Here is a 72,089-nt window from a genome sequence, read left to right on the forward strand (position 1 = left end):
AAATCACGTACATCGAACTAGAAAATGCTTGTAATAAAATCAGCAGATTACGATGGGTGTTGTTTTAAACTAAGGAGTTTTGAGCATATATACACGTACACAGTGCAAAACCCAGAGCATGCTTTAGCATGCTCTCGTCTAGGGGGGTCTGGGGGCATGCCCCCCAGGGGCGGATCTAGGATTTATAAAAGGGGGGGAACTCAAGGTACTAATCTCTTGGGTAGAGGTGTACAAAGCACACTTCCCAGCATGCTTTGCATGCTGGAACTAGGGGGGTCCGGGGGCATGCCCCCCCCCCCCCCCAGGAAAATTTTGAAAAATAGATGCTAAAATACTGCAATTTGGAGACATTTCCACATAAAATTCATACCTGTAGAAATTTTTTATACTGCCTTTAGATTATAAGTATGGCTCTCTGAAGCATTTTGCTAATGGAAAAGTTTGGGTAGGTACAGACAACCAAGAACATGATGCACCCCTCTCACAATTGCACAACACTGAATAGGTGCATGTTAGAATAAGAATGTTGAAAGTGGAAAATTTTGAAATTTGAACAATACTAGATAGAATCTGAGAGCATTTTCAATGGAAATTGTGTACCTGAATTAAGTATTGTCATACATATTAACTACACAAGTAGATGAATGAAGCCCTTTAAACAGACCAATGCACTTCATTGTATGTATAAGTGCAGGCAGATTTGGAAAAATTCCATATCAGAACCAACTACATGCTTCCAGTGAATGTTCTATTAGAGTAGTTAGCTGACTGCTCTATTAGAGTATCTCGATATTGTACACCTCCAATACTGATCCGGGTCCTTGTTGCATAAACTTTAGCAATAAATCCACTGATAATACCTTGGAAAGATGTTTATAAGGTGGTTTTATGAGTATTTGTATTATTAGTGATCATATAATTATGCTAAGACAAAATTTCATTATAATACTCAGCATATTGATCAAGTAAAGCCTAAATATGAAGGGGGGGCTTCAGCCCCCAAAGCCCCCCCTGGATCCGCCCCTGCACCCACAGAAGATTTTTTGAGAATTTACCCATCTAAGGTTAAATCTGGTGTAAATTTGGACCAAAGACTAGTTATGCTAGCGATAATAACAAAGCAAAACGACTGAAGTATGTTGTGATAGACCAGCTTCCTACAGGACAAGACACTTATGGCATACGCATTGTGATACAGACTACATTATAGTCAATCATCTCAATTAATTTAAAAATGCAATAACACACACACATAGCACAGGAAAAGTCACTGATGAATAATACGCAAGATTTCACAGCAAATATGACTATCTGCACTCTGTGGGATTGTTGCCTAATTGAATACACTATAACAAGTAAAATTATCTGTGAAATATACTGTGTAATTTATTGTAAAATTATTTGTAGAACTTTTAATGTATTTTTCTGCAAATTTTAACATAAATTATCTGACAAATACATTGTATTTCATCTGTAGAATGCTCTATAAAATTAGTAAAGAATTCCCCCCATTCATTTCCACTGTTAAATTCTGCTATAACTTTCATAAAATGTTTTCCAAAATTGTATAAACTAAATCAAAACTAAAAGTAACAAAAGTCAATACTGCATACGTAGCTAGTAGTCTTCTGAGTCCACAAATGTTCTATCAGGATCATTATAAATCTGTGGCTCATTTCCAAAGTCTTCAGCAAATGGACCATAGCCTGGAAAATACGGCCTTCCCATATAATCAATAGTCCGGTCCATGTAGCCAGCTCCATAATCCCATGGCTGTGGTTCCCTGACACTGTCACCAACAAAATTGTTTTGGGTGCTTGTACACACTGGATTAAAGTTCAATAACACAGGAGTACTTCTCTTAGTCTCTTTTTTTTTTTCTGCCTGTACTTCTCTAGCAATCTTCAAACTTTTCCTTTTGTTTTCTTTCATGTTAAAAATAGAGTTCTCATCATCCGAGTCATATACTGTGATTACGTTGCGTTTGATAGGTGAAATTGTTTCCTTAAATTGTATAAGACTATGTTGATCATCTCCATTTAGTTTCCCCTGTAAAATTGCTTCCTTTATAGCATGTTCTCTCTTTCCTGGAATATTACATACTGGTATCAGCTATATATATACGTAAAAATATTAAATTAACTTACAAAGTTTAGTCGGTTCACTTTTGCTGAATCCTTTTCTTTGTTCTCAATTCTTTATCTAAACTGGACAATTTACTACTTCTCCTCTGAGTGTAAAATTGGCGTAGGCTATTGTTTATATCTTTCGATAGCACGGCTTCACATCCTTTAATCTTTATTTGATCCATTGCAGATTGAAGCATTTTCTTTTTAATTGAAGGATCCAGGGCTGACCAAGTCTTACTCAATAGGAACTCATCTAGTTCTTCTTTGTATAATACATCAAACAGGTCTTTTTTGATGGACTGTAATGACACAGTATATTCACATGCACTGCGTGCATGCAAGCTTCAAGTATACTTACGAGAGGAAGCAAATCCTTAGTTGATGGGCTGCTTCTTGCAGAGCTACAGCCTGAAATTTATATTCAAATAGCCACAACTCTAATTAAAATTCCTTTACCTGTTGTGCTTAAACTGTTATCTTTATCCAGACTCAGGCTTGCTTCGACTAGTCCCATTCTATGACTCAGTTCATCCAGTCTTGCATGATTCTCGTCGAGTTTCTGGCACATCCGCTCAATTGCCTCATTACCTAGTCTCGCGTGGCCAGACCGCTTTTTCTCCGTCACGGCGCTTATCGATTAGAGATTATAAGCGCCTACTCCGAAAAAGGGTCTGGTCCAGAATCAATACGTAAACTCGTTTTCACACCCCAAGCAAGAGCTCGGGGTGTTTAATCAACTTTTGTCATAAAACGTATACTTCCTTTAAATTTCAAGCCACGTACGCACTGGAAATGCCATGAACGATTGCCGGTAGCGGTGATGAGACACTGAGGCTGTTTTTCTACAGTTAAAAGGTCACGGATCGAGTCCTTGTGAAAACGAAAAGGCTAAAGGCGAACTGAGCAAGGAATCAACCCTTGACCTTTTTAACCGTAGAAAAACAGCCTCAGTGTCTCTCATCACCGCTACCGACAATCGTTCATGGCATTTCCAGTGCGTACGTGGCTTGAAATTTAGAAGGAAGTATACGTTTTATGACGAAAGTTGATTAAACACCCCGAGCTCTAGCTTGGGGTGTGAAAACGAGTTTACGTATTGATTCTGGACCAGACCCTTTTTCGGAGTAGGCGCTTATAATCTCTAATCGATAAGCGCCGTGACGGAGAATAAGCGGTCTGGCCACGCGAGACTACTCATTACCATGGGTAGCCATCAACCTTACCAGACTTGATAAAGTTCTGCCTACGATATAATCAAGTGTAACTCGTCCTTTATCTGTATTCTAACTAGCTACCCAGTTACACTCACCGTGCTCGGTCAAAAGAAAGTCACTGGGTTCCCTCACCGATAGGCGCCAAACATACAAATAGCACACGTAGCAACTTTGGCAATTTAAACCAAACACACAAAGTTGTGGAGTATTGGTGACTGCCTTTGTCTTCTCCACAGACCCGCGTCTTTTTATCAATTTGAACAAGTTCCCGCTTTTAGTCACGTTCCTGCTGTCATAGTGACCATCACGTGATTACGCGAAAAGTATTATGAAGAAATCTTGTCGTACTGGAAGGCTTTATACATGTGATTGTACTCTATGTAAAAGCAAGAAGAAGGTGTCGTATTCTACAGTTCAGAGACATTTAAGCGTTTATGGAAAAGCAAGAGTTTTCACAGGTACCCGAATCTCTGCGCGCATGCGTACATAGGGTGTCTATTATCTCTATGATGCGTATAACCTAAATATTGTTAAAATGAGATGAATAGTCAATGCCATCTAGTGTATCCATGTGTAGAGCTCGAGGAAGCAAGTAACAACCATGGCCATTGTGCTGAAAGCACTGACGTACATGATCATGAGTCTTCATTATCTACAGTGAGTCAGTTTCACTACTATACCTTTAGTTTAAGTAGCTAAATGCTTTTAGACTGATGGCTTGGTAAACCAATTGGAAGTTGATGATTTTGTGGAAGAAGGCCAAGCAGTATATTATGATGGTAACTGATCAATGTGTGTATGTAGTAATATTTCCTTCTCTAAGTATATAAAGTGTTGAGAAGTCCAACGTCACGCTGCCAGATATGTAACAAATAATTACAGCCCTTGTGTCAGTGTTCTCACCTCACACAATCACAGAGCCGGCCTTAAGGGTAGGTAGCTGCCTAGGGCCCCGAATAAAAGGGGGCCCCAAAGCTCTGAAACCAGGGGCCCAGGCCCCCAGCTCCCAAAATACAAATTCAGTACATAACACTCACAACTTGTCTTGGTAATTCAGGAGACCATTCGCAATGCAAGCAGCATGGGTCACATGAACATTGGCTAGCTCCTTTTAGAGCCTCATTGTAGCATTGCGTGTCACTGGTGACTTGTGAAAGTGTGAGCCTAAGTGTGAAAGTCTGCAGTCTTGAAAGCTACCTTTGATAACTTGGACAAGAAATGTATGTAGGTTTACAGAGTAGCTAATGATCTCCTCTATCATTGTTGATTAGCCCGGGTGGGCTAATTGTATTTTTTCCAGGCGTGGGTGGTATTGGTGAATACCACTTCTCTGGGGGCCCACCCAGATTGTTTTGCCTAGGGCCCCACAATCGGTAAGGCTGGCGCTGCACAATCACTAGGTTGGGAAACTTTAGAATCCCGTCATTTTCAAGCTAGACCATCAACATTCTATAAATGATAAATCAACAAATTGCAATACCTTACAACTCTTATCTACAATATTCCAATGCCAACTTTGCAAGAGGAACTAACAGCTATAAATTTATCCCTTTCTTTTGTCACAAAACCCCTTCTATTTCAGAGCTCCTTTTCCCCCACACAGTACCAAAATGGAACAAATTACCAGACCACATTGCAAACTTAAATTGTACTTATTAAACCATGGTAAATAATAAATAATATGTACATTAGGTCAGTTGAACACTTAGTGCTGCATGCAGGGACTAGCTATCATACCTTGTATGCATAAAGGACTGCCACATGTGTGTATGGAAATACAGCACCAGGGTGTGATGCACTAGGTGAAGCTGAGTGCTGTATTAGATCTCACAAACCAATCATTAGTAGCCATATAGTGATCAGCTATCCAAACGTTCACAAGAAACCTTTTCCCGTAATTTTGCCGTTCAAAATGTTATGTTATTTCAACTGATCATCCTTACATATGCATGGATGCCTGCATACACATGAGCATGTATATCTCCACTTGGGTGTTCTGTAAATGGCAAAAGTTTGGCGAATCAGCATGTGGAGCTGGTTGGTAAATAAAAGTTTGGCAAATTTACTGTATGGCCAGTATTGAACGGTATTTAAAATAGACTGGGAGAATAACGTTTGGCAAATTTCCTTTGTTTGCCACATTCGCCAAACTTAAATCATCACACCAAACTTTCATCGTTTACGGTAATAATTTCTATTAGATGAGAATACTGCAAGCAGTAGCAGTGATAGTGAAGATGATCAGCAGACCTCACCAACATTTGAAGCAGACTGTTTTGAAGTAAGCTTGGACTCTACTCAGCCTTCACCGGTGACCTGTCCACCTACAGTGCCTTGCCTCCCTGAGCACAATGAGGTGCTCACAGCTAGTGAAAATGAATCATCTGCTGCTGAGTCAGGTTTATTTCAACCAGTTTTACGTTTAAATAAATGGATTTCTGTTTTACTGATCAAAGTAAAAGTCAAGTACAAGCTAAGTGATAGTGTTCTTACAACATTACTCTCAATTCTACAATTGATTTTCACTTTGATATCCCACCCATTACAATACTGCTTTCCAAAAACTGTACAGAATCTTTTTGCATGTGCAGGTGTAAACCAAGTTCCTGAGTTTAAACGATATGCTGTATGTCCAGACTCCAGGTGCTGCAACCTATATGATTGTACATTGTTATCAGAAGCTACTAGCATACCAATCTGTGCACGGCAAGCTTATAATTCTCACTGCACAGAACATCTTTGCTATGAAAAATTCCTATCTTTTGGGAAAAGCTGACTTGTTCCTTATAAAACCTTTATTTACTTATCACCTATTGTTTGGCTTAAAAAATTTTATAGCACCAAAATATTTGAAGAGCTTCTCAACATTCAACAGAGGTATACATCAGACTGTGGAATCATAAATGATGTGTGGGATGGCAGAGTTTGGAAGTCATTTAATAGAGAAAGTAACCCTGGAGATTACTTTTTTAAGAATGCACATAATATTGCTTTTATTCTCAATGTTGATTGGTTTAAGCCCTTCAAGAATTCTGAATATAAGGTTGGTGGGATTTATATGAACATTTTGAATTTGCCAAGGACAGAACGATACAAGACCAAGTGGACTATGTTGATTGGATTGATTCCTGGACCCAGTGAGCCTAAAGAAAACCTTAATTCTTTCCTGGAACCACTTGTTAATGACTTGACTGAATTGTGGGATGGTGTCCAAATACATATACATTCTGGTGCATCCGTAGTGGTAAGAGGAGCTCTCATTACAGTTTCATGTGACATACCAGCAGCATGAAAAGTTAGCCAGTTCCTTGGTCATAAGGCGAACAAAGGATGCTCACGTTGTGAGTTTGAAGGTGAAAGGGAAAATCCACGGGATGTAACTAGCAGAATGAGTTACTTCACTGTGGTAGACATAGTGCCTCGGCTAAATGATACTGTTAGGTTACAGGCTGTTGAATTTTTGGGTGCAACAAATGCAACTGAGGCGAAGAAAATACAAAAGAAAAATGGTGTTCAATGGAGTCAGTTGTTAAAATTGACTTACTTTGATATTGTCACAATGACAATGGTTGATCCAATGCACACAGTGTTTTTGGGGATGATAAGGCATGAAACAGATCTGATTTTTCAAGACCCCCTGTTTTATAAAGAGTCTCAAAGAGTGTTTAGCAGTAGACTAAAACGCTTACGTGTGCCATATGATGTTGGCAGATTGCCTAGTTCATTGGGAGAAAAGTTAGAATTTTCCAACTTGACAGCTGATCAGTGGAAGAACTTTGCTTTGATTTATGCTAAGCCTTGTTTATGGGACTTGTTGCCACCAGACTCATATGAGAGCATCTGTATGCTATGTGATATTGTCCAGCTTATTGTTCAGCCATCACTTACAGATGCAGATATTTCTAGACTTGATTATTTACTTAAATCTCACCATCGGTACTTTGAAAACATTTATGGCAGATTTCAAGTTTCAGTAAATTACCACATGGCACTTCATATCCCATTGGGTGACCTGCAGTTCGATTCCTGGGGTTGGAGGGATTTTTTTCCTTACTTTGACCCCTTTTCTGTTACACCTTTTCAGCCATAAGTCACTAAGTCTAAGTCCTTGAAATTAGGTTAGGTAATCCTAAGACTGCAGCACATGTTGCTGCAGACCTTCAGTGTTGGTCACTGTAAAGCATTAATACAATACATGATAAGAGATTTTGGGCCCCCTCATGCATTTTGGTGCTTTAGTTTTGAAAGAATGAATGGTGTACTGTCTGGTCTTCCAAATAGCAATCACTATGTTGAATTGGAATTGTTTACCAAGTTTCTGCAAGACATTGATATTGAATCTGTGCTGCCACATGGCCCATTGGTAACTAGTTGGCCACACCTGGATGATATTCTGCCGGTTGCAAGGGAGATGTCATCTTCAGTAATACATCCTTCACTGTTAAATATCTGTGTGAAATCTATGTTTGCCACTTCTACACAGGACATGTATGACTTACAACTGTCCATTGATAAAGGAGACACAAATATGTTTGGATTTGAATGGAAAGTTGAATATTTACCCCTTACTAGTTTGGATTTGCAAGTTACCAAAGACTTTTATCTCAAGTTACTCTGCTTCTATGAGCACTTATATGAAGGAAATTCAATAACTGTCATACCACGTATAGATAAACATGCTCGTTGTTCAGTGAATGGTTTGTCACTCACTTCTGATCTTCACTCGTCAGATCGTAGCAGCATAGTTAAGGCATACTTTGCTGTTGTTGATTCAGAGCCTGGGTATCCATATTTTGGAATTGTAAGATTCTTTTTCAAATCAAAGGTGATAATAAAAGGAAACAGTTTTAATCCCACTGAAACCACAAAATCTCATGATTTGGCTTACGTACAATGGTTTCAGTTCTACATTGGCTCTGATGACCCTTTCTTTCAAATAACAGATGAATTTTATGATGGTGATGAAATTATAAGTCCTAGAAGACTTGTATCTAGATGTGTACTGCTCAAAGCATACAGTAACAGTCCTTACAAGTTTGTTGTTGAATTACCAGCATGATTGCTATTTATATTTATCACTTACTGAAGCATGCAATGGGGTGCATGGGTGATTCTGAGGGTCTATACCAGTGACTTGCACTGCCTATATTATATCTATAACTTGCTGGAGCTGAACTAATGTATAATGTGCATGTTGTTACAAAGTATTTTACAGTACACTAAAATTCAGTACACTATTTGATAGTCATTGCATCATTGTTTATAAAGTGAGAATACATGTGGAATTGCTTGCATCATTCATTTGTAATAATTCCGTGGTGAAATAATACATAGTATTTTACAGTGTATACCTCAGTACTATTTAATGACCTGTAAAATTGTTTGCACTATTTTACTATAGCATCTCTCAGTAGAATACCACACACAATTCTACTGATTGTTCCATAGAACAGAAAAATACTCTGCAAAACTTTGCATACTATTCCTCAGGAACTTTTGCTGTGTAGGCGGCGGAAAGGGGGGGGGGGGGGGGGGGCTTAGCCCCCCCTCAGAATGATATCACACCGAAATTATCTTTCTTGGAGTGGGGCTGAAAACCGTGATAAAGATCGAGATACTCTAATAAAGTAGTCAGTGTGTAGCAAGCTATGTAAGGATTTTTATGCAGTTTATCAGCTAGAAATGGTAGCTGGTAGCTGGTGAGGTGGAAAGCTCTTGTCAGTTGGTTAATTGTGACCTTTTTTTTTTTTTTTTTTTTTTTTTTGGTCTCACCTTACCAAATTATAGAAATAAGTCTGGGTCAGCCCAGCCCCCCCTCATATCAACTACTTCCTCCGCCGCTGCACACACATGCATGCACATTATAAGCAATCATCAGTTTAGTCGGTGACTTGTGGCTTCCAGATGAATGGTTTTGTATAGACGAGCTGCAGGCTATAAAGGAACATGTACTTGTAAATTACAACAGAAATTGAAAAAAAAAAGAAACAAAAAAACAAACAGTTTATATCTCACACAATGCTCCTTAACTGAGAAAGTTAAAGCACACAAACAGTTATTTCGAGTATCCCTTTGATGTGGTTAACACTCTAATTTATGAGGTATAAATGTGCCATGATTAAACTATGCACACACAGACACAGACACACAGACACAGACACACAGACACACACTACATATACAGTATGGCTTTGAAGTGTACTAAGTGGAAGCAAATTTTGATGTTAGTGCAAGATAATATTGTGGTTAGTGACTAAATGGCTTCAAACCCTTTGGAATGTGTTGGTTTCAATCATTAGACATTTATTCCAACATATGCATAGCTTTAAAAACATCGCGTTCAAAAGTGATTGTATTATATGAATATTTTACACAGGTTTATTTATTTATTTATTTATTTATTGATTAGCAAACACCCAACAGGGTTTTTACGCTAATGTACAAGGTACGTACACATAAGTGCCTAGTTTAAGTTACAATAACATAAGTGCCTATAATTTAGGTTACAATAATGATTAGTACTAAGTTACAATAAGTGCTAAGTTACAATAGGTGCTAGGTTACAACTAGTGCTAAATTACAGTAAGTGGTAAGTTACAATAAGTGCTAGAATTACAATGAATACTAAATTACAGTGAGGGCTAAGTTACAATAAATACAATAAGTGCTAAGTTACAGTTACAAAGTAGGAGTAGTTGATTGTTTAAATGTTTCAAGATCAATGGTAGATAGATTAGGGATACATAGATCGTTCCAATGGGGAATAGTTCTGGGTAGGAATGAATAGAGATACGTGAGGTTGTCTACACTAATGCACATGCACGACCAAAAAATGTACTAAATTTCTGGTAATGACAGATTCCTTCCCATACTTGGCATTGCCGTTCTAGGTCTATACCTGATTATAGAAATAAATCGATTTGCTACTGTGGATTTGGAACGGAGCTACTCTTTGCCGAAAATCGGCCCAAAATCACGTATTTTTGGATTCGGAGCAACCCAGCAATCAATAAAAGGAAAGTCCACAAACCTTCACTATACAGCAATATAGTTTGGTTATTACTTCATGCACAGCGCAAGTTTCATATGGATCTGAGCCTTCCTTCCATCAAACTAAGCGGCATGAAATTTCTTCCTAGCGCGTGTGAGGCTAAATGGGAGGCGTGGCTGCAATAACCCCAAGTTTTAGCTTCTCCAGCAAGTTATTAAGCTTCAATATCATGTTGTGATGACCTAATGGTATTAGTTTCCAACCAGAAATGGATCACGTGATTATTGATTGATTTTTCGTGTGCATTATAGCTATGCATGGTTAGCTATGTAGTCGTATAATCCAGGAAAATCTCACTAGTATTTTTATCAACATCTGACTGTGAAACCACTGACGAAACTACTAGAATTAGGCACAGTAAAACTTGGGTCCTACCAATAATGGCAGGGTTGTTTGCATGTAAGATCGAGATACTCTAATAGAACAGTCATATAAACAGTTGTGGTATTTTAACGGATTTGAAGCAGACACCTGACAAAGAGTATTGCATACTATATATATTTTTAGAGCCAACAAAATTCATTTACATCAGTGGTATATATAAAAGTTTAGTTAGTTTGTACTTAATTTCTTCTTTAAAGTAAGGGAGGCATGTCCTCAGTCTTATTTTTTTTACAGCAGGCTGCAGGCAGTTACTCTGTACTATATTATATATATGAGCCTTTAATAACAAACAAGAAATTTTAGGTTTTTTACCCATAGCTGAAGGGTATTACTTATTTTTGGTTTTATCGTGAGAAACCGCGCACCAAAGGCCTGTTGGATAACTGTTATACCAACAGCCACAATGTACTGAGTGCTCTATAATATATATATATAACATGCACTTTGTATATAGAGCTGTTTATGCATGTGTATAGACATTCCTGAATTTATGTGAGGTTTATAAGTCATTTATGTACATGTACTTTAGAAATCACGTTTTAAGATTTAAGGTAATAAATCCATAGTGGGAAGACATAGGCCATTGAAATTGCATGTTATACCGAGCATCACAAGTCCTTAAACTTATGACTCATAATAAAAAGGATATCTATAGTAAATATCTACATCTCACACATGCAATATGTACGTACCATTTATATATACCATACACAGTCTATATATTTCAACATAAAATTGCATGCACATCCTACAAGCAAAACAGAAATCTAAAAGCTTGCAAAATTAATTAAATTAATTAAAATAATAATAATAATAATTATATAGTTATGCTTTTTTACCATTAAAATTAAAATTATAATGTATTGTATTTATTACTGTGCAGAGCCTCCACCAGGGAGTATAATTAAGGCACAGGAATATTACAACTTTGTAGATATTTCTACCATTAAAATTTGACAGCAGTATACTAGAAAGGCCTATACAAATCGTTACAATTATATTTTGAATGTACAAAACTTAGTTACAGTTTAGTATGAAGGTATAGCTAATTAATCAAAAGTGTGTGTTGTGCCATTTAGTAGTGCAAGGTGGCCAATTCATAACAATATTTATTTTTGAAATGCCTCTGCAGCTATATCCCATACAAAAACAGCTTATAGCTGTAAAAAAGTGCGCGTCCAAGTAAAGCAGAGTTAACTGCGACAAACAGTAATGATACACAGTAAAAACAAAGTAGTGAACGTCACTACTTTATGTAGTGACGTTCACTACTTTTAGATTCACTACAACGTAGTGAATTATCAAAGTAGTGAAGGTCACTACCAATGTAGTGACGTTCACTACATTTTAATTCACTACGTTGTAGTGAAATCATAATGTAGTGACGTTCACTACAAAAAGTAGTGACGTTCACTACATTTTAATTCACTACGTTGTAGTGAAATCATACTGTAGTGACGTTCACTACAAAAAGTAGTGACCTTCACTACATTTTAATTCACTACATTGTAGTGAAATCATGATGTAGTGACGGTCACTACAAAAAGTAGTGACCTTCACTACATTATAAATTTTTACTACACATCAATATAACAGCATGTCAAGAACACTGTTACTGTCAAGAACACTGTTACTGTCAAGAACAATGTTACTGTCAGTAACATTTAACATTGGTATATAAAGGACAGTTTCTGAGGTATCATAACAGACTATAAACCAAAATTGCAGGTTGATAGACTTCTTTAAATAAAATGTTTCCTCTGAAAAATGACAACCTCTTTATAACAGTATGGTCACAAAGTGTCCACTAGAAGTATCATCTGCATATTTCACCACAACTATGTAAACTTGCTGTGTATTCACAGTAGTATAGGCTAAATGTAGCAAAACCAAACAAAATATCCGATTGTAAATATGTGAGTGTGGGTGTGTGTGTGTGTGTATGTGATAACACTGGAAAACAGCAGTCATGTATTGTAGCCTCAGATTTTCTATTGGTAGGGACTATACAGTACATTTGATAAATTTCTGATTTGAAGATTAAGATTCCCACCTGAAGCCATTTATTGATGTGAAAAGGATGCTTATAAGAAGATACTATGAGTTTGCACATGAAAGATCACATGACAACCTTTAGAAATTTGCAGGGGATATGGTATGGGATGCTGCTGTCAATGCTAAGGAGCTAGGATTTACTTCACAAAGGACTTTCATTCATTGATTAGGTTCAATATGTACTTCTGCAGGAACGTCAATGAAGTCTTTGCAGACATTCTACTAGGCTGTAGTAAGCCAAGTAAAAAAAGTTTTGACTACTTTTCTGGACATGGGGAAACTAGGCAAATCTGATGTCAAACTGTACTCATAAATTTTAGTATGTAAATGCTATAAATACCTGCATTTATGAAACCACTAAACTTTCACATTCGTGTAATCAAAATGGTAAATGTAAAATATTATATAACATCAACTATACGTACTGTTAAGTTTAACAATGGAAATATACGTATAATGTACATACGTAACAAAAACACATCTTTGACCAGCTTCTGCATCTTTCATCCAGCAGTGGGCAGAATGAGTCTGTAAATGAAAAACAATATATCATGTACATGTATCTGGAAACATAGACATTTGTGAAATGTGCCTTGTTCTGTATTTATTAGGGATGAAAAAATTACTCGCTAAGGAAATTCACTCAGACAGTCTTTCTAGAATCCACTCAAACTAGCTCATTATGTCACACGACCATACAAATCCCCTTCTAGCCTGACTTAAAAAACTGTAAACTTCACACTAACGTATTTTAAGGAATATACAGGATTTTACGCTACATAGTATATACTACGTAAACAAACCACATATAGTCTAAAATCATAGTACCTTAACATCTAAGATAATAATGCTGAGTATCTGGTTATGTTTTTAAATGCAACATAGCCACCCTGAAGACACATCCTTTGCCAGCTTCTTTCCAAGTTCCAACTTCTTTTTTATCTTTCATCACGCAGTGGCCATTACAGATCTGCAATAGAAAACAATACTTTAAACTGAAAAGATATAATGAAATAATTGCACATATTTTGTGACTTTGCGTATGTGATTGGCTGAGCAAAGACCGGTTATTTTCACCCATTCCTTGGATTCTATTTTATTGCTTCTCCGTTATCTATAGTAACAAAAGGAGTGGACAAAGAAGAAGACCATTCCAACAATGAAGTGACCATGGTAAACTTAATTTTTACCGCATCACCCATAACTCACATGGCTTCTGATGTATAAATATGAAATAAAGATTGTCTTACTCCCATGAAAAGGCAAATCTGATGGTTTATATAGGTTTTATTGATTCGTGCTTTGTTTCAGTACATAAAAACTAAAACATGCATAATTTTTTATGTAGCATGCATATTTTTATACACAATACTTTTTTACTACAAAATAGAACCATACAAAAACAGCTGGTTTTCGCTCACTATTACAACTGTGACTCTGCTATATCTGATTACTAGAGATCCATTAGCTACAGTATTAAGTAACTCTTGATACCTCCAAGTTTACCCTTAAAGCTTCTGAGAAAGCTGGTACATGTCTCAGTGACACTATCATTTGGCAGTGTTTCATGTAGGGTTGGTGGTGAGAGTATTCATGGCAGCAGGCAATCACATATTATATGCATAATTCAATTATTTGTGAATGGTTATCGCTATCATACAGAAGCGATCATGGAATTGAATTGAATAAAAGCCGATGGCATATAACAGGTTTAGCATCATCCTGTTTCTTGCAGTATTGAAATGTTAAATATTTGCTCAGCACTTGCATTTACTGGAAGTGATACAATACAGACTGGAAATACGGCTGGTCAAGTATAAAAATAGGGGCAGATCCAGGGAGTTCAAAGGGTTCCATGGAACCTCATTCTGGAAATTCCCCATGCTAAATCCGCCATTGCTTTGGTTCCATTCCAAAAAGCCAAAATGCTCCAAATGGCTCTCTATAAATTCTCTCTTGAAAAGCACCCTAGTGATATGACTGGTTGACAGTCTCACAGTAAATAATGAAGGTGCAAGATACTCTAATAGAGCATACCAATACTACAAGAACAATGGCTGGTCTCCGTAGTCAAGCGATGAATAGATGTTTGGTTCCCCTTTTACATTGGTCCCATCAGCAGCATATGGAGAATATAGTTATTGTTTAAACAGAATGACTTCAGAATTTACTTCTGGGGGCCGCACAATGTAAGGATTCCACCCATACCCTACTAGAAAGAGTACTACCCTGGCAGCACCCACTCCTTCACAAAAAGAGGAAGGGTCTGGTCACTCTCACTATAGCATTACAAAGTTGCAACTATGGAAGATAATTAAACAATGAGATCACAATGGCAGCAAGAATGGCATGTTTAACAACCATATGAAGTAAGCATAGTTATAGGTTAAACAAACTCAACCAAAAAGCACAACCAAAAAAATAGTTTTTATATTGATTAGGCATCACGAGTACATCAGCTCCAACTACATGGCCCTCTACCTCCATCTTTTGTTCTTTTAAAGAACACCCTATTGTTGACTACAAGCAGCCATTACATCTTCACAAAACATATTACATAATTCCAAGAGCTATTATTAACTCTTGATAATTCTATAGTATCAATGCATGGTAACTTAAAAAAAAATTGTGAATACCAACAACATAATCTGATTGGCACAGCCTGTTTTCTGTAACATGCTACTGATTTGAATACTAGAGTAACCGGACCAGGATGGGCACCGGCACATTACACAGTAACTGAATTAAAATAACTTGACCAGAAATGAAAATCTTCCAGCACTTGCAAAGTCGAGGCTTCATATTCTTGGAATGGCATTACAAGACCAGTGAGCTCTTTAGGATGTCTTTGGAGTGAGCTCCATAAAAAAAGTTATCACAAAATGATCTCAGTAGTATTTCTGACCCTTTAAAGAACTCTTAGATAACAAGGGAAGAACAAAAATTTTGGTCTCAACAGTTATGGTTAATACATTTTTTACCTCTGAAAGAGGAAAACCTGCAAAAAATGGATAAAAATTCTGGGTCCCAAAATGTCCAAAATAGCACATGAATAAATAGTACATGAAATCAGTCAATAGTGAGGACAAACCTTTCCATAAATATTAATTGAGGTCTGGCTGACATTGACCACAGTTGCAGGTCGCACAATGGACTGGCAGCTAGTATCCTAATTAATGCCTGCACATCCACAAACTTTGGCACAGTCGCAATGTGTCATTGGGTTCAGAAAAGAAAAGAATGCCATAAATTCATTTTCCAGGTCAGTAGTCTGGCCATGCAAGTATATATATATATATATTATAATAATAATAATAGTGAGAGACTATTGACCCCGGGCCATCAATAAATAATGTCAGTAGCATATAGACCCTTTGCAGGTGAGCTGCTGCCATAGCAACATTCACCATTTTGGAGTACAACCTGATTTGCAACCCTGATAGCCAGTGTTGGGCAAGTTACTTTGTAAAAGTAACTAGTTACATATTACTTGCAACTGAACTATTTAGTTACAGTTACATATTACTCATAAAATAAAGTAACTATAATAATATTACATATTATATTACTTTGTGTCCATAGCCTTAAGCTGTCACGTGTGAAATTACCACTTTATCACGTGACATGATTGCGTTGTTGGAAAACGTGCAAATCTTGGTTTTAAGTAAGAAGCTGGTGAATAAGCTTCATTCAGTAGGCTTCGTTACTTCGTTGTGGCTAGGCATTACTCAGAGGACAATGAACGAGATTAGTAACTTCGTTACTTGTAGTAACAGTATTATGTAATATTACAGTAACTATATTACATAGGTAACGCGTTACATTTGTAAGCAAAGTAACTTGAGTTATATTACTCGTTTTTATAACATATTTCGTTATATTACTTAGTTACCACAAAAGTAATAATATTACGTAACGCGTTACTAATGTAACGTGTTACTCCCAACACTGCTGATAGCATAGGGGAGAGTGTACGTTTAACCTACATGGTCAACCTTTGCTGTGGAATGCAGGAGAAGCAGCCCTAGGTATTGTTTTACTCTTATGAAAAGCAATGCTATCAGGTTTGCAAAACTGGTTGTACTCCAAGATGGCAGATGCTGCTATGGCAGCAGCTCACCTGCGAAGGGTCTATAGCCATACCAGGGATGGCGATGACCAGGGTTAGAGCCCTGGTAATCAATCAAAGCACGGGTAATTTGTCAGTGTAAAGTGCTATTAGCCCTGGTAATCAATCAAAGCACCGGTAATTTGTCAGTGTAAAGTGCTATTAGCCCTGGTAATAACATCTCAAAACCTTCGTAATTATGAAAGGTTGGCCATAGACAGTATATTGTACGTAGAATATACTATCTATGGGCTGGCTAACGCCGATTAATTCAAATGTGTGTTTACAGTTACAGCTTGTTTACTTACGATTTTAAACAGACTAATCAGGAACGGTTGATTACAGACGATAAACACTATAGATCTTCAGATACAGAGTGCATAGCACTAAGCAGTAGCACCAGAGGTAGCACCTCGAGTAGCATCATGTCAAGGAAACTCTAAATAATGCCACATATAATTGATGACGTCATCTACTTGGTAACATCGTTACTCACTTAGTTACGTGCTGTAGAAGTCGTGTAAGTGGAAGACTAATAATTGTTCTTTTACTTCTGTTTTCTATTGACTAGAGACTGTTTCGTAATTGTGACGTGCGGTCAGGTGGCCGCAGAGTGGTCTCTCGAGTCAACTGAGTAGGCTAAGCAGCTTAGCACTGCGTACCTAGTAGCTGTTGCATTTAGCAAGTGGTTAACAATTCAGAAAAGTAAGTCTTAAATTGTAATTATTTGTTTTACACTTTTGCACACGTAGACTATCCCAGCCTGCAAAGTTGGCTGCCCGCCAATTTCCCGGCGCCGGAACTGTAGTACCAGAGCAGAGAGGTGATGAAGTTTGGGGCTTTCATTTTAACCATAAGGTATAGCACATAGTAACTGAATTGAGTGATGGAGTACTGACACTTATGGTGTGACTGGCGGTTGCTTACAAACTGGATTGTCACAGTGTACACTGACGTATTTTAGCTTTCTGACATACCTGAGCTTCACGGTTTTACCACTACTAGCTAATCACTTTTTTTTTGTTTTCTGTATGTATGCATGTTTGTCAGTTTTGTTCTTGTATTTACCTTGCCGTTCCCACGCAGATCTTTTACTACGATCTGATTGTGGTTGCATGAGACCGAGGTCGCACATACTGTAAGCTAACGCTACTTATTGTGTTTTCTCATTTATAATAATGATGGTTCTCTCTCCATGCAGTAGCCGATTGATATTCATTGCAGTGGTGTATACCTGTGGGGTACTGCTGTGTGTCTGCAAGTGTTTAAGGTTTGTAGCTTTAAACAACCATTCTGCAGTTAAAATGTTGTTTGGCAGTTTAGGTAATACTGACTTTCCATTGGTAGCAGTTTTAAACAGGTAAATACTTTGGCTTATTACATTGGAGATCGTTTATGATCTTTGTTTCTTGATATAGCGAAAATACTGCAAGACTAGCAAATGAAACAATTTGCTACCACTATACTGTGGTTACTAATAGGAACTGATCTAACATATCAGATGGTTATACCATGCACCCATCCCTTACGCACAGTTGTGCAATAGTTGGTAAGTGCATATATATGTTTATCTCATATTACGTATCAACAATTATTTTATCACAGCATAAATCATGTACATCTGCTCTATTGTAGCTATGCTGGTAAGATTTATTTAGCTACCATAGTTTGTATTATATTGTTATATCTTGCAGTTCAATGAGAAAACTTGCAATATACACTGCACAGTATCTGATGGATCTTTGCTGCTGCAGAATCTTCTCATAAGAAATTTCTGGACTAACATGTATGCACCTATACAAAAAAACTGACATTTTGTATACATGTATTTTTACTTGTATGCAGTATTGTTTTTAATGGAATTCTATGGTGCACGAATGCATAAACTGGATGCAAATGCGATGTAGTGAAATCACCGCAAATAAGTAGTGACGTTCACTGTAAAACAGTAGTGAAGTTCACTACTAATGGCACTGCAAGTAGTGACGTTCACTACAGTTAGTAGTGACGTTCACTACAGTTGGTAGTGACGTTCACTACTTTTTTGTAGTGACGTTCACTACAAAAAAGTAGTGAACGTCACTACACAAAAATAGTGAGTATTGTGGCAGAGGTTTCACTACTAATTAGTAGTGACGTTCACTACTTTGTTTTTACTGTGTATCATAATGCGGCCATGTACGAGGTGTGCAAGTTGTAAAATTCATATTAGCTAATCAGATAATACAATGTTATTGTTAAAGTGTTAATGAGAACTATGTGCTGCTAGTTTATAAGTGTGTGAGCATCTTCATAAATGCCACACAAATTTAATTCTCAATAAAGCAATGTGTATAGATTCTCTGATAGCAATAAATAGTTTGAGTTTGGCCGCCTTTTCTGTATATGGCAATGCTACGAACAAAGGAAAGGTGGCCAAACTCAAACTATTTATTGCTATCAGAGAATCTATACACATTGCTTTATTGAGAATTAAATCTGTGTGGCATTTATGAAGATGCTCACACACTTATAAACTAGCAGCACATAGTTCTCATTAACACTTTAACAATAACATTGTATTATCTGATCATGATTAGCTAATATGAATTTTACAACTTGCACACCTCACACAGGGCCGCATTATGATATCATTACTTTTTGTCGCAGTTAACTCTGCTTTACTTGGACGCACACTTTTTTACAGCTATAAGCTGTTTTTGTATGGGATTTCAATACTTTTTGTTAGAATAAGCAATGCACTGTTGATAACATTAGGTGAGCTTCCATGGTTTTGACAGAAACCCCAGATTACAGTAACAGAATATTAAAATATAACTGTAATTTTAGTGGCCAGGGCCGCCCACATGGGAGGGGGTATTTTCCCCCTGCCCCAACCCAAAAGGGGCCCCTTGATTTGCCTGTTTTAAAAAAGATCGATATACTCTAATAGAGCAGTCAGGATCTAGACCCTTCCTTGCCCCTGGGCCCCTCTTTAACTCTTTTCCCTGGGCCCCCTAATTTCTCTGGGCGGCCCTGTTAGTGGCATGCAACTACAGTCAACTAACATCCATTTTAACTAGTAAACCATTAATAACACTTTGCCTTTCATCTTGTACTGCATTAAAACGATCAAAATACTCTATTAGAGCAGTCACAAAATAGCTGTAACACTGCAATCAATATTTAGCAGTTACAACTTCTGCTTAGCATTGGATTGTATAGTTTAAATTACTAGCTACTTACACACTTTACAATATAAAAATATGGCACTTGTAGAAATGTGACTGTTCTATTAGAGTATCTTGATCTGCTTCAAGCATTTACTAATTCAAGTGAAGAAGCTACGCCCCTGCCAAGAGATCTTGTGAAATGAAATGAGAATAGTAAAGAAAAGGCAAGTATGTACAGAGACAATAGAGGAGCGCGTAATTATGTCCTGTTGTAAATAAACGCCTTTAAAATTTATATTACTACTAAATAAGCGCACCAGAATAGGCTTGTGAGGCTGTTGTCTAGGTTGTCTCATTACTTGTCTTTTCGTGTTGAAGGGATTTAGTCACAATTGGTGAGTTTAATTATACATGTATTTGTGTTGTAAAACTTAATTGTAAAAAGGCGATTAGCACATATCATGATAAACATGTATTTGTCACAGTAGAGTCTCTCACGAAGTCACGATTATTACGAGACATTGGACCAGGGTAAAAAATTTACTGCTATATTTAGAGGTTGTAGCGTTTGTATATCTTAGTATCTTAATAAATTATCCTCCATGATCACTAATCACTAATAGTACAGTGAAAGCTGGTCATTATTCAGTCCGTAGGGACAAAAATTTTCTGACCTAGCTTTTTAAGGAGGTGGCTGCATTTTGCGCCTTAAAAAAGGTAAGAAGCATACTGTTCTAACTGGCTATAGAGATGGATTTAGTGTGTGACAACGTATGAGACAGTGAGTGCTGGCAGCAAGGGGGCAGCCAATCTGTTAGAGCACCAAAGACACTGCTTCAGACTTTAAACATGTATTTGTCACAGTAGAGTCTCTCACGAAGTCACGATTATTACGAGACATTGGACCAGGGTAAAAAATTTACTGCTATATTTAGAGGTTGTAGCGTTTGTATATCTTAGTATCTTAATAAATAATCCCCCATGATCACTAATCACTAATAGTACAGTGAAAACTGGTCATTATTCAGGCCGTAGGGACAAAATTTTCTAACCTTGCCTTTTAAAGAGGTGGCTGCATTATGCGGCCTTAAAAAAAGGTAAGAAGCATGCTGTTCTAACTGGCTATAGAGATGGATTTAGTGTATGACAGCGTATGAGACAGTGAGTGCTGGCAGCAAGGGGCAGCCAATCTGTTGGAGCACCAAAAGCACTGCTTCAGACATAGGCAGTTGACTGTCAGCCCCAAGTGTAAAAAGTTTCACTATTGGTCCTTATAAGCTCCTGATGAAGAAAGAGATGAAGCCATTATCCATAGGATATATTTTTCAGAGTATCCATTTCAGTTCTACAATATAGTAGCCAAGCATAAGATGAACATAACACAGCATTCCAGTAGTTTAGTGGTGACCACAACACTGCCTGAGTTAAACTGTGGTGAGATTTGAGACTACCAGTAGCCCTGGAATGTCTTCAACACATGAAATACCAAATATCTAATGCCTGGCTTTCATCCACAGTGAACCTGTCTTGGTGGCCACTTGTACAGAAGGGAAACAGCTGCCACACAGTCTTGCGAGCGAAACAGCTAGTTGCCACACCCCTTAATTATCAATTTGTAAAATCTTTAGCAAAATTGTGTGTGCGAGCAAGTGCGATGTGGCAGTGCCATGTATATGGTTGCTGCCTAGCAGTGACACTACACGAGTATTGAAGTCACAATGCGTTACTGTATCATCCATCTAAATACAATCTCTGAATGTGTCATTTTGTGTAGAGAGCAATCTTCCACAAGAAGTGACCTGCAAGTTTCAGTGTATATTGTTAACCATTAATATTGTTCACAATATTATGAACTATATGTACAGTGAAACCTCACTTAGTGGCCACCTCTTTAATAAGACCACCTCATTATATTGGCCACCTCTAGTAGGTCCCAAATATAGCTAAGCATTACTTATGACCTCATTAATAAGGCTACCTTGTTATTCAGGCCAAATTTTTTGGTCCCACAGCCTGCCATATTAATGAGGTTTCATTGTACTTATGTGAATTTTTATTTTTCGTAACTTTTCTTCAGGTTTACTGATAGGTACTATGAAGCATTGTTGACTGGTACGTGTATAATGTGGTGACTTGAAATGCTAAAACAGTACGTAGCATGTCTTCTATGTACATGTAATGTGTTGTAATGTGTCCACACATCCACACATCTTAGAAATAAATATAATTGTATTCTCTATAAATAGTCAGTTCCATTGTGCCACTGGGTCATAAGTTGGTTGAGTATGGATCATCCAGGACACTTGAGTCACATTTTGTCCTGGCCAAGTGGATCTCATCCACTGACAGAATATACAGGATCAGATCACGTGTATAAATTTCCGGTGGAACTTGTTTATTGCCACCTTCACTCATTCAGCAGGTAACAGTGTATAAATTCTCAATTGGAATTGGCTTTTCAAGAGTGGTTGTCTTTCTATACTAGTGGCCATTAAGATAGGTTGTACTGATAGAGTGTACATACTAGAGATGCAACAATATCCTCCACTTAGTGTCGTTTGATAGTGATGCAATGGAGACTATGTATTATTGCATTTAAATACTATACTATTATATTGCAACTCTAGCATGTATTTATAACAGGAATGTTTGTTAACTGTTTAGACATACTGGAGCCACACCCACTCATCTGGATTCTACAAATGGAGCCATACCAACTTGTTGTCATCATACTTACTCGTTACTCCCATTGTGTTTGGATGAATATACATGCCGTCATGTGAGACTTGTTACCATGGCGGGCCACTGGAAAACATTTGCATAGCAGTTATATTACAGTCATTATTGTACAATTCTTACATTATTGTTGTGAAAAGTGTTTGGTATTCATGTGTCTCCTCTGTATGTTGTAATTACATGTGTAATTTTGTGTGGGGGTGCTGTAAAATGCAATAATGCATGGTGACAATTGTATTAGGCGATTTTGCACACTTCCTTTTAAGCTAGCTACATGTGCTAATTACTCACAGCTTGTGTCAACAACTGGTAACCGCAGTTGTACTCTTGTGTCATTCTTTAAGCCGCGCCCTTAGAGGACAAATTATGTGGGGGCGACTAATTTCAAAACGAAGGATGGTATGCAGCACCATAGATTATATCTATGGACTATAATCTATGGCAGCACACTTCTTGGTGGCTATATGTACTGATTAACTGCATAGAGCGCCAGTGAGTTCATCAATACCCAGTGACCGCAGTTGTGCTCTGCGTCATCCGAGTAAAATTCTTAGAGAGCAAATGATGTGGGGGCGACTAATTTCAAACTAGCCATTCTCGAAAACAAATGTTTCAATCTGAACGAAACTTTCAGAACAGTTTAAAGACACATTGCCCTACATGCCAAGCGAGTATTGCGGAAAACAACAATCTGGGATTTGTATTTGGCCTCTAGGTCGACTGAGGACGACTGAAACTTCGTTTGGTGCTGAAATCACGACTGTAGGGTAATCATGTATGGTGAAATCGATGATGTGAATCTTGAGGTGATTGAGTGAATACTAAAGCGATAACAGGGCGATGAATGTTCGGAATGCACAAAGGAACGCAAGGCATACACCTGCGGTTGCGTCTAACCGCATGCGATAAAAAAAAAATGAAATTTCCCCTTTGATGTTGGCAACCTCGATCACGAAACAATCGGCATGGATTTGCTTCACTGCTTGTGTGGTAGTTACTAGTGACACGATGAGTTCAACTCCAGAGTTTCAGAGGGATAGCGTAAGTGACGGGTGGATTACAGGAAGGCCGGATTTGACAACGTTCGTTCTTGTAAAATCCTCACGTAGTGGTCGCGTAATTTATTGTCTGCGGCGCGCGTTTCTGCTTTACTGGCCGCGCGACTCACTACCGTGAGTCTTGATCCATTGCATGCGATTATTACCAAATGGGATAAGATTCCAGTCAAGATTGCATGTACATATATATCTGTATGCATGCAGAGATGAATCTAGACAAGTGACCACACATACATCAATGAAATAAATCTAATTGAGTAGTCATCACAATCGGTTTTGGTGTCTTGCTGAATTTCCACCAGCCTGACAGCATTTAAAGTGAACCACATTATTACATAATGGGGCTACCAGTGCAAAACACTGGTAAACCTTCAGGTCTGTAATTTAATCATTCAGGCCCTTCAGTTTAATTTTGTTTATTGATCTGTACAGTCCTGTAAAGTATTAATAAATAAAGCATAAATAAATAAAATAATTATTATTTGTTATTTAATTATGGTTATTGTTGTCCAGTGCATTTTGTCCAAGGTAAAAGAAACATGCACACAACTGCATGTAGGGACCTGCCGATTATGCTCATTATTTTACCTATTGTGCTATGCTACACTGCTCAAAATTTTGCCTATTATGCTTATTAAATTAATGCTCAAAATTTACCCATTATGCTTAAATTATGCTCAATATTTATACCTTAGTTCCCATGTTTTTCTAGTAAATTTGCACCTTATGGGAAAACAGTAAGTTGTCGAAACACAGACTCTAAATCCTTGCTTGTCAGATAAATATACTTTAATAGAACAGTCAGCTGTCTGATTATTTTCTGACTGTTCTATTAGAGTATATCAATCTGTTCCTGTGATTTGTATTTTGATAATGATAAGCAAGAATTTATGGTAATACACAAGTGTTGTGCCTATTATGCTAGCATTATATGCTCAATGCTTTCAGGCACCTATTATGCTCATTATTACGCCAGCATAGTCGGTGGGTCCCTAAGTTTAGGAAACGTGATAGCTAAACCTCACCACGAGTAGGATATCCTTATCAATGTGAAGCCGAGGTGTTGATAACAGATATCCCAAGAGTGCAGGTCTAGGGTTTAATTGGCTTCTATTCCATACTTTGAAGCACTTGACTTCCATAAATAATGTAACAATTGCTAGAATTAATAATTATTAAGGTGCTGATAACATGTTAGGACATGCCTTCTATCCCACACTTGGAAGCATTAACTTCATAAAGAACTACAATGAGGCAAATAAAGTTGTGTATGGTTTCAATTTTACTGTACTTACAGTTATAAATTATGATATGGCTCTGCATGTGTAGATCAGCTTGTCCTTTATTAAGGATTCTGACCTACTTAGGTTTAACTTCCATTCTCAGTGGCCTGGTATAACTACCATATCCTCCTACTTTTTTTACTTTGATGTGGGCTTCAGTGGGATAGAAATACATATTATCCGTATTTTATTTGACATACCGTACGCAACGAAATTTTGACATCAATGAATTTGATGAATTGGTTTAATTAATTAATTCATCAAATTTAAATGTCAAATGTTTACAAGCGCCTTTAAAAGTACAGGTTTTTTTGTCTACAATTTCTTGATTTTTGTCAACATTTTATTCATTAAATCTGCTGAAGTGTGAATTTGTCAAATCTTTCATACGTCATAATTTCCTTGCATATGGTAGCTATGTTAGTCTGGCATAGCCAGACCCTCACATATGCCATGTATGGTGTTTCAAGAAGAGGTTCCAAAAAACCCCTCTTTGGAAGTCTTAAAGCTAGGACACTCAAAAGTACTTGTATAACTAGTGTAATACTTCACCTACCTCAGCACTTCTATTCTTGATAAGCGCCTCTCAAAATAATTATATGAGATTGTTTTAGCTTGGTAAAATTGCTGAGGAGTGATATCTTGCCACAACTACAGATATCTAGACTCAGGTATGAACTGCCACGCTGAAATAATATAAATCCAGCTTTCGCGCGGGTTTCGTATGGAATTAACCCCTTTTAAAGTCCGGATTCACCACTGCTTGACCTGTTGATAGTATCCCTCATAGTAATCTTTACCGACCAGTCGATATTTTGTGCTCGACTCCGGGGTCACTTTCCAGCTGGATCACGTACGTCGATCACAAAAGTCGCACCCTCCTGAAGGGGAGAAGAAATCCTTTTTAATTACAATTACGAATGGCTTTATATACAATTGGCACATTCAACTCGTTCGAACCAATAGAGCCTTAGCACAAATTCAACAAAATTTGGTAATTGGAATTACCGAGCAATTACAAATCCAAAGTCCCAAATTAACCAAAGGGTCCAGTATTCGGCTAAAGCGTTGGCGGAAATATACACGCACCATAACCACATGGTACCATACAAATATTGATTGATACTTAATGAACACAAACCAAGTTATGGTAAACATTACCTCCCTATAATCTATATACAGTACCATTCACATTGAAACTGCAATATACTTGTATTTAAAGATCATACTTAAATATTCAGCAAATATTACAGATGCTTATTTATAGGCTTTAGTGAAATGAAATATAATGTATCTATAATTAATATTGGGACATATGTAATATTGCTAATCCTTTTATGGTTATGTACATATATAGGTGCTAAAAATAATTTTATTGGAAACGAAGCTGCCTCAAATGCCACTACTCTAACTCTTACAATTGGTGAAGGTATTGATGCCAAAGAAGTCCAAAATTTGTCATTAGCAATAAAGATAGGTAAATACATATATGCCCATATGCATGTCATTATATGATGTGATGGTGTACATCAAGACACACGGTAGTGTGTCGTGCGGCCCAAGAAGCCGGCGCGTAACACCCGTGAGTATATTGACAGGAAGAAAGAAAATGCAATTTTCGCACCTCCGTAGCTCTGTGCTGCCTTGATGAAACAAGACGATTTTTGCTGTGGACACACCCTCCACCTTCAGCACTCCACATTCCAAATTTGAGCGAAATCGCTTCAAGCGTTCCCGAGATATGCGACTTCAAAAATTGGCTTAGTTTCTTCGTTTTTCTTCTTATTTTTCTTCCTCTTTTCGCACACTTACAAAAACTGCTATAAAACGCGCACGCCATATCCGATCGCATTGAAATTTGGCACACTGAAGGGGGGTATAAAGGCGCATCTCTGTACCAACTTTGGCTGGAATACGATATAAACAGGCAAAGAGTTATGAGCGATTATTCACGAAAAATAACACCAATATGTTGTCACGCCTACAGGGTAAACCGCGTATGGGAAGACGCTGAAAATCGGTGGGTGAATAGGTTAACTATTGAACCTCAAACCTTTTGTAGTTTGAAAGAAATCGAGCTAAAAACCAGGAAGATACAACGAAAAAACCAACAGTATGTAACAATTACGCAATCGAGATTAGCTAATAAAAAACGACTGCTTGCCACGCCTACCAGGTAAACCGCTTGGGGTAATGCTTTGAAAATCGCTGTACAGATGGAGTTATCATCTCAGAAAGGCTCTTCAATGGTATAGAAGAATCAGACTTAAAGCCACGGAGTTATAACACGAAATCCAAATTGGTGTAGCAAGTGCGAGATCGAGATACTCTAATAGAGCAGTCATCCTAATAGAGCAGTCATCCCAATAGAGCAGTCACCCGAAGAGAATTCAAGAGATCAGCTAGAAACAAGTAACCTGTATAGAGATCAGCTACAAACAAGTCACCCTGTAGAGAGATCAGCCACAAACAATTCACCTTGTAGAGAGATCAGCTAGAAGAAGTTACCTTGTAGGGAATTCATGCAACTATAGAAAGAGATAATTCAGCTAGAAGAAATCACCTTGTAGAGTTCAGCTACAAAGAAACCACAATGTAGAGAGTTCAGCTACAAACAAATCACCCTGTAGAGAGATCAGCTAGAAGAAGTTAACTTGTAGAGAGTTCAGCTACAAAGAAACCATCATGTAGAGAGTTCAGCAGCAAACAAATCACCTGTAGAGAGTACAACTACAAAGAAATCTCCCTGTAGAGAGATCAGCTAGGAGAAGTTTCCTTGTAGAGAGTTCAGTTACAAAGAAACCACCATGTAGAGAATTCGTTTACAAACTAGTGACCCTGTACAGACATCAGCTAGAAGAAGTTACCTTGTAAAGAGTTCAGCTACATAGAAACCATTCTGTAAAGAGCTCAGCTGCAAACAAATCACCTGTGCAGAATTCAGCTACAAACAAATCACCCTGTAGAGAGATCAGCTAGAAGAAGTTACCTTGTAGAGAGTTCAGCTACAAAGAAACCATCATGTGGAGAGTTCAGCTGCAAACAAATCAACTGTAGAGAGTTCAGCTACAAACCAATCTCCCTGTAGAGAGATCAGCTAGAAAAAGTTTCCTTGTAGAGAGTTCAGCCACAAACAAATCACCCTGTAGAAAGATCAGCTAGAAGAAGTTACCTTGTAGAGAGTTCAGTTACAAAGAAACCACCATGTAGAAAGTTCAACTACAAACTAGTGACCTTGTGGAGACATCAGCTAAAAGAAGCTACCTTGTAGAGAGTTCAGCTACAAAGAAAGCATTCTGTAAAGAGCTCAGCTGTAAACAAATCACTTGTACAGAATTCATGCAGCTACAAACAGATCACCCTGTAGAGAGATCAGCTAGAAGAAATTATCTTGTAGATAGTTCAGCTACAAACAAATCACCCTGTAGAGAGATCAGCTAGAAGAAGTCACCTTGTAGAGAGTTCAGCTACAAAGAAACCACCATATAGAGAGTTCAGCTGCAAACAAATCACCTGTACAGAATTCAGCTACAAATAAATCACCCTGTAGAGAGATCAGCTAGAAGAAGTTACCTTGTAGAGAGTTCAGCTACAAAGAAACCACCATGTAGGGAGTTCAGCTAGAAGAATTTACCTTGTAGAGAGTTCAGCTACAAAGAAACCATCATGAAGAGAGTTCAGCTGCAAACAAATCTCCCTGTAGAGAGTTCAGTTAGAAGAAGTTACCTTGTAGAGAGTTCAGCTACAAAGAAACCATTCTGTAAAGAGCTCAGCTGCAAACAAATCACCTGTATAGAATTCAGCTACAAACAAATCACCCTGTAGAGAGATCAGCTAGAAGAAATTACCTTGTAAAGAGTTCAGCTACAGTTAAAAGAAACCACCATGTAGATAGTTCAGCTGCAAAGAAATCACCCTGTAGAAAGTTCTGCCACAAACAAATTGCCCTGTAGAAAGATCAGTTAGAAGAAGTTATCTTGTAGAGAGTTCAGCTACAAAGAAACCACCATGTAGAGAGTTCAGCTAGAAGAAATTACCTTGTAGAGAGTTCAGCTACAAAGAAACCATCATCTAGATAGTTCAGCTGCAAACAAATCACCTGTAGAGAATTCAGCTACAAACAAATCTCCCTGTAGAGAGATCAGTTAGAAGAAGTTACCTTGTAGAGAGTTCAGCTACAAAGAAACCATTCTGTAAAGAGCTCAGCAGCAAAAAAATCACCTGTACAGAATCATCCAGCTACAAATAAATCACCCTGTAGAGAGAACAGCTAGAAGAAGTTACCTAGAAGAGTGTTCAGTTACAAAGAAACCACCATGGACAGTTCTGTAATAAATATATGTATTATATATATAATTTGTACATTTACTGATAAAATCAGAAATATTTAAGCTACATCTGCTCCATGTTTTCTTCTTCCTGTGGTAAAGAAAAAAAGATAGGTTTAAAAAGTCCCAAAGCAGGCCATAGGCCGGCTTTGGGGTATACAAATACAAAAAGAAGTGAAATCTAATCCAAAACAGCCAAGCTGTAAAAAAAGTGTGCGGCCCTCAAAAAGGCTATGGTGAAAAAAGATGTGAAATCCAAGGTGGCGGCCAAAAAATGGCTGTGATGGTAGGTTAATGGTAAAAATTTTAATAACGACAATTCAGGTGAATTTTGTGCCAATTGACCAAGCGGCACCAAAATTCACCTGAATTGTTGCTATTAAAATTTTTACCATTAACCTACCATCACAGCCATTTTTTGGCCGCCACCTTGGATTTCACATCTTTTTTCACCATAGCCTTTTTGAGAGCTGCAAACTTTTTTTACAGCTTGGCTGTTTTGGATTAGATTATTTTTACAGGGATTATTTGTCTTTTAAGCAATATAATATTATGAGTGCTTTAAATTTAATTGTTGTCTTAGCATGAAATTGCATGCAAATTGAATTTTATAATGGTATTACATCATAGCTATATATGTGTTACTATATTATCAAGACACTGTCGTGCGGCCAATTACAGCTGGTGCGGGCGCGCAACAGACAAGTGTGTATTTTACAGGAACCAAGAAAATGCCATTTTCACGCATCCGTAGTTCGATAATGACAGTACGGAAATTAACTATTTTTGCTGTGGAGACTTCCTCGGGATAGGGGACCATCCATTCCAAATTTGAGGTGATTCCGCACATCCATCACTGAGATACACGCCTTCAAAGTTTGTCTTATTTTCTTCATATTTTTCTTCTTAATCTTTTTCTTCTTCGTCTCGTACACTTTAGAAATATTGTACTAACTCTCGTGTGCTTTGGTCGATTTACTTAAGATTTGGAGGGCAGTAGGAACGTAATACTGCACATTTACACTCCAATTTTGGTACAGATAAGACAAAGAACAAGGGAGTTATGTGCAATATTTCAAAACTCTAAAGGTAATTTGTTGTAACGCCTCCAGTGTGAACCACTTGACAGACTTATTTGAAAATAGGTCTGCATTTGGAGTAACTATCATAGTGCAAACCTTTTGTGGTTTGAAAAAAATTGCATTAACAGTCATGAAGTTATAACAAAAACGCCAACTATGTGTAAAAAGTGCACGATCAAGTTTTGCTAATTAAAAAGTATTACTTGTCGCGCCTACCAAGCAAACTAGCTGATGGAATCAGCTGAAAATAGGTACAGATGTAGATTAACTGTTTTAGAACAAGCTTTCAGTGGAATCAAATAAAAAACCACTGAGTTACATTATGAAAGTCAACTAGGTCATAGATAATACTACATACTGGTATGTAGTATATATTATCTATGACTACTGTAGGTGTAACAAGTGTGCGATCGAGATATACTCTAATAGTGCAGTCACCCTAATAGAACATTCAGCTTCATAATAAATCTGTCTATTAGAGCGTTCAGCTACAATCCAGTCACCATGTAGATAGTTCAGCTAACAACAAGTTGCCCAAAGGAGAGTTCAACTATACAGTCAAGTCACCCTGTAGAGAGTTCAACTACAAATAAATCACCCTGTAGAGAGTTCAGTTACAAATAAGTCACCCTGTAGATAGTTCAACTACAAACAAGTCACCTTGTAGAGAGTTTAGCTACAAACAAGTCACCCTGGTGAGAGTTCAACTACAAACAAGTCACCCTGTAGTGAGTTCAGTTACAAATAAGTCACCCTGGAGAGTTCAACTACAAAAAAAACCACCCTGTAGAGAGTTCAGTTACAAACAAGTCACCTGTAGAGAGTTTAACTACAAACAAATCACCCCGAAGAGAGTTCAGCAATAAACAAGTCACCCTGTGGACTTCAGCTACAAATAAATCACCCTGTAGAGAGTTCAGTTACAGATAAGTCAGCCTGTAGATAGTTCAACTACTAACAAGTCACCCTGTAGTGAGTTCAGTTACAAATAAGTAACCCTGGAGAGAGTTCAGCTACAAATAAGTAACCCTCGAGAGAGAGTTCAGCTACAAACAAATCACCCTGTAGAGAGTTCAGCAACAAACAAGTCACCCTGTAGACTTCAGCTAAAAACAAGTTACCTTGTGGAGACTTCTGCTACAAAGTAGTCTACCTGTAGGAGAAAGGACATGTGATAATTTTCATACAGTATTAATATTTGTAAAAAATGCATCATTATAAAAAAGTATCCATAGAATTCAGATCTGGATGTCTTCTCCTCTCTGCAGAAAAAGTTAAGACAAGTAAAGAACTACAAAGCTGGCCACAGGCTGGCTTTTGAGTATACAAATGCAAAAAGAAGTGATATCTATACAAAAACAGCCAAACTGTGAAAAAAGGGTGCGGCCTCCAAAAAAGCCAGGGTAAAAAAAGATGTTAAATCAAAGGTGGCAGCCAAGAAATGGCTGTGATGGTAGGTTAATGGAAAAAATTTTAATAACGACAATTCAGGTGACAAATACACCTGAATTAACATGTCACATATTCACCTGAATTAACATGTAGCAGCGATTAGTGCTAGGTTAATTAATATGTTTTATACAGTGATATAGCCAGCTGTATTGGATTGGAACGTATGTGTCATGTGCACATTGTACCAGGTCGCATGCCATATGTAACAAATTATTAAACTAGTTATTAATATATAATAAGCATTAATAAGAAAGTTTCCAGTCACATTTCTCACCTGTTGACAGTGCAAATGAAGCAATTAAGAAGTTCTCTACAACAGTGAGGGAAACAGTTATCCCAGCCCTCCCTGTCCCCAATTTATGCTGAAAGATTCCTGGTGACCAAGGAAGGGAGGGCACTGAAGCTTGCATAGAAAAACACCCTAACATTAAAATACAAATCAGGTAAACTCCATCTAACACTTGCGTGTGCTGATGTGTCCTATCCAGCGCGTGTGTGTGTCTTGGTGTGTCTTGTCTGACACGTGTGTGTGCTGATGTGTCCTGTCCTGCACGTGTGTGTGCTGATGGTCCTATCCATCACAAAAAAGTTCTCATTTTGCCCTCTCGGTTGGCCCATTTGCAACCCAAGTTAAAATACTCTATTGTTTGAGTCACGGTGTGGTGGTTGGGTGGCTGAGGGCCTCACATAGTGAGGGCATCATGCAGGTATGCATGGAGAAGACCTAAGTGCATGTATGCAACATGTAATATTGGTGTATTTGTGCTAATATAAGATGTGCTGATTGCTAGCATGGTGCAAGTGAATGCACACAATGTTAATTGTAGTTGTGTTCTTCATTTTTAACGCTGTGCAATGGACTGGACATACCTGAAAACATACCATAATTGGCCACTTTGCTATTCAGTAATTGATAGTGGCACACATTCAGATGATAATGATAAACCTAACACCATTATTTCTTGTAATGCGATATGCGTGGTTTCACTAGTCGAGCATAATAATAATGTTACAAACAAATGTACAAGAAAATTTAAGATCAATTCGGGATTGAAGAAATATATTTACCTACACCTGAAGATATACTAGTAGACATTTAATCCCTGCTTCAGTCTATACTATGACTTAAGTAGGGATTACTCTGAATATCTTAAGGTGTAAGTGACCTCCCTTGTTTCACTACTTCTAGTTCTTTGATCGTAATACACTAGTTTGTTTACTGCATAGCTATGATATTTATTATGTATGTGGCTGCTGTGTTAGGGTGACTGCTTTATTAGAGTGTCTTGATCTCTCTGCTATAGGTTAATGTATGGTTGCCATGTCCTATTTTCTACACTTTTATGAAATTAAAATAAATTCAACAAATTTTATCTCATGCTGTATTTTTCCCTCAATTTATTTCTTACTGTATTTCTATGCACACGTGCAATGGTGTTTTGAGTGATAATATAGTAAGTATTCAAATTATGTATACAGCATGTGCTTTTTTTCTTAGTCATTTGTGCCAATCTCACTGCTCCTTCTAATGGAATGATCAATTGTTCAATGGTAGTCCCTGCTGCTGGAGTGACTTGTAGATACACGTGTAACACTGGTTATGAACTAAGTGGAAGTGACGTGGGAATGAAGGGACATGGAATGGTACTACTACTACATGTAACAAAGGTAATTTATAAAATGCTTTATACTTTGTAAATTAATCAAAGCATTATCAACTAACTAAATAACTGATTCCTACATAACTCAACTATAGTTAATGCTACAGACTTGATTTCTTCACTAATAAGTGTTGCTTAGGTCCAAGACGTGTCTTCTCACCTACCATACCTTTGTCCTCCTTTGTGTCTCACCACTACCTCAATTTGCATGTAGCACATAATGGCTTCCTGGCACTGGCTTTCTCACATTTATTAGGGAAACTGTCTGTAATTACTGTAGTGACTGAATTGATTGCAGAGGTGTTTCTCATACTGTTCTAAGTGTTCTTCATTTGTAGCATTGTGTAATAAGTGGAACATGGAATGGCATTCAGACACAAAGTTTGTTTCATGTGATATTCCTAGTGCCATTCCATCCTTTGAATCAATATGCACAGGTTTATAAGTCACAACTTCATATGTTAAAAAAAGTAAACAAACAAGTACGTACAAGGAAAAATTAGGAATATTAAATTTGAGCAGGGTCATAGAAATGAAACATGCAGCTGCACAGTATACCTATGGACGTTTAAATTAATCCCTACTTCAGTCATGGCCATACTGTTAGTTAGCTATAGGACTGAAGCAGGGGTTAAATATCTGCAAGTACGTACAGCTGCAGATGTAGGCAATTTCCCTCGTTTCATTACTTTAGTTTTTATGATTTTTATATACAGTTATATGAATTTAAAATTCCCAAGTTTCCTTGTATTTGTGCCTTAAGCAAACAGACCATAAGCAAACAAGTAGGATTTTAAATTTGAGTGATTATGAATTATCACATGGTACGGTAGTATACTGTTACATATAGTATAGATATTATGGAGGTTTGGGCTTTCTTGCACAAAAATATCACCCAAACACCAGCCTCACTTTTCCTTTATAACAGTTTGATGGCATTGGTTAGGCATAGACAGGCCAAAAAATGCCTTTAGAACAACCCAATACCCTTCCAATAAGCTTATATGGAATTTCAAAAATTTCCTATTTAACTGAATTTTCTACTAGCTAACTACCTGATTCCTTCAGCCAACCACTATGGTTAACACTATGGGCTTGATGTTTTCACTCTTTGATGTCACTTCAGTCCGAGACATGCCTTTATGCCAACTACATGCATCATGGACTCACCTTTGTCCTCCTTTGTGTCCCATTTCTTTCTCCACTGCTGCGTAGGTACTTGATTTGTAGTGACACATATAGAGGCTTCAGTATAGGTGACTGTCATCCATAATATCTGAAGTGATTGGATTGGTCATAAATATTATATACTCAGCAATTACTTTCCTTCATATACTGTTATGTACTAAGAGATGTTCTTGAACATTAACCAATAGTGTTTATAAGTGTCCTATCTATCATGAAGTCGATATATTGTATTAAAATGTTGGAAATTAATGACTGCAAAGATTAATTTGGTATGTTTTTACTTCTTGTAACATTTTACAGCTTCAGATCCTGCAAGAAAAAGATCTGCAGGCCTTAAGCTGAAGAGTCTGATACAATCAGCTATTGAAAAAGGGATACCAGGAGAGCAAAAAGGTAAGTATTAACATTGATCCTTAACTACTTAGTAGTTACTTATATTATGAATGATAATGCATCAATTTAAAATGTATGATAAGTTTTCAGCAAGCAGTTGCATTTTGTTCATTGCATAGTTACAATAATATAATTACATTTCTAATTGAATTCACAATAATTATGAATTTGGCTAAAATAATTATTTTCACAATGAAGACACTCATTTTATCTCCTTTTATTACAATATTACTTGAAACTGTTACCCCTGTATTGTCATATGCAGTGGGCACATCTGGGTTTTGGTATTTTAAGTTATTACAGCTACTTCTAAAGGCTTTAGCTGCATTTCTAAAAGCCTAAATGGTAAGATGTAAAATTAAACATTGCTGGAGATTGATCACTTGATATGAAATATTATGCTGAAATGGTGCAATTAGCATGTTCCAGACCTTTTAAAAGTCTGGATCTGCTCCTGGTCTTTGTGATACAAATGTATCAAAACCAAGTTAAATAATGAACAAGACCATAACACATGCTTATTTTGCTGTAAGCTTATATATAATTAGTGGGAACTACTTGGATTATTTAACACAAGCAGTATACATATATATTATATGTGTGACTGGGTCTGCGAGAATAGGGCATGTAGGCACATAATTTTTTCCTACTTTTTAAAACTTCCAATGGTCATAACTTTCTATCCCATTAAACTATGGCAATGCAATTTTCAACTCGTTGTAAGCATTTAATTGGCTTTAGGATGCAAGTTACAGAATGCAGAGATTCTGTTCCAGTACTGAGGTATCACCTGTGGTGTGACAGGATGTAGTTTGTGCCTACATACCCTGTTTTCGCAGGCCCGGTCACATATATAGTTAGCAAGGAGACATGACATTATGTGAGCCATTTACTTTTACTTAGGTGATGCTGATCTCCTTAAGAAGAATCCTGTTTAGTGGATTCACTTGACATTTGGCAGCAGAAACTTTCAATATATATATCTAGGAATCTGCTGTGAGAGATTTTAATATACATAATACTGTTGGTTAAATTGCTATATTGTATTGCTAATTCATTTTGATTAACGAGAGTTGTGTTTCTTATATAAACTGAATGGTATGCTTTTAATATAATTTTACTGTAATTAAGGGACTACATGGTGACTACTTGTACATGTGTGTTTACATTTCAGAGATTAATATAGTTAGCATTTCAGAGGCAAAAATACAGCCATAAACTGATTTATAAGCTTGAGTTATGCCTGCATCATTCCTGGCAAGAGCAGCATCAAGCATTATGGTAGCATAATGCATAGGATCCAGAATGTGATTAGTAGAAAATATCCACAAGTTGTAAAACAGAACTGCTATAATTATTTCAAAATGTGAACATGCACTATTACACTGTAGAAATTAGCTGCTATTATGAATTCTGAGTTTCATACATGAATATATTAACTGACAAAATATCTATCAGCTGTATATGACAAGAGCCATATATATATATTGTGGACTATCTGTCTTGATTGTTGCATGTATGCTACTTTGCATGTATTGTTGCATACCTGCATGAACAACATTCATTTAAGATGAAAGAAAGGAATAGTCAAGAGAGATTCTCTTTGCTAAATTTACAGGACGGCTAATTATTTTGATGGTGTTATTGTTTACATACTAACTCTAATAGCAGCAAGGAGCAGCACAATTCTAGTAAAACAATTAAGTTTTACCAACTGTTCCATGATATTTATTCTTATAGCTGCTCTGCAAAGGAAAGCAGACTCAAGAATATACAGTAGAACAACTCTTAATCAGGACACTTAAAAAATAAGGACATCTATATAAACTGGACCCAAAGTAAGACTAGTTAATTAATTGTTAACAATCCAGATTCAATACTTGGGAGTTGGTGATGCCTGGTTGCTGTTGTTTCCTTGTGAAAGTGCTCCTGTCTCCCCAGCTATGTAAATGAGGAGACCTGGTACAAATTGAGGAAACAGCCCACCCAAAATTAAGTATGTAGGGGTCTAAGTAGGGGATAGCCACGCAGGGTGGTTTGGATGTTTCTTCAGTTAATTGCAATTTGCAACTGTCATCAGGGAGTCAAATATACTTAAAGTTTGCCCAAAATACTTTCAAGAATTTCCCAATTTTTTTCACCTATTATGCTCTTTAGTGTTCCCATCATGCCTCTAGGTATAAACAATTATCTTGGATTTGGAACATTTTAATCAGTGAATGCTCTATTAGAGAATTTCATTAAAAAGTGACTGTTCTATTATAGTATGTTCACGTTGAGCTGAATCCTCAAAAACATTTAATAAATCATGGACGCAATTACACACTATCTTGAAATTTGGCTCATTTGTAGTACTGCTTGATCCGCTAAAAATATTTCAAAATCTTGTTGTTCAAATGTTTGACATAATATTTACGGCCAATCAAAATTTTCACAATATATTTCCTATGGAGAAGCCATATAAGCACAGTGTCCATTAGAGCCCTTTCCCGAACTTGTAATGGAGCCAAACCGTACATGTCTGTTGTTGACACCTTTACTGTTACCAATAATCATCTGGTTGGCAGAAATGTTAACTCGGTTGAGAAAAAATCCACTTTTAATTTTTAGCTGTTTTTCAGGGTTCAGCTCAACGTGAACATACTATAGAGAGCATCGATCTAAGGAGCTATTTATGATGCTCTGTTGCAGTTTCTACTGACTGGTCTATTAGGGAGTATTCAATTTGATGTGTTTTTATGGAATTAAGCTCCATAATTTGAAATATCCACCTAATATGCTAACATTATACAGGCATAGCACTCCAGCCTATGCTTTTCATTATGGTGGTATATTTGACACAGGTCTATATGCTATTGAAGTACCATAGATATGTTTCTATGTCATAGTATCTATGCATAAACAGCAGCGTGTAGATTTCAGTTAGTCATATATGTATTATATGCAGATACAATATCTGTTAAATTTAGTTAGCTGCCTAAGTAAGAACACATTGTATGTGTGTAACTACATCATTCAAGACTGCATGAAGCAATACTAGCAAAACACTTTACTTCAGAACTGAGTTTCTCACCCGTACACATTCACCACAAGTGGTCTAGTGATGAAAACTGAAAGTTAGAGACTTTGTATAATATTATACAAGCCAGGGTGTAGCTGGGATTTTCTGCTACAGTGCATTTGTGCATGTGATCAGTTTTTTACCATTAATTTTAATCATGTGACACGAGGGACACCCAATTGAGATAGCTATTATCCTTATGCGCTATCAATGTCAAGCCCATGCACCCCACACTTCAGGGATCCCCATTTACTGACTGGGGAGATTCAACACTATGGCTGCCCCACCACCAGAGTATTTGATGATGGCAGCTTGTCGCCAGAAAGCAATAGTAAAAACATTTCATAGATAAATCAAATCTCCCTATAAACATCTCTCATAGACATAGTGAGATTTTTTTACAAGGTTCTTTGACCCAGTACTGGGAAACTTGACACTAGAATTTATCAAATCTCCTCGATGCATTGCCCCACCCTACCTAGCAATGGGAGTGCCATTTAGTGGTTCGCTGGCACCATAGTCCATAGCGAACCTCTGAATTCCAGCAGTACTGGCATACTGAGATATTAGAACCTATAATAGCTATAATAGATATTAGGTTCTAATAAGTATGCCAGCACTGCTGGCATACTCTGGCCCGTTTTTCAGTGTGGAGTGCGTTACTTAGAGTTTCAGTTTGCTCAAGATGACGGATGTCCGCCCGCTTAAACGTACAGCAGATGAAGTTATATCGCCTGATGTGGCATCAAGGAAAAAGTCTGCCAGGGACGGTGAGTCCTTTGTTTGTACAATTTGTCTAGAATCTATTGCTCCACCAACTGATGATAACGATGAGAGAGAACTGATATTTTGTGAGTGACTCTTGGCTTCATAGGAAATGTGCAGGGCTACCAAAACCAATATTTGATTCAATCAGATTGTCAGAGACCCCTTTTCATTGCCCATTCTGTCGCTTAGCTAATTATGAGTGCTTATTTAATGATATGAAAGCTACTATTGCATCACTAGAGCATAAGGTATCTCAACTTGAGAAAAACTCAACACCCGCTATAAACACTGTCAGATCTGTGAGCAATACTAGTAATGAACCTCATGATTCCACATTGGTGACTCCACAAACAAAGGAAACACTGCCTGATCACAGCATACAAGACATGGTTGCAACTCTACTTAATGAGGAGAAAGAGAAGGAGAAGCGTCGCTTGAATATTATTGTACATAATGTACCGGAGTCCTCATCTGAGAAAAGTTTGACTAGGAAGAATGAAGATACAGAATTTGTGAGTAAACTATGTGAGTCTCAATTTAATGCAAAGGTGTCAATAGTTAAAGCATACCGTCTTGGTAAAAAGGGAGCTAAACCTAGATTACTTAAGATTTCATTATCATCAGTTTCTCACAGTTCTCAAGAACTGCACCCAACTTAGAAATCGGAGCACACCACCTCTGTATCAGAACATCTTTATTTCCCCAGATTTAACCCCTAAGGAACAAAAGAGAAGTAAAGAACTAAGATCTGAACTAAAAGAACGAAACAAAAATGGCTGTCTTTATCAGATAAAAAACGGGTCAATAGTGCGGAGGAGGCAGTAAGCCACCTTTGCACTGATAATCAAACCTCCATCCAAGCTCAGGACTATTTTGACATTGCCATAATTAATTTTCAAAGTATTATATCTAAGCAAGCTAATTTTTCCCTGTTTCTAAATGATAATCACCCAGATATAATTTTTGGTACAGAAACATGGCTATCCTCAGAAATCAAATCCAGTGAAATTATCCCAACATTTATAACATTGTACGTCATGATAGAAGTGATGGCTATGGAGGAGTACTCATAGGAATACGTAGTGACCTCAGTGTTATTGAATGTTCTACAGAAACTGATTCTGACTTAGTTATTTGCAAGATAATTCTCCCAAACAAAGAACCAATTCTTTTGTGTGCAGTTTACAGACCACCTAATTCTAACTTAGTTTATCTTGAAAACGTGATAACTACACTCACCAATATAGTACGCAATAACCCTCAGTCTCCGATTTGGATAGCAGGTGACTTTAATCTTCCCATCATTAATTGGAATGATGGCTCAATATCTGGAAACAACTACCCTCACACCTTTGCAGAGCTCCTTCTAGACTTTTCTAACACTTATGGTTTCACACAAATGGTTGATGCTCCTACCAGAAAACACAATATTTTAGACTTATTCCTTACAAATCGACCATCTTTAGTCAAATCATGCAAGGTCATCCCAAGATTTAGTGACCATGAAATTGTGCATATTTCCACTTATGTGTCAGCATCTTGTAAATTAAACTCAAGAAAAGTTTTTCTTTGGCATAAGGCTAACTTTGATTTAATTGAAGAAGTCATCCTAAACTTCAATAATAGTTTTTTAAATGATTATACCCTTGATACTCCTATTAATACTCTCTGGAATAAATTTAAATATCTTTGTGAATCCTGTTTAGCCCTTGTACCACAGAAGCAGACATCAACCAAGTTTCGAACTCCATGGATAACTGCCCAAATCAAAAGATTATCAAGGAAAAAGCAGCGTAGATACAACACTGCTCGCTCATCCAACCTTGCAAAAGACTGGGAAAGCTATCATAATTTGAAGAAAGAATTGCAACGTTTATGTCGAAGATCTCATAACAACTATCTTTCATCACTGCTGGACTCACATAACAAACTCACTAAAAGATTTTGGTCTTTTGTTAAGGGCAAACGTAAAGATCAGGTTAGCATCAATACACTATGCTCTCACGGACAAGTGTATACTGATAGTAAAGACAAAGCAGATATTTTAAACAAACATTTTTCATCAGTATTTACTGAAGAGGATTTGGATTCACTCCCCACTATCCATGGATCCCACACACCAGATATTTCAACTCCTGACATTAATCCTATTGGCGTCCAAAAACTTTTAGAAGACTTGGACATACATAAAGCATCAGGACCAGACAATATACCATCAAGATTACTAAAAGAAACTGCTAGTCTCATGGCTCCTCTTTTGACTCTTATTTTCCAAGCCTCTATTCAACAAGGTACTGTCCCGGATGAATGGAAGAAAGCTAATGTAGTGCCAGTTCACAAGAAAGGATCTAGAAGTGATCCGGGTAACTATCGACCTATCTCATTAACCAGCATTTGCTGTAAAACCCTTGAACATATTATTTACTCCTGTATCTTTACGCATCTCAATAAATACAACATTCTATGTGACAATCAGCATGGTTTCCATTCCAAGCGATCATGTGAAACTCAACTACTGGGTGCAGTGAACGATTTTGCTAAAGCATTGAACTCTGGAGAACAAATTGATGCTTTGTTTCTTGACTTCTCCAAAGCATTTGATAAGGTACCTCATGAAAGACTTTGTCACAAATTATCACACTATGGAATAAATGGCCACTTGCTAGATTGGATCAAAAGTTTTCTGACAGAAAGAACACAATCAGTTGTTATTGATGGAGAAAATAGCTGTCCTTCTACAGTACTTTCCGGTGTGCCACAAGGCACAGTTTTGGCACGCTTATTGTTTTTAATATTTATAAATGATATTACACAAGATCTCCAGTGTACTGTTAGACTTTATGCAGATGATATCTTAATTTACAACATCATTCATTTTCCCAATGACTCTGAGCATCTTCAACAAGATTTATATACTTTACAAGCATGGGCCAGGAGATGGCAAATGGAATTTAACCCAGCTAAATGTGTACATCTTACAATTTCAAATAAACATCATATTATTGAACATAACTATTACTTATTTGATCACCTAATTCAAAAGGTCTCCAAGGCAAAATATCTAGGAATAACATTTGATGAACATCTTACTTGGAAAAATCATATTCATAACATCTGTCATAAGGCCAATTCAGCCTTAGCTTTTCTGAGGAGGAACGTCAATCATTGTCCAATTTCTGTAAGATCTCATTGCTATAAGTCCCTTGTCAGACCCATACTAGAATATGCTTCACCTATATGGGCTCCTCACCTTCAATCTGATATTTTTGCCATAGAAAAGATTCAACGTAGTGCTGCAAGGTATAAAATGAACAATTACTCCTGGAGAAGTAGTGTTACTAACATGCTCACATCACTTAATTAGCCCTCTCTAGAATCACGACGTACATTTTGCAAACTAGTCATGTTTTATAAGATAATCAATTGTCAAATGGAAGTTCCATCTATCTCACTAACATCAATGTCATCAGTTACCAGAGGTCATTCACAACGTTTCAGAATCCCACAAGCAAGAATCAACTCGTACTTATTTTCCTTTTTACCATCCACTATTAAATTATGGAATACTTTGCCAGAAGATGTGGTCAATCAGCCATCTATAAACTGTTTTAAGGACATTTTGTTAAATCATCTGAATTTACTTTGATTTTGTTTTTGTATCTGTGTGTTATACTCCTTGATGGAGTCCTACACAGTAATAAATAAATAAAAATAAAAATACTGAGATAATATGTTTAGAGCCTAATATCTATAGATATTAGGTTCTAATATCTCAGTATGCACGCAGCACTGCTGGAATAGCTACAGTAGTATATAGCTCAGCCTCTTCACCCCACACTCTTCAATAGAAAAACATCACATAACAAAATCATTACAGACTGTGAGAAAGATCTTGTACTGGTGTCTGGATAACTTCCACCTTGTACCCAAGTGTTCAAAGTCAGGTTAAAGCAATGCAAAGTCTCACTACTATTAAATGAACATTAATAGATTCATTTAGCACCTTCTATGAAATGTATATCTGACAATGTTGAGTACTGCACGTGCATGCAGGCTTGGAGTCCAGCTGCAGCTTATGATTAATTAAGGACATAGCTAGATATATGTTGGCAGCAGTGTGCTACAAATGGCCCAAATAATCCAAGAACAGTAGACGAGAGTATGGAGACTTGACTGAGACTCGAGACTGATTTAAAGCAACACCTACAGGTAAGTATATACACATAAACTACGTAGGCTACAAAATTGTTTATTCTGTCACCAATCAGAGGACATGATTAGCTAGCTACAAACTTTCTAAACCCACTCCTTGTAGTTGTAAGATCACTTTTTTTTTGCGAATTTTTTTTACTAATCGTAACTATTTAGCTAAATAATGAATCAATGAAATTATCTTTTCCTGTCGTGCGATTAGCTAACGCCCAATCAGTCACCAGTTATTAGACCTATTAGCTAACGACTTATTAGGATATGTTTATGGGCAGAAATTCACAGTAAAAACAAACTAGTGAACGTCACTACTAAATGTAGTGAACGTCACTACTAATGTCTGCCACAATACTCACTATTTTTGTGTAGTGACGTTCACTACTAATTTTGTAGTGAACGTCACTACATTGATCACCAAGTAGTGACGTTCACTACAAAAAGTAGTAGTGACGTTCACTACAAAAAGTAGTAGTGACGTTCACTACAAAAAGTAGTGAACGTCACTACTTAAAAGTAGTGAGTATTGTGGCAGAGCAATTCACTACTAAATTTTTACAGTGTTGGATCGTTGCTTGGACATCATGAGAGGCCATGCAATGGTCTATCATTTCTAGACGTTACTGGCAGTGCAAAATGGTTGCGGCCAGTCAACGAGGCCGGGGAGCGAGACAGTCAGTGATCTACGATCAGTTTGTCAGCGTCGCCTTTACAGTTTACTTCGTTTGTATTAATTTTGTAGAGTTGAGATTGAACACATATAAGTACGCAATAATAATAACAATTACTCACAATTACACTTTTGGAAGTGCGGTCGTAGCTATGTAATTACGTTTCTTTTGTCAGTTATGACGTCAGATGTTCCACGCGTATCCGGATAATTAAGCCACATAGATCATAGTTATGACGCAAATGGCAAATGGTCAAAGTAAAGCGATGGTTCCAGTTTGTTCTCTGTACGTTTAATATAGCTATAAAAAGCCGCTAGCTATATAGCTACGGCTATATACATATAGGCCACTGAGAAACAGGCAGACACCTCCGCGAGTGTTACAGAAATGACGCAACGGTCCCCAGCTGATTTTTGGAATTCGTCAATAATCGCGAATGATGAAGAGCCTAAAAGGCATGATTGGAGCTGTGTCTATATGCAAATGCTGCCTAATTTTGCATTGGACGGCGTTGGATATGATTGCAGCGGTAGCCTGAGCAGCAGTTTCCAGCATCATGTGAGCCAAACCTCAGGGAGCGACTTTGTTGTAGGGTATTCCAGTAATTTTGACGCAAATTCATTGCCAACATGGTCTTCTATCCAAATGTTTCATTCACCACTGGGAGATGATGAGTCTACTTTGCTGCCAATTGATGCAGAACACGAACAACTTTGCCGTGTCTGCAATGACATCTCTACTGGAAAGCACTTTATTTATTTATTTATTTATTTATTATTATTGATTAGCAAAACCCATTGGGTAAATCGCTAATGTACAAAAACAAAATTTTAGTGTCTATGCATTTTGCAAATGGTTTTTGAAAGTAAGTAAGTCTATATTGTCAAGATCTTCCATATCTAAATTGTTCCAGTCTGGTATTGATCTTGGTAAGAAAGAGTTACTATATCGATTTGTTCTGGCATACAACTGTAATAGCTTCAAGGGATGGTTTGCCCTGGTACTTGTTGCAGGAGATAACACTGGCAGATACTGATTTGGAACATAAATTAATTTGTTTACAAACTTAAACAACAGCATCAGACGTGCCTGTTTCCTACGATCTTCCAGTGTTGGCCATTTTAATTCCACTAACATTTCAGTTATACTGTCCCTATGATTCCTTCTCCAAGGTCTATTTAACACGAAACGTGCAGCACGATGTTGTATCATCTCTAACTTGTGAATGAGTGATTGTTGATGTGGATCCCAGATAGAAGAGCAGTATTCAATAGATGGCAAGACAATCTGTTTATATGCATGTTCTTTTAAGTGAGGTGGACAATGGTGGAGAGTTATTCGCAAAAATCCCAGTAGACGATTAGCTTTGGTGTATTGAGCTGTGAAGCTTGCAAAGGCTTTTTCAGAAGAAGCATTCGGGCCGCAGCAAGATATGTGTGCAAACGCAACAAATGTTGTGAAATTGATATGGACACTAGAAACAAATGTCAACATTGTCGTCTGCAGAAATGCTTTGATGTTGGAATGAATAAGAATGGTGAGTAAAGGATTAAGTTTCTGTGCTTGTTTGCTTGTTGTTTACTATAAAAGTGAACAGAATCATTCCCATGCACATCAAAAGATATGAGGGGACCAGACAGTGCCGTAGGCAGAGTTGGGGTAGTTACTTCAGAAAAGTAACTAGCTACTAGTTACACGTTACTTTTATCCCATGTAACTTAGTTACAGTTACAGTTACTTTTCAAAAGGTAACTAAGTACTCTAGTTACTAGTTACTTCCATAGTATAAATTGTGACTTGTTTTTAGCTTTTGTAACATGCATTTTGCTCAGAAATGTAACATTAATGGATGCAATACATACATACACTTAAAATAACAATTCTGTTGCTCTTTCAGGTCAGTTTTAATTAATGCTATTTCTGTTACTCAAGCTGAATCATAGAGAACAGTACATAGAATCTGTCTACTTAATGTGGCTGTAGCATATATGGCACAAAAATTGAAGTGCTCTTGCTTTTAAAGCATAACTAGTTATAGTTACAATATAACTATTGTAACTAGTTACCATTGTAACTTAGTTACTTTTCAGACAATTACTCCTAGTTACAAGTTACTAGTTACAAAGTAAGTAACTAGTTATATTACTAGTTACTTTAAAAGTAATCCATTACATAACTTAGTTACAAAAGTAACTAGTTACCCCAACTCTGGCCGTAGGTTATTTCAAATTGACATGGCATGGGTTACATACACTTTTGTATAGCTACATAGCTAAGGACTATAGTACTGCAAGTAGCCTCACTTATGGTGAATAGTGCTCATTTTTAAAAACATTTCTGTGGTAAAGTCTGGTCAATTTCCCTTTGTAGACTGTAGATGCATGCTGAAGGATTGGATTATGATCTTTACTATTATTATTAGTAGATAGTAGTGTATAGTAGGGACCACCAAGGAGTAGGCGTGGCCCACAAAATAAAGTCACCCAAAAACAGTATCAATTTTCCCTGACGACGATGAGGCAGTATTGGTTATGTAAAACTAAGCCCAAACAAGCTTTCAGATTGACCCAAAATGCTTTCAACAAGTTGCTACGGAATTTAAAAAATATATTTAAAGGAATTTTCTACTGACTGACTGAGTAAGTAACTGACTGACTGATTCCTTCAGACAAGTGTAACTCGGCTACAGGCTTGATTTTTTCATTGTTCGACGTCGCTTCGGCCCAAGAGGTGCCTTTTGGCATACCGCAGCACGTACAATGCATGCATTATTCATGGACTTACCAGTGTCTTCCTTTGTGTCCCATTCATCTTTGCTGACAGCCATTCATCTTTGCTGACAGCGAAAAGTGTTAATTTGGTGGTAACACGTGATGGCTTCCCTTCATAATGGAAATCGTCCATACTTTCCATAGCGGCTACTTTGATTGCAGAGGTGCTTTTCATACTCTTGATTCGTACTGCTGTGTAACAGGTTGAAAATAACCGACAATGAAGCATAATGGATACTTCACTTTTCAGACACTAATTGATATAACAGGGGCATGCAGGACCATTTATTTCTTTTGGTGCTTTTCGAATAGTTATTGATCCAAAATGCTGTGTTAACAGGTTGAACATAGCTGACAACAAAGCATAATGATACTTCCCTTTTCAGATGATAATTAATATACGGGGTATGCGGTGCCATTTCCAGATGCGGTATGCATGGGTTCACCAGTCATAATAAAAAAGTTAACAAAAAAGTACACAGAAAAATTTGGAATTTTCAACTAGAGTAGGGACCATAGCACATCGATAAAAAGTACTGAAACAAGTTGGAGTAGTGCATGATATTAAATCACAGTAAAACAATAAGAAGTGTTATATCTCTACTGTGCTCAAGATACCATTATGGAAATGCACAGTAGGGATATAACACTTCTTATTGTTTTACTGTGATTTAATATCGTGCACTACTCCAGCTTGTTTCAGTACTTTTATCGATGTGCTATGGTCCCTACTCTAGTTGAAAATTCCGAATTTTTCTGTGTACTTATTATTATTAGTACTTGGTTGTATAATTATTATGCTTTTATAAGTTGCATCAATTGCATGCATCTGGGGGCTGCATCCTCCAGGCTCCAGAATCCTGTGGCATTTCAGACTGCATTTATTTTTAACTTAGCTCCTAGTTAAATCTAAGTCCTATTATGACTGATTCTTGTATTTAGTTATACAATAATAATCTCCTGATCTGTTTTACATTCTGTGCATCACATTTTCCTCATCATTTTCATACATTTAATAAATCCACCTATAGGCTGCTTTTGTTTTTGATTGCATATGAGTACCACCATCATGCCATTCATGCATCTTACAATTCCCCATCAACAGCTTTGCAGATTACATATATGTCCGGATTTGCAAAAAGGTATGCTTTTTCACACACAAATTTGACCAATTTTGAACTTCGATACTTCATAACATTGCCTATAATACCTGTCTGAAAATTTCCATCGGTAAAGCTACTATTTAGATACAAACAGCTGCTTAATCAGTGTAAGGAGTCAGCTGTTTTTGTTTGCCCACATGGAAAAGGTATACCTTTTTACAAACCTGGTCACATATGAGGATTTTTAGACCGATGTGTAGCTACATATTAAGAAAAAGCATGCAGTTTTAGAAACTCACTCATATCTCTAACAGGCATAATGTAATCACCACAAAGCAAAGCTTAACTATATATATCTGTCTGTAATAGTCCAGTCATTTTATGGTTTGACCTTAAACTAATTGCAACACAAATGGTTTCAACAGTTTCTAGCACAGAAAAATGTGCTCTATAACATATCAAAAGTCCCGGAAAATACCATAAGGGGAAAGTGACCTTTTGCATGACCTTTTTAGCCATTTTTAGCAAAAATTAGGATTTGTGGTTCTATTTCAGCTGTACACTGTCCAAACTATTTACATTTGGTATCAAATGATTGTTCTCACTATAAGGAACAAGATGATACTTGTTTGGTATCCATAGCTTAGTTTGTTCTAAAGTTATCATCATTTTACTGGACAAAACATTATTTAGTACCGCCCACGCACTTAATTAAATTTTGGTTTAACCTATTTATTATTTGTCTAATGGTAGTTTTTCCATGGTAAGGGACTTTTTTATAACAGAGGGTCACAATGAAGACTAGAAGGTGCATATGTTACCATGGAAACCAAGAAATAGCATAGGTTTATATCCAATTCGGTTGTTTTCATTCTCTATTGTCATGAAGATGGATTTAATTCTTTATAATTCCAAACCTGACATTGTACAAATTAAGTTAGGTACATACACAATGACACTCATTATAATAAAATTGTACTTCAACCATGGCCATGGTAGTGGAAAATCTGTTCTCTTGTGTATATAAATGATAAGTTTCGCTTTCATTCAGTGTTGGTATCTGTATCATCTTCTTCATGGATTGAGATATCTGAGTTGGTGCAGCCTGTTCCATTGCAGTTGCCACAAACAGAAGAGCATTTCACATTGAATTTCTTGCAAGTGCATCTCATGCTGCTGTAGTCAGTGTGGCAGTTACATCTAATCATTTTCAACAGCTCATCTGGAGCTTGTAATTTACTGATTATATGTACATGATTATATGTACATACTTACTTTGCAATTTCTTTCCAAGAAGCAGCTAAGCATATTAATGAACTGCTGCTTGTTGGTGCTGTTCGATAAAAAGTTCCCTTCTTCATATTTAGCTTCGTATCTTTGGTGAATGACACATGAGAAGTCATCAACAAAAGATATGGTGCATCTGAGGAGGGTCAAAGGATGTTCTGGAGTGGCTATGCCATTCACCAAAGATACAAAGTTGAACATGAAGAAGGGAACTTTTTTTATCGAACAGCACCAACAAGCAGCAGTTCATTAATATGCTTAGCTGCTTCTTGGAAAGAAATTGTAAAGTGTACTATGCTTCAGGAGATGCTGGTGTGATGAATGTACAAAAAGCAGTAGAATTAGCCAGAGTAGCAGACACTCTGCTACTTGGTGATGACACCGATATTCTTGTATCTGTTTGTGACTACTGCAAGGGAACAGGCTGCACCAACTCAGACACCCCCAACCCATGAAGAAGTGATACAGATACCAACACTGAATGAAAGCAAAACTTACCATTTATATACACAAGAAAATAGATTTTCCACTACCACAGCCATACAATTTTCAATGTCATTGTATATGTACCTAACTTAATGTCAGGTTTGGAATTGTAAAGAATTAAATCCATCTTCATGACAATAGAGCATGAAACAACTGAATTGTGACTGTCTCTGGGAAAACCGGTCTTATCGTCCATTTAAAAGTATCGAGAAACATTAGTTTTAAATATTCAGAGGGTTGTGGCTTGCCAGTGGTGGTAGCTACGCGTACACTGTAAATACAGTAATGGTCACAACACACTAACACAGGTGTGATATTGTTGTCCAAACTGGCACATCCTTACAAGAGTAGTATGCACACCATATTAGTCACACTAATAATAGTGTGACCATACATGTACAGCTGAAAAAAAAGTACTTGTGCATTCAGGAGTGGAAGGGTAGAATGTGATAGCTTTATTATCAAAGTCAACCACTCACCATAGTATTATTGTGGAATATTACATCATCTGCAGTTTCACAATTGGTGTAACATTCCTGGAATGTCAGCAATATACAAACAGTACACAACACTATTAGTTAGTCAGCAACTTACTGCTTTCAAATCTCTACTTAAACATTGTTTCAAAATGTATACAAAACCTATATCACCAAGCCTGGAGTTTGATTGTGGATTTAATTTCACTCAACTGAGGCTACCTTAAAATATGTATGGGCCCCACTGATCATCAGTATACAAATTTTTCATCTCTCTACTGTTGACTGGATTAATCTAATGGAAATTCTATGAGTTAATGTTAATCAAGAGTAGATTTACTCTTGGTTAATGCAAATTGGTTACTTTATTGATACAAACATACCAGCTGTGCTCATCGACTTGAATTGTCACTACAATAAAATGTGTATTTGTGCATACCACATACACATCACATACTTCGGTGGAGTATGTGATGTGTAGGAGATGATAGTTCACATTTGCTAACTAATGGACAAATGTGAACTATCATCTACACATCACATACACCACAGAAGTGCATGCTATGTACAACACATTAACATACTACATGTGCACAAATACACATTTTATTGTAATGTGTCTGTGTAATGGCTTAGTACAAAATGAGTTTATTTATAGCACATAAATTCAATAAAATTGATGCTTTTCTATACATCCTGCTACCTCTAAATGATAAAGGATGCCAAAGAACACCTAACTTTTAATACTAGAACCATCTGTAATAGCAGAAAATAGTTTTTCATTTACAAATCTGTCATGTACACCAATATACAGTCACACTGCTTGTCTTGTGTGCTTCACACACTATATCTTAAAAGTGTGCCTGTACCCCATGGGTGTACTGCTGGTTATGTGTGCTATGACCACCTCAGTTTTAACAGTGTACAGGATTTTCACACATTTTACAGCAATTTATTACCTTCCAGATCATCTACTAAAGAAGTAGTCAACAGCTACGTTTCCCACCATTTTAGATAGTTTTTTAAACTGAGGTTTCCTGTATCAAACAAGCTCCAAAAAGGGTGGGAGGCGGCGGGCCTGGAAGGCGGGCAAAATACTGTTTTAAAATTGAAGAGGAATGTGTTGGGATATATTTGGACTCCCTGTTTAAATATTACTATTACTATACTACTATTACTATATTAAGCCAAGTTATGGGTCATTTGGGGCTCAAAACTGGCTAAAATGAAAGGAAACTTACAGCACAGGTCATTGTCCAATACCACAGAGCTATACAGCCACACACAGCCATCTCCTGGTTGGCCAGGGCTCCATCAAGGCCCCAGACCACTCGTATGGCTCGCCACTGCTTGAAAAAGGCAGCTAGCAAAAGCAGACCACTTTACTCTGGTCGACTATGGCAGTGAAATTCGATAGTGCATTCTTAAAGCTTTGTTTGTGTGAAAAAAATCAAACTTCCTGTCTTGGGCGATAAGACCAGTTTTGCAGATCTAGTTACAATTGCATATAAAACTATGCTATTTCTCGGTTTCCATGGTAACAAATGCATCTAGTCTTCATTATGACCCTCTGTTATAAAAAAGTCCCTTTCCATGGGAAAACTACCATTAGACAAGCAATAAATGGGTTAAACCAAAATTTAATTAAGTGCGTGGGCGGTACTAAATAATGTCAGTTTTGTCCAGTAAAATGATGATAACTTTAGAACAAATTAAGCTATGGATACCAAACAAGTATCATCTTGTTCCTTATAGTGAGAACAATCATTTGATATCAAATGTAAATAGTTTGGATAGTGTACAGCTGATATAGAAGCAGGAATCCTATTTTTGTTTGCTAAAAATGGCTAAAAAGGTCATGCAAAAGGTCACTTTCCCCTTATGGTATTTTCCGGGACTTTTGATATGTTATAGAGCACATTTTTCTGTGCTAGAAACTGTTGAAACCATTTGTGTTGCAATTAGTTTAAGGTTGACCCCTTTTTTTTCATAAAATGACTGTACTATAAATTCAATGTGGTGTCCATAAAATCTATATATCTATACACTTTCTAAACAGCTACTTTTAATGCGAGATCTTTTGTACAGACCGGTAAATATAATACAGTATATGCTACAAACAGACATTTTCTTATGCCCAATTTCATTGGGGACTTTGGGAAACTAGTATATTTATAACTCACACAGCCTGTCTGTGACTGACCGTGGGTCAAAAAATCTGTGGTACAAAACTGTAAAACAACTTATTTTGTGACTATATTGTGTTGATTTTAACATCATTTTGTTCATTGCTCTTTCCAACAGCTGTTCGAGAAGAAAGAGGAGCTAAAGACTGTAAATCATCATCAAGACATACCAAGAGTACTGATTCAACTCAACAGAGTCCAACAACTCCAAGGAATGTTAGCACCCCAGGTGTGCCATTTCCTTTTGATACATTCACATTTATACCTTCCCATGTGGTAAACACTTCATTAAACTTTGACACCAAAAGTCAGGCAAAGTCCACAGTTTCTTTGACGTTAGAGGCACTTGCAAAAGCAGATATAGCAGAGAACAGCATAGTTCCACTCACTCCATCATTACCTGATGGAATGATACCAGAAAACATAAAGAAGTCATTTCTTAGTGTGATATCCTGGGCAAAGGAAATACCTATGTTTGCCCAATTACCCATTGAAGATCAAATTGAATTGATCAAAACCACTTGGAGTGAAGTAAACACACTGAAACTCGTATACCGTGTTGCCATTTGTCCATAAAGGGATGGTATCAATTTTCAGACAGATGATCTGGCGCACTTTTATCTGACTGACAGCCAAGAGGTGGCTTCTTGTATCAAAGAAGCAATCAAGGAATGTGTGATGTCAATGGAGAATATTCAGTTAGATAAGCCAGAACTTTCATATCTCAAATTGATAACCTTGACGAATCCATGTAAGCGTTAGTATATCAGAATTGTAATGCTGTCATAATTATTCTTCCCTTTAGTCATACACAACTTAACTGCAAGTGGACAAAAGGAGATTGAACTGGCACAAGATGTTGGCTTGGAATTGCTTGAGGCTTATATAAAGCAAACCAATCCAGATTCCACTCAAAGAATTACAAAGCTTTTGCTTTTCCTTAATCGAGTGAGAGTTTTATCAAAAGATATTATTGCTCATATAGAAGATCAGCAAACAATAAGACCCAATGATGATGCTGTTCTGCTTGCCTTGATTTCATAAAATTAATTTGCATGCATATTATTGCCCTGCATTGCTGGCTTTATTATTTCCAAAATTATGCCACCATAATTGGCTAATAATGCCATTTTATTGCTGTATCAGACCATTTTCATTAATGTTTAAGCTTCAAATAGTCTTAAATTCTTTAGCTGGTTGCTGTATTAGAGTATTTCATTTCAATGTGACTGCTTTATTAGAGTAAACAATATCTAATCAAAAACAGCCAAGCTGTAAAAAAAGGAATGTGGACCTTGAAAAGGCTATGGTGAAAAAAGATGTGAAATCCAAGGTGGCGGCCAAGAAATGGCTGTGTTGGTAGGTTAATGGTAAAAATTTTAATAACGACAATTCAGGTGAATTTGGTGCCAAGACCTCAAGGGCCGCACTCCTTTTTTTACAGCTTGGCTGTTTTTGATTAGATTTCACTTCTTTTTGTATTTGTATACCCCAAAGCTGGCCTATGGCCAGCTTTGGGGTTTTTAACCTATATTTTTTCTCTACCACAGGAAAAAGAAAAACAGGAAGCAGATTTTATAAATACTTTAACTCATTCTGATTTTATCAGTAAATGTACAAATTATATGTATAATGCATATATTTATTACATGTCAATTAATCCCTACAGAATAATTTGCAGTTGATCTCTCTACTGGGAGACTTGAAATGTAGCTGAACTCTCTACAGGGTGATTGCTTGTACATAGATGAACTCTTTACAGGATTCTTTCTGCAGGGTGACTTGACTCTAGCTGAACTCTCTACAGGGTTATCTGTTTGTAGTTGAACTCTCTACAGGGTGATTTGTTTGTAGCTGAACTCTCTACAAGGTGACTTCTTCTAGCTGATCTGTCTACAGGGTGACTTGTTTCTAGCTGGTCTCTCTACAGGGTGATTGGTTTGTAGCTGAATTCTCTACAGGGTGATTTGTTTGCAGCTGAACTCTCCACATGGTGGTTTCTTTGTAGCTGAACTCTCTACAGGGTGATCTTTTCATAGCTGAACTCTCTACAGAGTGATTTGTTTGCAGCTGAACTCTCTACATGATGGTTTCTTTGTAGCTGAACTTTCTACAGGGAGATTGCTTGTAGCTGAACTCTCTATAGGGTGATCTATTCATAGCTGAACTCTCTATAGAGTGATCTGTTTGTAGCTGAACTTTCTACAAGATACATGTAGTATCTTCTTCTAGCTGATCTCTCTACATGGTGAATTGTTTGTATCTGAACTCTACCTCTCTACAGGCTGATTTGTTTGCAGCTGAACTCTCTACATGATGGTTTCTTTGTAGCTGAATTCTCTACAAGGTAACTTCTTCTAGCTGATCTCTCTACAGTGAGATTTGTTTGTAGCTGAACTCTCTACAGGTGATTTGTTTGCAGCTGAACTCTCTACATGATGGTTTCTTTATAGCTGAACTCTCTACAAGGTAACTTCTTCTAGCTGATCTCTCTACAGTGAGATTTGTTTGTAGCTGAACTCTCTACAGGTGATTTGTTTGCAGCTGAACTCTCTACATGATGGTTTCTTTGTAGCTGAATTCTCTACAAGGTAACTTCTTCTAGCTGATCTCTCTACAGGATGACTAGCTAGTTTGTAGCTGATCTCTCTACAGGATGACTTGTTTCTAGCTGAACTCTCTAAAGGTTGATTTATTTGCAGCTGAACTCTCTACAAGATAGTTTCTTTGTAGCTGAACTCTCTGCAAGGTAACTTCTTCTAGCTGATCTCTCTATAGGGTGACTTGTTTCTAGCTGATGGGTTATTTGTTTCTAGCTGAACTTTCTACAGGGTGATTTGCTTGCATCTGAACTTTCTACATGGTGGTTTCTTTGTAGCTGAACTCTCTACAATGTGATTTGTTTGCAGCTGAACTCTGTACATGGTGGTTATTTTGTAGCTGAATTCCTGCAAGGTGACTTCTTCCAGCTGATCTCTGTGCAGGGTGACTTGTTTCTAACTGAACTCTCTACAGGGTGATTTGTTTGCAGCTGAACTCTCTACATGATGGTTTCTTTGTAGCTGGACTCTCTACAAGGTAACTTCTTCTGCAAACAAATAATTCTGTAGAGAGTTCAGCTACAAACAAGTCACTCTGTAGACAGATCAGCTAGCATGCAGCTGAACTCTCTGCATGGTGGATTCATTGTAGCTGAACTCTCTGCATGGTGGTTTCTTTGTAGCTGAATTCTCTACAAGGTGACTTCTTCTAGCTGAACTCTCTACAGCGCGATTTGTTTGCAGCTGAACTCTCTACATTTGTAGCTGAACTCTCTACAAGGTAAATTATTTTTTCTAGCTGATCTCTCTACAGGGTGAATTGTTTGTAGCTGAACTCTCTACAGGGTGATCTGTTCATAGCTGAACTCTCTACAGAGTGATTTGTTTGCAGCTGAACTCTCTACCGGGTGGTTCTTTGTAGCTGAACTCTCTACAAGGTGACTTCTTCTAGCTGATCTCTCTACAGGGTGACTTGTTTCTAGCTGATCTCTCTACAGGAGTAGCTGAATTCTCTACAGGATGATTTGTTTGCAGCTGAATTCTCTACATAGTGGTTTCTTTGTAGCTGAACTCTCTACAAGGTGACTTCTTCTAGCTGAACTCTCTGCAGGCGTACAAGGTGATCTTTTCGTCGCCGAACTCTCTACAGGGTGATTTGTTTTCAGCTGAACTGTCTACAAGGCATATTCTTTTTTTAAAACCAGGCGCACGCCCACAGCCGGCCGAAGGCCGGCTGTAGGCGTGCGCCTGGTTTATTGAAATTGTTTTCGTAAAAGTGTGTGTGTGTACCTATCTATCTGTTAGGCGCAATCTGTGAATTTGCGCAGTTTATAAATTGCGCTGCGCATTTTGTGAATTCATAAAATGCGCAACAATTTATAAATTGTTGCGCAATTTGTGAACTACCGTAAGAGCTGCGCATTTTATGAACTGGGTAGCTACCGCCGTTACGTTCTTGGCCGATTCAAGTACGTATCACAGGGAGAAATGACAGGCTTCTCATTTTACCCCCTTTTACTAGCTGAAGGGACATGGATAAACTGAACTGAAGACGCATTCTACCCGACTATCTCCCTCCAAGGTTCCCTTGCGTACTCTGCAGCTGGCCTGGATAAGGTGCACTGTCTTTCTCTCTCAGTGTTGCGCTACGTATACTACAGCATTTGTGGTAGGCTAAGCCATGCATTCGTCACTTTTGATCAGCTGATATTGATGGGCCCAGTCCAGCCTGCATGTTTTACTTTTCCTAGCAGTTGTCCAGCACATGCAAGCACTGCACAAGTAATGAAATGAATATCAGCACATAATGTTTGGTACATTGTAACTCAAGTCCAACATCATATCTTTAATGTCCAGCCTTAAATGGTACATGTAGTTAGTTTCACTCTCACATTATCCCATGCATCCAGATGTAACACAACATGTGGTTAGCTACATAATGTCACCTCTGTGTGATACAGTTATTAGTGCAAACATATAGTGTTTGGAATCAGGTATGCTGTGTTACACATATAGCTAAGTATGCTCCAATACATGAGTTACAAAGGTACAGCTCCATTTGATGAACAGCAAGATCCAGAAAAGTTGTATCCATTTTCATCTTGCCTGGCTATAACCACATGTCTTCCTAAACACCGTTCATGGTACCCCCATGAGCAACTATTGCACCTGACCTATGGAATCCATACATTAGTTTGTATGCATAACTAGACCTCACCATGTCAGTTGTATCATCATCCAAACTAATCATTCCACAAGATTGACAAGTCATCCAATGATTCTAAATAAACAAACATTATAATTCATGTGACACATCATAACTCATCGGTATACAATACAACAGACGATGAAAAGAAATTTGCTGGTTCACAAAGAAATCCAACTATTCATCAAGGAGGTTATTTAAGCTAATATAGATACATTTTACCACAACATGAACAAACACGTACATGTTTACTTAATGGTACAAATGACACAATGTGATGATGAATATCGAACTGATTGCTGAAGCAATTAATAGGTGCATAATTATAATAATTTTTGAGGGAAACCATTACATGGTGCTAGCTACCACAAATCAACACCTTCCGCTGTCAGCAAAAATACATAAAGGAGGACTCAAGTAGGTCCATGGTGTTCTCATACGTACTGCAGTATGTCAAATTAAGGTACCAAGTAATGTTGAACAGTGAAGACATCAAGCCCGTATAGCAGGGGTCTGTTCCAGGTAGTTGTAAAGCTGAGTACTGTGTGCAAAATACACACATGGTCTTACTAGGGGGTCTGGAGGCATGCCCCTACAGATTCCTTCTGAGATCACTTACTGACTGCTCTATTAGAACAAATGACTGTTCTATTAGAATGTCGTAATCTTTTTGCAAACTAATATATCAGAAAATTGATAGGTGGGCTCCATAAATTGATAGGTAGATGGGGACCACAAAGGTTTGGTCTCTTGCAAAAATATCAGCTAAAATCCAGCCTGACTTGTCCTTCACAACTTGGCATTATTACAAACTTGGGAACCGGACTACTTGTTCAGTACAGAATATTGGTATCACCCATCTCCACAACGTATGACTAGTGGCTATAAATTTTTGTGATGCTTGAGAATATGATAGCATACATAATTCACTATACTTCCATATCTCTGCAAGTATTTTCTTGTGGTCTACATGTCCATTTTCAGTTGAATGCACACGCTCTACTATGTCATAAAATTTCTCAACTGTTGCAACTAAATGATGGTCATTCTCATTCTGTAATTACAAAATTTTGTGAAGGGCAGGCACAAAGTTTCTTACCCTTTGTTTGTTCCAACTTCAGCTCTGGGTAGTTTAACAAAACAAACTTCTTTGTTGTAGTAATGAATGGCAGGGCTAATTAGAGCATAACTTCTTTCCACTCCATTCAAAACGGTCTGATATCAAACATGATCTTCTGCACCTTCTCCTCCGTTACTGTTTTGTCTTGCTTTTTGGAGGTGTGATTGGGACCAAGATATTTTCCTCTACAGAACCTTTCGAATAGCCGGCTCTCTGTAACCCTCTTTTGACGTACCTCACAAACTCATAGTGAAATCCACACCTCGCATACACTGCCACGAGGAAATCTCGTGATCCAACACTTGGAATGACAAGGTCGGCAACCGATACAACAGGCTGTACGTGTCGCATCTCGCCTTGCCATATGGCAGCGCGACACCTGCGCAATTTATAAATTGTTGCGCATTTTCTGAATTCACAAAATGCGCAGCGCAATTTATAAACTGCGCAAATTCACAGATTGCGCCTAACATATCTACCTATCTTACCTATCTACCTATGTTTGTCCGTACGCACCCACGTGAGCAAAATCGTTTAATAACGGTAAAAACAGCTTTTACGTAAGAAGTAAAAACAGCTTTTACGTAAGAAGTAAAAGTGAAATGAAGTCTGTATTAAACTTCTGCACAGGTGAACTTTGCTCTGAGGTGGTTTCTTTTCGGCGGACTGAAATACGGGTGTGGTGACTTTCCTCGAACTACCTTCCCCTTGAGGTTTTCAGGCATTTAGCAACTGAAAAAAACGGTGCAGGCCTCGTACACTGGCAGGAATAGCCTATCGCTTCGAGTTGAAAGGGGGCGTATCCCTTACGTACGCGAACGAAAATGAAGAACAGCTTTGAGGCTTTGTCGAGAGAATTTATGGGAAAAAACACGTTAGTCACACTATAAAACAGTTTAGAAGATAGTTTTGTGCGTAATATGTTGGTAAAAGCGGCTTATTTAACAAACGCTTCCTTAGCAGTGCATATCGACGTAATTGAACGAATTACGAATATTTCATGAATTACGAAATACGAGAAATAGCTAATTATATTATTGCACAACCCAAACTACCCTATTGTAAAGTAGTAATACATAGTTGGTTAATTCATAGTAGTATAGAGCTGTCCCATACGCGTATGGGCTGCCCATACGCGTACGGGGCCCCATACGCGTATGGGCGTCCCATAAGCTAAACAATCACAACTTGGGTACATCAAACCAACACTCCTACCTTGGTGTTATATTGGACAACAAACTATCATGGTCTCCACATATTAGTAATATAGCTGCTAAGGCCAATAGAACATTAAACTTCTTGAAACGCAATCTGAGTTGCTGCTCGTCTAACATCAAAGCAACAGCCTACCTTACGATAGTACGACCGTCAATGGAATATGCTGCAGTCATCTGGGACCCATACCACCATAACAATATTCAACAGCTAGAGAAAGTACAGCGTAGGGCAGCTAGATGGGTCCTAAATGATTTCAATCGATTCAGCTCAGTCACAGCTATGTTACAGCATCTTTCTTGGCCAAGCCTTCAGCTGAGACGTAAAATATCCAGATTACAAGCACTTTTTAAAATTATACATCAAGATTATTCACTGTCAATTCCTCCTCATTTTATTTCAATGACAAGATCCACCAGAATATATCACCCACATCGTTTTATTCTACCAAATTCATCTACCTATTCATACCAACAGAGCTTTTTCTCCAGATCAATTAAGGATTGGAACAACTTACCATCTTCCATCATTGAGAGCAACAATATTGACTCTTTTTCAGCGGAACTGCAAACATTGTATGGAACTCAATAACTGCATGTAATCTTTGTAACTACGTAGCTAAATTCATTTTATGATTGCTTTTTTTCCTGAGCATATCAGCTGTGCTGTCTGCTCAGTAACAATAATAATAATAATATGCGTATAGGACTAGTGATCTACCCCATACGCGTACGGGGCAAAATACGCGTACAGTTCATAACAAAAACTAATAGTTTTTTTATTCATAAAAATCGATTGCGTAATTGTGACACAGGCTGGGTTTTGTGTCATATCTCCGTGGTCTTTATCTCGATTCTTTTCAAACCACAAAAGGCACTCCTACGATGGTTACTCCATATACATAGCAATTTTCAATTCATTCCTTCAAGGGGTTTACCCTGTGGGAGTGATAGACCTTCTACCTTATTTTACGCGAATAATCGATCATAACTCCGTGAATTCCTACCAAAGTTGGTACTGAGATCCGCCTTAATGAGCCCTTCAAGTGTGCCAAATTTCAGCCCGATTGGAGTACGTATTCGCGTTTTATGGCGGATTGTGCGAAATGAATAAGTAGAAGAAAACGAAGAAATTAAAACGAAATTTTGTTCGCTCGTATCTCGGAAATGGCTTGAGCGAGTTTCTTTAAATTTCGTATGTAGACTCCCCTAACTGGCCGACACTTCTGTAGCAAATTTGGTTCCAATCGGATTAGGGATCACAGAGCTACATAGGTGCGAAAATTGCGTTTTCTTTCTTCCTGTTAATATACTCACGGTGTGGCGCGCCGGCTTCTTAAACATCTGTTCCTTCAAACACTACAGCTAAAGAAACACATGAAATCCTTAACCAAAGCACGAACAATGCCGAGAGAAAATTCAATGTTGTGGTGTACGGCATTCCTGAGTGCCCTCAAAAAACCAATCGCCAACTCCGCACAAAGCAAGACTTGGAAAATGTAATTGATGCTATGTCCAAAGCTGACAATGAAATTGAGTCAAATGCCTCTATCGTCTTGGAAAATATGTTCGCAAAAGCCAGCGTCCAAGACCCTTACTTATCAAATTCCTTCGTTCCAATGTGGCACTTGACATTTTAAGCTCAAAGAACAAACTAGAAGCTCCTATATGCATAAAACCAGATCTGACTCCATTTGAACGCCAAAAAGAATACCTACTACTCAAAGAAAGAAGATCTTTAATTGATAATGGCACCGAGCAAAGAAATATTAAAATGAGAAATGATTCCCTGTATGTAAACAACAAGCTCCACTGCAAAGTAAGTACAGACGGTAATAAATTAGAGTTCATGTCAAAATCTGTTCAACCAACTGTCGATGCTCTCACTACACCTCCCTGCTTCTACAAACTCTAATACAGTAATTTTAAGTGATTTAATTAAAACTATCTATTGCAAATTTTTGTAGTGTTGTGAACAAACAAGTCCAGCTTGAGACCTTTTTAATCAACAATGACATTGACATTATTATAGGAACAGATTCAGAAATATTTCCAAACAACTTTCATACTTACAGGAAAGATAGAAACAACTATGGTGGTGGTGTATTTGTTTCAGTCAAGAACACTATTCACCCCTCACAAATGGACACTAACTCACCTATTGAAACTGTGTGGACATATGTTCGTGTTGGCAAGAACAATGATGTAATCGTTGGTTCTTTTTATTGTCCCCCCCACTCAACTGACACAGTACTTGAGGACTTTTAATCCTCTGTAGATGCAATCAAGCAGAAATACCCTTGTATCCAAGTCATTCTTGGTGGTGACTTCAACTACCCAGGCATTGACTGGGAACACGGTACTTTAACTGACTCATATGTGCAGTGTTGGGCAAGTTACTTTTTAAAAGTAACTAGTTACATATTACATATTACTTGCAGCTGAACTATTTAGTTACAGTTACATATTACCCATAAAATAAAGTAACTGTAATAATATTACATATTATATTACTTTGTGTCCATAGCCTTAAGCTGTCACGTGTGAAACTACCACCTTATCACGTGACACGATTGCGCTGTTGGACAATGTGCAAGTCTTGATATAAGTAAGTAGCTGGTGAATAAGCCTCACTTAGTAGGCTTCATTACTTCGTTGTGGCTAGGCGTTACTCAGTGGGCTACTAACGAGATTAGTAACTTCGTTACTTTTAGTAGAGATTTCCAACTAAATTAAATAATTAACATTCCATACATTCATTCATATGACAAATGTTATGCATTTTGTCAGGGTCATTTTAGTGCAAACCCCACCTCAATCAGTGATTCCTATCAAAAGATATAAGGAAAAGAAGTTGACAGTGTGATGATTTTTGTGTACAGCATTTCAATGCTTTTTATGTATATCGCATGGCACCAAACACAATATTCAAAGTGTCATAAATCTAGATAGGAAACTAATAACGACATGAAATTTTCACCGCATATCTATTTTATGAAGAACAGCATATGAACTAAGTAAACCTCTCAAAAGTGACCACTTCTTTGTAGACTGACCACTCAGAATTTTACATGAATAAAGCAAGTGATTCACAAATAAAACTGTGTGTATTGTGTAATACTAAGTATACACAGGTGCCTAATGCATTTTCAAGGATAACTAACTAGGAAAATCAGTAATATTTTATATAAATGGCAAGTACTGGCATCACAAGTCACAATTAACACGTACTTCGGAAACATGACAATCAGATAACACAATATAAGAGCAACATTATTTTAAAAATAGATTTGTTTGGACACTGCTCAGCTTTATTTGTCACATCGTAAGCACTAAGGATGATAATTATTATATAACACAATGACATCACTGTACTACAAAGAGAAATTATAAATAGTTTCTGATCAAAATTACAATCACTGAAGCTGCTATAAAATGGATCAAAACAGCAGTAAATACACCAGAATATAACAATAGGTAAGTGTGAAGCCATGTAAGGTTGGTATCACATGCCAATCTCCACTTTTGAAAAGATTATGCTCAACCTTGAACCTTATTTTGCAATTCCGCGCAAGACAACAAACTGCTCACCTTCAAACTATACTTGCATCGATGCAGGAGGATGTCTTGAAGCCCAGGGTGATTGTAATGCTGAATTCTGAGCAGTGTTAGATGGCGATTTACCTTTAAAAGGGCCATATTTCCATCATAATCCAACATCAATCGTCCTCCAATCAAAAAACACATGGAAAAATCGAAATCAGCATATACGGTTTGCCCAGAACCACTTTCTTGGTCCTCATCAGCAGCAAATTCACGCGGAAACACTCGGAAACTTCGGCTATCACATGTGCCACATTCTTCCAATTAGAATTACATATGCAATTATTTGTATGGGCTCCCTATGGGGATTTTTATTTCTCAAACTTTGATTTGCTGTATTTCAATAAATACCACATAGATTTTAATCCAGTAAAGTGCAATACAAAGTACGAAGCATTGGCTACCATTTACTGGAACGGCAGCTTGTGAAACGTTTATTGAAGGTGTATAATTTAAGTAGCAAAAATATGTGTTAAAAATTGGTAGGTTGGAAATCGCTACTTTTAGTAATAACATTTCGTAATATTAGATTCGTTACAGTAACTATATTACTTAGGTAACGCGTTACACTTGCAAGTAAAGTAACTTGAGTTATATTACCTGTTTTTATAGCGTATTTCGTTATATTACTTTGTTACCACAAAAGTAATAATATTATTAGGCATTCCAGCCCGATTTTTAAGTTTGGAAAAATGGGCTTTTTATATGCTCAATAGATAGAGTATTGATTGCTGATCTCAGAAATATATAGTTTGTTGGGCTGGAATTAGCTACTTTGGCATGCACAGTGCTTAAAAGCTGAAAAAAGGTACATTTTTTCTCCAGGGCTCCCCATACATTTCAAAGGGAAAAATGGCACAATTGAATCAGGAAGCCATCTAGCAATCTGGACTATCTTAAAACTACAGTTGCTTCTAGCTGCAAGTTTGTACATGTAATGAGAGTAACTTCAGATCGTATCGGATCTCAGTGATCTTTGTATGCTTTGTGGTGAGCAAATATGTTTCACCCACTGCACACTTCTCAATACAACGGTGTATACCCATAGTATCTCAAGTAAGTAAAAACATCAAGTTAATAACTTATAAAGGTAAACAACTAAAGTGGAGGTACCACAATGATGCAACAATACTTAAGGTGGAGTTGTGGTTTCAATTATGTTATAGTTATGCTGACTTTGAAGTGGTTTATACTTTTGAGCTGATGACACAGCCATCAGAAAATTGCTCTGGAGCTGAAAATCGCTAACCCGAGCGAAGTAACTACGCACTTTAAAGTAAGCACCAGTGACTACCTTCCACCCAACAGTACGTTTTTAAAAGTTTTAAAGTATTCTACATACATTGCATGGTTTGAAAAGATTACAAAACAACACAAAACTTACTTATACATAACGCGCACGATAAAACTAAGATTTTCATGATGATCAGCGTGTGGACAAACCCCACAGCGACTTTCATCCTGATTGGAGCTTGGACGACGGAGCAATTCCAAGTTAAACAGGAGTTGTTATTTTGTGCCAGGGTTGTATTGGGGAATATACGGAGAATTTTTTTATTAAAAAATCTCGGATACTGGAATGCCTAATATTATGTAACGCGTTACATAAGTAGCGCGTTACTCCCAACACTGCATATGTGCCACGTCACTTCCGTGAAAAACTCATTACTTTAGTTGAAGATACCCAGATGTCTCAATTAGTTACTTTTTCAACTAGAGGTAATAATACATTAGATTTATGCCTCACCACTCACCCAGATTCTGTGTTGTCTTGCGATCCAGTTCCTAGTTTTAGTGATCATGATGCAGTCATATTAATATCTGTCCAAACTCCGACACGTATGATTAAACAACATCCCTGAACCATCTGCCTCTACAAGTCAGCTGACTGGGATACAATCAGAGAACAACTGTCAGAACTATATATACTTTGAGTTAAATAACACTACACCTCAAAACCTAGATGGAAACTGGATGTTCTTTGCACAAAACCTATAACAAATCATTAAGGATCATACTCCTACCAAAGTATTAAGCACAAGGACTGATTTACCATGGATGTCTACTACTTTAAAGCAATTAATACGAAAAAAGCAAAGAGTATAAAACTGAGCATGGCGCCACCATCGTGAAAACGATTGGTTAGAATATAAATCATTACAGAAGGAGGTGGATCATAAACTTAAACATCAACACAAATCTTAAGTAACAAACTTGATTTCAGCATCCAACAATAAAAAACCATTGTGGCACTACTTAAAAACTCGAAAACAAGGAAACTGTGGCATTAGCACTTTAAAAGATCCACACAGTGGCCATACCGTGACAGATCCATTCGATAAAGCCAACATCTTAAACCAACATTTCAAATCTGTATTTACAACTGAGGATACCTCCACCATCCCTGATAAAGGTCCATCTCTATTTCCATCTTTGCCAATTTTTGAGATTACTGAGCAAGGAGTCTACAACATATTATCCAACTGTGATTCATCCAAATCTCCTGGACCAGATTCCATTCATCCATACGTACTGAAAACTACAGCAGCCGAAATCTCTCCTATGTTAACTCACACCTTTAAACAATCGTTAGAGTCTGGTACTGTTCCATCTGAATGGAAACATGCCTACATTACTCCAATATTTAAGAAAGGCACAAAATCTGACCCAAGAAACTATCGTCCTATTTCACTCACATCAGTAGTCTGCAAAACAATTGAACATATTTTAATAAGCCAAATTATGAAACATTAAAGACCAAAACATCCTATCAGAAAGCCAGTTTGATTTCAGATCCAAACACTCCTGTGAGTCCCAACTATTCATTACCATTAATGATATTGCTAAACAGATGGATCAAGTTGATGCTGCAATACTAGACTTCTCCAAAGCATTCGATAAAGTAGCACACTCAAGACTCCTATACAAATTAGAATATTACGGAATTAGAGGAAACATGCTACATAGGCTGAAATCGTTTCTCCACGGTTGAACACAACAAGTTGTAATGGAAGGCTCCAAATCATCCATTTGTGAAGTGACATATGGTGTCCCTCAGGGGTCTGTACTTGGCCCTGTACTGTTCTTAATTTATATCAATGACATTGCTATGAACATCAAAAGTGAAATACGACTGTTTGCAGATGATATATTACTCTACAAAGTTATAGCAACACCAAATTACCATCACATTCTGCAGAATGATCTAAAGTCTTTAACCAAAAGGGCAAGCGACTGGCTAATGGAGTTCAATATTCCTAAATGTAACATTTTACAAATAACATTACATCACAACAAAAGCAGCTTTACATACAAAATGTCTAACATCCCACTCAATACAGTATTGGAACATAACTATCTAGGTATCCGCCTTCACCACAGATTATCCTGGGACCCTCATATCAACTATACTTGCAGCAAAGCTAACCAACTTCTTGGCTTCCTAAAAAGAACCTTGCACACTGCACCAATAGAAATTAAAGACCATCTATACAAACAACTACTACCATCCATTGAATATTGCTCAGCCATCTGGGCACAACACAAGTATATACAAACTTGAAAATGATCCAGCATCGAGCTGCTCGTTTTACTCTAAACAAACCGTGGTTCAGATCTAGTGAGCAACAGCACGACAGTGTAACAGACATGCTGACATACCTTGAATGGCCTAGTCTCCAAGACAGAAGGACAATGACTCGACTTACTTTGCTATTCAAAATTTTGAGAAGGTTATTAGTCATACCCGATCGTTGTATACCTCCATCAGTTCCAGTATCATACACTCGTTCCAACCACCCCCTCAAGCTATTTCACTTACCAACAAGAATCGATGTTTACAAGTACTCTTTCTTACCACAAACAATAATTCAATGGAACCAACTACCTATTTCTGATATTGACAAGATTGACATTGACACTTTTAAGAACAATCTGATTGGTTTTGTGTGTAATTGTAATGGACATTAGCGTGTTGCCCCTGGTGGGCTTTGCTAATTAATAATAATTTTTTTCCCGGGGTGCCTGCACCCCTTGTCACCACCCTAATTAATAATAATAATAACGTAATTGATTTTTGTGACGCCGGTTAGGCCACTCCAAATAAATTCTCTGTTCCCCGTCCACCGCCCGCATCTAGTTACTGTCAGCTCTAAATATTCCATCATTCCGTATTCTTCCATTATTTTCCGGTTATTCTTGCATACTGAGAGGCTCAGTAAAAGCCATCTTGAAACAGTGTGTCAGCAGTGCTATCGAGTTGGCACAAACTTCACGTTTGCACTATTTTTGCAATTTGAAAATGTTAAGCATGCTTTTATGCAGCTTTTTATGGTTGTGCCAAGCAAATAATGGCTTGAAAAGCTGCCAATCTTATAATGAAATAATGGAAATGGACCGCCCGCATGCAAATATGCTTGAGTCCAGGACGGGAAACAGAGAATTTATTTGGAGTGGTCTTATCGCTCTATAGCACCCACACCTTACACAACCGTCTGGCACACGAGACTATTTTCCAACCCCCCACACAAGCGATCTATGCTTCTAGGTGGTTTTATCGGGGGGTAGCCAGCAACCACGCAAAAGCCCAACATGATGTACGAGAGTAGGCCTGAGCCTATTATGCTCAAAATTTTACCTATTATTCTTTCCAGAATTTCCCAAAAAATTCTCCTATTATTCTTTTTATTATTCTTGTATCAAGCCTATCATTCCATGATTATTCTCATTCAGTATATATCTGTGGCTAGTCGCTTAGTTTTGAAGATGCTGCTATAAGTAGTTTTGTCCGAATTATTAATAGCCATATATGAAGCATTCCACCTTACACATCATTTTTCTATCCATAATAGTTACAGCAGACTTAGAATAACTATCTACAGAAAAATTAAAGTGTTTTTAATTATTAGTGCATTATAATAATATGCTGTAACTACTATATAGCTACTAAGTTAGGTAGATAATAATGCTCAAAGACTTACACTGGTATAAGATGTACAAGTTTCAGAATTGCAGATAATCATGCAGTTAAATCCCTGATGCTGGCTGCAGATTGTTAACATGAAACGATCTGACTGCTCTATTAGAGTATTTGAGCGTTCTATTAGAGTATATCGATCTTTTAGAGGCTTTTCAGCCAGCACTCCTGTCAGCTTTATATCATTTATAGTAGCTTAACTCTTTTTTCTAGGTAATCAAGAAGAGACACGCCCCCTAATTCCACCGATTATTCCCGTGGTCGTCCGATTATTCTAAAATTATGCCTGTAACCATCCTATTATTCCGGAATTATTCTCACGAAATTGGTGACCTATTATTCTCAAGATTATGCCGGCATAATAGGCGCAGGCCTATACGAGAGTCCCAATATTTAAGTATTTCAAAAATATTTCTGTATTTAAAATATATTTTGTAAATACAATATAATTCTAATTTCGATTTTTATCGTGATGTTTTTACCTCGAGTTTTTGCTAATACTTGTACTGGAACACCTGAAAGAGTAGCTGACAGGGATAAGAGGAACTTCAAAAGAGACACAGGTGTACTTTGTACTGTAAATTTGAACCGTTGTATAGAGCGGCGACCTTAATTGAACTCATAAACGGACGAAAACGAGAATAACCTATTTTGTACGTGGTTCGGGATTTCTAAATATTTAATGGATTTCTAATTGGATTTCTCAGATAGTGTACAAGAGTCCCAAGACGTTGGCTATCCCTCGGGTTTTATATAGACTTTTACCAATACGTGTGCAGATGTTAACGAGCTTGAAGGCGGAAGGACATGGATCAAACTGTTCATGAAGGACTCTCTAGTTGAAAATTCCAAATTTTTCTGTGTACTTGTATAATTAGTATAGCTAAGTACATAATGTATAATTTGTTTATGGATGTACAGGCGCAAGCCTTTATATCCTTACAAATACAAATAGATTTGAAAATACTGCAATTTAGTGTATTTTTTTAGTTCATGAATTATTGTGTAATTCGGTAATTATGTATCAATTAATATGCATTATGTCATAAGTAATAATACTACTACATTACGTAGGTCAAGTATACAAATTTATATAATGATTCATCTTCTCTAAATCTCAGAGTACTGGGATGGCCAGTTTAGCTATAATTTGGTATATATATATATTTGGGCTCCTGCCTCAATTATACTACATGTATTTGACCAGCCTGGAAACTGTGCATATATATATATAAGCAGTTCTTCAGCCAATCCATGGTGTCCTGAATATAAATGTAATATAGTTGCATTTTATTCTCCAGCTGCACAGGTGCCAGTCCAAGGTAAATTCCCTTGTTTAAGTGAACAACAGCAGTACCCCAACTCCAAAAGTTGCAAACTGTACTGGATTACCGGGCCAAATGATTACCCATTGGACCACTAATTATCTGCTCATCTCATCCACCCTGATTATATATTACGTAAATCTTGTGTTATGCCCCGGCCCTATGCTAACATAAAATTTAAGAATTTTCTATAATACAAGACAAAATGATAACATATCATGTGACAGATAGCTATAGCTACATTTCCATGTGCAGACTAAACAAAGGTGAATTTAATGTGTACTGCAATGCTAGTGTTTATGACATTCCCAACTCTAAGTGTTAGTTCAAGTTTTTGTAATAAAGGAAAAGTGCAGGCAAATTTCATACCACAGACATATTTCCAGTTGCTGATAAAATACAGGCCAATTTGGTGTGCACTGCAAAGCAAGTATATATGGTATTCCCTAAATTAAGGTTAACACCAGGTCTAGTAGGAATGACCTGCATCAAGGGAAAGGTGCAGGAGGAAACCATGTGGTAGGTCCAGTATATCTGCTAGAAATCTGCCACTTACCTGTCCTGCACATTTCCTGAGCTCACAGAACTATATAATAGGAAATTAGGTTTTTTTCTAGTGCTGGCAGTATATTGGTTAGGTATAACCCAGCCCAAAAATGTCTTCAGTATAATATAGTTGTATCATGGGCCCGAGTGATTTGCCTGATATGTACACCCCAGCCCAAGGACCGCAGCTAGTCCTGAGGGCGTGGGTGTATCATATCAGGCCTAGGCAAATCGTGAGGGTATGTGATACAACTGATATGTCCCATGCAGGCTAATAGCTTGCTATGGTGACTGACTAATCACCCAAGCCAATACAAAGCAACCCACTGGATTTATTACGTAGACAGTCTTGTAAAATTCAATTATGGGTCAGCAGCAAGTAACATTGTAGTTACGTTTGTTAGCATAAACAGGCAAATCCTATGGATATCACGGAAATGCTCAATTTAGCAATTTTACAAGTGTTTCAAAGTTGCTACATTGCTTAAACAGTGTTTACAAAGTTTTATAAACATCTAGAGGGGTAAGCTTCATTTTAGAGTGGTTACCTCATGGTATGCAAAGAGTGGATGTGGTCCACAATTAAACACACACTGTGAAAAAAGAGGGATATAAGATGGTATTTCCAGTGGCTTATTGAATACAAAAAAGCTTGATATAACCTATATTATACTAACAATCTCATGTAAGGCTTTACTTAATGTGTTAAACATATTGAAACCATATATGTGATGGTATAGTGTGGGATTTATACTAGATATAAACTATTTCAGGTAATGTGGTAAATAAACTGAAACCATATATGTAATAGTATAGTATGCATTATACTAAAGTATAACATGAGTATAATACAGGGTTTATATTAAAGCTTATTTGTATTCAATAAGCCACTGGAAATACCATCTTATATCCCACCTTTTTCACAGTGACATGGACAAGCGCTTGTAAATTACCCATGACACTAGTTCTCACCTTAAACTTCTGTTTGTCAACTGATAGGGTGGTAAGGGTGTTAAATCATCTCCATCTGAGTGTTGTACGGTGCTAAGTTGGGTGCATGGTTTCCATCATGTGAGTAATAATAAACTCCCACAATTGAATGCTGCCAGGATTCTTATAAAAGCAAACCAATGTTATCTCCACATGGCTAGCAATAATTTAACTTAAAATTAATGTATTATGGCAAGCCAGATGTGTACCCTGAAATTTGCCTTTAAAGTTAGATGGCTTCATGGTACATATAACCCTAAATACTTACAATAGATTGATATGATTTTCTTGGGAATTTTCTACTCAGTGAGTAACTACGTACCTGCCTGATACCTTCAGTTAAGTGTAACTCAATAACAGTTAAGGCTATGGGTTTGATTGTTTCACTGTTCAATGTCACTTAAGCTCTTTTCACTGCTTGAAGGTTCTTAGTTTACTAATTTGTTAAGATGCCTTACTGTAGTTATACTGATAGTAAAGTGTCAGTAAACTTAAGTATATGGAACATAATTATTTTACTAAGTTTTAAACTCTCAGTAAAACATCAGTGAATGCGGGTTTACTGAAAAGCTACTAAAATAACAAACAATTAACTGTTCCATATACTGGGGATATACCAATGTAGTAAACTAAGATACTTTAAGCAGTGTTTGACTGTGGAACCTGCACATAGCTACCCAGAAAGTATGACACCAGAGATAATGTTTTCATCCTGAACACTATACATTGAAATTTCACAATTCCAAGTAGGAACACAATTATAATTCATTAAGCATGATTTGAGTATTGATTTTGGAGCAATACAGTGCTCAAACAAAGTAGACAGCATCACGGTAGTCTACATGTAAGACAACTATAACTCATGATCACATGATGTAATATTTGAGCTGACTGTATATTAATAATAGTGCAGCAGCGTGGTACAGTATAGAGTATGGACTTGTCTGACAACATAATTTGGCAACTGCAGACACTGAAAAATGATGTACATGCACTTCAGAAAATAAATGGTTTAGGATTTTAAAAATACCAATATTCCTCCTGTAGATCAGATATTACACATGCACAGCACCACAGCACATATGCAAAGGTAATACCATTTTAGCAACAACATAATCATCTCAAAAATGTAATTTCAAAGTTGCTAAACAGATACACTGCATAATATAAAATCATTGCAAACAAAAATATCCTATAGCTAGTATATGCAGTAACTAAAATAACTAAAGTATAGCATGTTCTGTTTCCAAACACTACTGAGTAGTATCCTCTTTGTTATCA

General features: G+C 37.2%; 1 protein-coding gene and 4 long non-coding RNA genes across 9 annotated transcripts; 2 read left to right on the top strand and 3 right to left on the bottom strand.

Moving 5' to 3' along the window:
• Positions 1–2,165: 2,165 nt before the first annotated feature.
• On the bottom strand, positions 2,166–3,791 carry LOC136263696 (uncharacterized). 2 transcript variants are annotated; one of them, XR_010704747.1, is made up of 5 exons: positions 3,439–3,791; positions 3,331–3,372; positions 2,586–2,717; positions 2,488–2,537; positions 2,166–2,428 (listed from the first exon to the last, which is right to left on the bottom strand). It is a non-coding gene; the product is annotated as an uncharacterized lncRNA (long non-coding RNA). The 2 variants fall into 2 exon arrangements; XR_010704748.1 differs by having other exon boundaries at positions 3,331–3,368; positions 3,439–3,790.
• Positions 3,533–6,308, top strand: LOC136263691 (uncharacterized). Its single transcript, XM_066058327.1, has 4 exons — positions 3,533–3,801; positions 3,921–4,000; positions 4,053–4,122; positions 5,545–6,308. Exons 1-4 carry the CDS (start codon positions 3,672–3,674, stop codon positions 6,117–6,119), a joined length of 855 nt encoding a protein of 284 aa, XP_065914399.1. The 5' UTR covers positions 3,533–3,671; the 3' UTR covers positions 6,120–6,308.
• Positions 6,309–13,191: 6,883 nt separating this feature from the next.
• Positions 13,192–17,406, bottom strand: LOC136264577 (uncharacterized). Its single transcript, XR_010705210.1, has 3 exons — positions 17,250–17,406; positions 13,662–13,803; positions 13,192–13,361 (listed from the first exon to the last, which is right to left on the bottom strand). It is a non-coding gene; the product is annotated as an uncharacterized lncRNA (long non-coding RNA).
• On the top strand, positions 17,137–18,803 carry LOC136264578 (uncharacterized). Of its 4 annotated transcripts, none has more exons than XR_010705211.1 (9): positions 17,137–17,461; positions 17,513–17,646; positions 17,694–17,799; positions 18,028–18,079; positions 18,143–18,211; positions 18,260–18,301; positions 18,360–18,490; positions 18,547–18,584; positions 18,636–18,803. It is a non-coding gene; the product is annotated as an uncharacterized lncRNA (long non-coding RNA). The 4 variants fall into 4 exon arrangements; XR_010705212.1 differs by having other exon boundaries at positions 18,265–18,301; XR_010705213.1 differs by lacking the exon at positions 18,028–18,079.
• Positions 18,804–56,742: 37,939 nt separating this feature from the next.
• Positions 56,743–57,207, bottom strand: LOC136265002 (uncharacterized). Its single transcript, XR_010705336.1, has 2 exons — positions 57,048–57,207; positions 56,743–57,003 (listed from the first exon to the last, which is right to left on the bottom strand). It is a non-coding gene; the product is annotated as an uncharacterized lncRNA (long non-coding RNA).
• Positions 57,208–72,089: the final 14,882 nt, after the last annotated feature.

This window comes from Dysidea avara, chromosome 8 (genome assembly GCF_963678975.1).
Source record: "Dysidea avara chromosome 8, odDysAvar1.4, whole genome shotgun sequence".
Classification (NCBI taxonomy): domain Eukaryota; kingdom Metazoa; phylum Porifera; class Demospongiae; order Dictyoceratida; family Dysideidae; genus Dysidea; species Dysidea avara.

Bases quoted from the DNA above. Each gene is read 5' to 3' on its own strand.
- LOC136263691 (XM_066058327.1), top strand. From the start codon at position 3,672: ATGAAGAAATCTTGTCGTACTGGAAGGCTTTATACATGTGATTGTACT. The intron at 3,802-3,920 runs GTACCCGAATCT...ATCCATGTGTAG, and splicing joins AAAAGCAAGAGTTTTCACAG to AGCTCGAGGAAGCAAGTAAC. The intron at 4,001-4,052 runs GTGAGTCAGTTT...AAATGCTTTTAG, and splicing joins ATGAGTCTTCATTATCTACA to ACTGATGGCTTGGTAAACCA.